Source organism: Oncorhynchus gorbuscha, linkage group LG23 (genome assembly GCF_021184085.1).
Source record: "Oncorhynchus gorbuscha isolate QuinsamMale2020 ecotype Even-year linkage group LG23, OgorEven_v1.0, whole genome shotgun sequence".
NCBI classification, from domain to species: domain Eukaryota; kingdom Metazoa; phylum Chordata; class Actinopteri; order Salmoniformes; family Salmonidae; genus Oncorhynchus; species Oncorhynchus gorbuscha.
In genome coordinates this window covers 69815332-69876366 of record NC_060195.1, presented here as the reverse complement: position 1 = coordinate 69876366, position 61035 = coordinate 69815332, and the positions used below count along the sequence as shown (strand labels likewise).

The 61035-nt window shown below is 41.6% G+C and overlaps 2 protein-coding genes, 1 long non-coding RNA gene and 1 pseudogene across 4 annotated transcripts in view; 2 read left to right on the top strand and 2 right to left on the bottom strand.

Annotated features, from left to right (window-relative positions):
• Positions 1 to 407: 407 nt before the first annotated feature.
• LOC124011047 lies at positions 408 to 18733 on the top strand (annotated as a pseudogene).
• A 7258-nt stretch (positions 18734 to 25991) lies between these two features.
• Positions 25992 to 34974, top strand: LOC124011053 (gastrula zinc finger protein XlCGF7.1-like). 2 transcript variants are annotated; one of them, XM_046324026.1, is made up of 3 exons: positions 25992 to 26227; positions 28998 to 29240; positions 33238 to 34974. In XM_046324026.1, the coding sequence occupies exons 2-3, from the start codon at positions 29138 to 29140 to the stop codon at positions 33990 to 33992; spliced, it is 858 nt and encodes a 285-aa protein (XP_046179982.1). In that variant the 5' UTR covers positions 25992 to 26227; positions 28998 to 29137; the 3' UTR covers positions 33993 to 34974. The 2 variants fall into 2 exon arrangements, with proteins under 2 accessions (XP_046179982.1, XP_046179981.1); XM_046324025.1 differs by having other exon boundaries at positions 25992 to 26259.
• Positions 34975 to 51974: 17000 nt separating this feature from the next.
• Positions 51975 to 61035, bottom strand: part of LOC124010747 (zinc finger protein 239-like) — a 41038-nt gene continuing 31977 nt past the window's right edge. The window contains exon 2 of the mRNA XM_046323388.1: positions 51975 to 52792. Coding sequence (XP_046179344.1) covers positions 51984 to 52792 — 809 coding nt within the window. The 3' untranslated portion in view covers positions 51975 to 51983. The remainder of the gene's footprint in view (positions 52793 to 61035) is intronic.
• On the bottom strand, positions 52789 to 59326 carry LOC124011056. Its single transcript, XR_006834539.1, has 3 exons — positions 59057 to 59326; positions 53895 to 54143; positions 52789 to 52903 (listed from the first exon to the last, which is right to left on the bottom strand). It is a non-coding gene; the product is annotated as an uncharacterized LOC124011056 (long non-coding RNA).

Sequence of the window (61035 nt, the reverse complement as noted above, 5' to 3'; positions counted from 1 at the left end):
ACGCACACTCTGCCACTCTGGATTGGATTTAAGATCCCACCCATCATTTTCAAAGAAAGTATTTGTGAGTCCGACAAATCAGATGCAGTAGTATAACTTTAGACCGTCCCCTCGCCCATACCCGGGCGCAACCAGGGACCCTCTGCACACATCAACAACAGTCACCCACGAAGCATCGTTAACCATCGCTCCACAAAAGCTGCGGCCCTTGCAGAGCAAGGGGAACTACTACTTCAGGGTCTCAGAGCAAGTAAGGTAACCGATTGAAACGCTATTTAGCGCGCACCATCGCCAAGGAGCTAGCTATTTCACATCTGTTACATAGGGATGCGCGAATTGAATTTTTTTCCTGTCCTGCTAATCATTAAAAAATGTAACGAGTACTTTTGGGTGCCAGGGAAATGTTTGGAGTTGAAAGTACATTATTTTCTTTAGGAATGTAGTGGAGTAAAAGTAGAAGTTGTCAAAAATATCAAAAGTAAAGTACAGATACCCCAAAACCTCCTTATGCAGTACTTACAATATTTGTACTTAAGTACTTTACACCACTAATTGCAGGGAATACTGAATTAAGATGTTCCTCCCTACGAGGCCCATGAGACTGTGTAGGGATGTGATTTGAATCGGACTGTGACTGAAGGAGTGGGATGTTGTTATATTTATCTATTTTTGTATTTTGTTTTGAAGTCGTTGTTTCCGCAATTGACATGTATTTATTTTAACAGTTTACTAACCGTACAGTAGGTGGCGGCAGACACGTTATATTTGTGTAAGTATACCAGAGAAAAAGTTGACACTGTCGCATTTGGGAACAGGAAGTTCCGGGAAGAAAACAACAGAACTGTGTTGTGTCGATAGTGGTTGTGTCCGTTTCAAATGTATTATTGTAGGTATGTAAATAGCACGTTTAAAGTTTCTAATGTCGAAAGAATATATAATATTCTAGGTAACAAATCTGTCAATGTATTATCACGTTTGGTAAAGGTTTTAATTGTATGTGTTATTTTGGGGTCACACCGAGGGAGTGAACGTGATTTAAAACGATTTTTCAAGTCACTAAGCTAGACTTTGGGTTTGTCTTGAGTGTATGTACATCATTTCGTCAAAGTCCACTTTGAGTTCGTTTTTACATGTTCTTGGTTTTGTGTAAAATGATGCTTATGAGCTGGTAAATAGCCTCGTCCGAACCATCCTGATCTCGCGAGTTTACATACACTTTTTCGTTCATGTGAGCTCGCGAGATCTGGATAGTTCGGACAAGGCTCGTCAAATGGCGGCATCAACGGTTTTGGTCGTCTTGGAGTTTGCTCGTGGTGAAATGGCGACACGATGGTGTGTGAAGAAGTGTCAAAATAGAGGGAAGCTAGCTGAAGTTAAACTTCACCATTTGGAGAGAGGCCAACTGCATGGAATGGCGTCGATTAATGCGATGAATCGGAGCACGTATCAAACCCATTCGCTCCACCCATGTACTTGATTAATGAATTAAGGTCACTAATTAGTGAGGAACTCACCTCAACTGATTGTCTATGTTGTCATTGAAAAAAAAAAAACGCAGAGACTCGGCCCTCGGTGGAATGAGTTTGACACCCCTGAAACTATGGAAATGGAGAGTTTGAGAAGCAACAGCTGTGCTGGAATGCGATCAATGTGGGGGACAGTTCTGATGATATGGAGCGGGAGGATGAGGGCCTAGTATGTGAATGTTATGTAGTGGAAAGACAGGAAGAACAGAAAATGGATACTGGAAGCAGTGGTGTATGTAGTTCAGAAACTCCAAAGAGGCCTATGGTAGGGAGCTAGAGTAATAATGTGTCACAGTGGAAAGTTTGGATGGTGTTTGAGGAGACCACAGGGCCTCATTTACACCCTGATTAACCAAGGCCTTAAAGAGAGGGGAAGTTCAGCTGGGCAGGATCCGTGTAAATGAGAACTTTTTCTGAACTAGCCTACCTGGTTAAATAAAGGTGAAATAAAAAATAAATGATAAATTGTTAATATCTTGTGCTGGTCAGGTTCAGCAAGGAAAGATTCTTCAAATGGAAAATCATAATGGGACAAAGCTCAGAAGCCATGACCCTGGAGCTGATGCTACATTGAAGGGAGTAATAATCTCTGAGGTCCCAATATCTATGTCCATGGATGATATTGTTAAAGAACATGTGAAGGGAGACAGAGTGGTTGAAGCCTAAAGGTTGATCAGTAGGAAAGAGGGTTAAAGAAGTGAAAGCTTATCAGTGCTGTTGAGGTGTTAGAAGGTTTTGTCTGGAAAAGTACAGAATAGGATTCCTTAGCTTCAATGTCAGAGAATTTGACCCAGCCTCATCAATCAACCAATCAAATTTATTTATAAAGCCCTTCTTACATAAGCTGATGTCACAAAGTGCTGAACAGAAACGCAGCCTAAAACCCTAAACAGCAAGCAATGCAGGTGTAGAAGCACGGTGGCTAGGAAAAACTCCCAAGAAAGGCCAGAACCAAGGAAGAAACATTGAGAGGAACCAGGCGATGCTGGCTGCTGGGTGGAGATTATAACAGAACATGGCAAAGATGTTCAAATGTTCATAGATGACCAGCAGGGTCAAATAATAATAATCACAGTTGTTGTCGAGGGTGCAACAGGTCATCACCTCAGGAGTAAATGTCAGTTGGCTGATCATTGAGAGTATCTCTACCTTTCCTGATGTCTCTCTTGAAAACAGCAGGTCTGGGACAGGTAGCACGTCCGGTGAACAGGTCAGGGTTCCATAGCAGAACAGTTGAAACTGGAGCAGCAACAGTGAATCATCACAGTGTTTTTAAATGCCAAAGAATGGAACATGTAGCTGTTGAGTGAAAAGATGTGCCAAGTGTGGTGGGGAACATGATTACAGTGAATGTTGGAGCAATGTGACGGTTAAGTGTTGCAATTGTGCAGAGGACAGACAGAGCAGCATTTAGGGGATTCCAGGTGCAGAGAGATGCTCAGAGATATAGAATCCGTCATGATGTATCATATGCAGAGGCTGTAAGACAGACTGGTGGAACTACAGTGCAGACTGATGGAGCTTCCATGGCTCGTCCTGTAGTAAGAGGACCTACTGTCAGACTGATGGAGCTTCCATGGCTGGTCCTGTAGTAAGTGGACCTACTGTCAGACTGATGGAGCTTCCATGGCTGGTCCCGTAGTAAGAGGACCTACCTTCAGAACTGGTCTTTCTACTAGTCCTGACATGGTTTCGAGGCCTGTTCAGAAATCTTGCAGACATAAATGCACTGTGACAAAGGATACTTTAATATTGAATAATATGTACTTCATAGCTTTCATTGGTTCGCTTATCAACAACTTGCATTGTGTAAAGTAGAAATACCAGGTTGAAAGTTATCTTGTAAATTGCAGCAGTTGTTGGGGGTAACAGATGTTACTGTCGGTATGGATTTCAATAAGCTGGATAACCTGGGGGTGGATCAGCATGATATAAACCCCAATGTTTGCAAACACAGAAAGGGATCTATTGATATAGTTTATTGGGGGGTGTGGGAGGGTTTTTGGGGAAGGGGAGGGTGTGGTAGAAGTTAATAGGGATTTCTTGTTTTATTTTCTTAGTACAGAATTAGACAGACATGGACCTTAAACGTTTGTTTGTGGACCTCCATGATACCATCTTGTACTAAATGGTTTTTGAGCCATTTATGCATTTATGTGAATTTAGGAAATCTACTATAGATTAAGTGCACTTATGTTGTGCAATTTAAAATGTGTCTAACGTGAATTAATGTTTTTTCAAGGATTAGCTACCTGAGCTACTGAAATGAGATAATTGAACAAGAAAACATTTTTACAGAATAAAGTTCCAGAACTGTCAAGAAAATAACTTTTGTGTCCATTTGTCTTTATTACTACAGACCGACTCAGATTAAGTCTGAGGCCGGTAACATCAACAGTGAGGACAAACCCAGCCTTCCTCTCTCCTTCCACACTGAGTAGAAACCCACAGTCACTGGGTCCTGATTGTGACAGTGGAGCCCAGTTTGCTCTGCAGGATCCAGAGATGGCATCAGTGAAGCTGGAAGACTGCAGTCAAACACTGGAGCTGAATGTCAACATTAAAGATGAAGAAGAGGAGGAGAAGATTAGGACAACTGTTAGTCACGGTAAGAGCTTGTTCTATCTATAAGTTAACTTCATAAATTAGACCTCCATAAGTTATGACCAGTCTATTGCTAGGTTGAATTCTGTAATTCTGACATCACACATCCCTGAAAACTCAAGACTTCACAGTGAAGCAAAAACTATTTAAACTTGTAATGCCTGCCTTTGCCCACACATTGTCTTAAGAACGTTGAAAATGTTTAATACCCTCAATCACCAAGTTAGGCATACCTCATTTCAACATAGGCCATGACATCATCACTGTCAATATTGAATTATAATTCTTCACGTTTTACCAGTGAAATGACCAAGCTGCGTCTGCATGCCAATCGTTTGATCTCAATCAATTTCACGGGAATATGCATTTAAATCTTCTTGAATTACTGTTTGGTGAGCAAATTAGAGCAGATGGTGTTAAATTATATTGACTTCCTGTATTTTGTTTTAATCAAAGCACATTCTGCCTCATGGTGCTGTTGAGTTTGGGACGATTCAGCAAACCATCCTAAAATCTCGTAAGAAAGTAGGTGTTATTTTTGTTGTAAAAGTAATGATATGCTATAATATTTGGTGATGTGGACTGCTAATTAGTCATTAGGTGATCATCTAAGACATTGATCTAACTTTACTAAAAAACACCATTGTGGCGGCTCATCGCTCTTGCAGCACTACACACCTGCAGTCTGCTGCACCGAACTAGCGATTGATGCTCACCTACCCTACTCTTTTGTCTCACAACATTTGGTGATGCATAAACAAGAGAACATGTTTTTATGACAATCTAATATTTGGCCAAGGAAACATTTCTGGTTGGTCTCAAGGAATGTCACACAGGGAGACTTTTTAAAATGGGATTGAGAGAAGTAGCAGCTAATGCTCATGGAGAGCCTGACTATTATTATTAACCTTTATTTAACTAGGCAACGATTGGAGAAGTGTTGAACATAACCAGTGGACTGTCACATCCTGATGATTTATATCTGATACATATATATTTAATATTTTTATATATCAAGTTGTCGAAACATCTCAATGATGATCAATATAAACAATGCAGCTATTCCCTCCGCAAGGCTATTAAACAAGCTAAGCGTCAGTACAGAGACAAAGTGGAATCTCAATTCAATGGCCTAGACACAAGAGGCATGTGGCAGGGTCTACAGTCAATCACGGACTACAAGAAGAAACCCAGCCCAGTCACGGACCAGGATGTCTTGCTCCCAGGCAGACTAAATAACTTTTTTGCCCGCTTTGAGGACAATACAGTGCCACTGACACGGCCTGCAACGAAAACATGCGGTCTCTCCTTCACTGCAGCCGAGGTGAGTAAGACATTTAAACGTGTTAACCCTAGCAAGGCTGCAGGCCCAGACGGCATCCCCAGCCGCACCCTCAGAGCATGCGCAGACCAGCTGGCCGGTGTGTTTACGGACATATTAAATCAATCCCTATACCAGTCTGCTGTTCCCACATGCTTCAAGAGGGCCACCATTGTTCCTGTTCCCAAGAAAGCTAAGGTAACTGAGCTAAACGACTATCGCCCCGTAGCACTCACTTCCGTCATCATGAAGTGCTTTGAGAGACTAGTCAAGGACCATATCACCGCCACCCTACCTGACACCCTAGACCCACTCCAATTTGCTTACCGCCCAAATAGGTCCACAGACGATGCAATCTCAACCACACTGCACACTGCCCTAACCCACCTGGACAAGAGGAATACCTATGTGAGAATGCTGTTCATCGACTACAGCTCGGCATTCAACACCATAGTACCCTCCAAGCTCGTCATCAAGCTCGAGACCCTGGGTCTCGACCCCGCCCTGTGCAACTGGGTATTGGACTTCCTGACGGGCCGCCCCCAGGTGGTGAGGGTAGACAACAACATCTCCTCCCCGCTGATCCTCAACACGGGGGCCCCACAAGGGTGTGTTCTGAGCCCTCTCCTGTACTCCCTGTTCACCCACGACTGCGTGGCCACGCACGCCTCCAACTCAATCATCAAGTTTGCGGACGACACAACAGTGGTAGGCTTGATTACCAACAACGACGAGACGGCCTACAGGGAGGAGGTGAGGGCCCTCGGAGTGTGGTGTCAGGAAAATAACCTCACACTCAACGTCAACAAAACTAAGGAGATGATTGTGGACTTCAGGAAACAGCAGAGGGAACACCCCCCTATCCACATCGATGGAACAGTAGTGGAGAGGGTAGTCAGTTTTAAGTTCCTCGGCATACACATCACAGACAAACTGAATTGGTCACACTGACAACGGTCACTGAATTGGTCACACTGACACTCACACTGACAGCGTCGTGAAGAAGGCGCAGCAGCGCCTCTTCAACCTCAGGAGGCTGAAGAAATTTGGCTTGTCACCAAAAGCACTCACAAACTTCTACAGATGCACAATCGAGAGCATCCTGGCGGGCTTGTATCACCGCCTGGTACGGCAACTGCTCCGCCCTCAACCGTAAGGCTCTCCAGAGGGTAGTGAGGTCTGCACAACGCATCACCGGGGGCAAACTACCTGCCCTCCAGGACACCTACACCACCCGATGTTACAGGAAGGCCATAAAGATCATCAAGGACATCAACCACCCGAACCACTGCCTGTTCACCCCGCTATCATCCAGAAGGCGAGGTCAGTACAGGTGCATCAAAGCTGGGACCGAGAGACTGAAAAACAGCTTCTATCTCAAGGCCATCAGACTGTTAAACAACCACCACTAACATTGAGTGGCTGCTGCCAACACACTGTCATTGACACTGACCCAACTCCAGCCACTTTAATAATGGGATTTGATGGGAAATGATGTAAATATATCACTAGCCACTTTAAACAATGCTACCTTATATAATGTTACTTACCCTACATTATTCATCTCATATGCATACGTATATACTGTACTCTACATCATCGACTGCATCCTTATGTAATACATGTATCACTAGCCACTTTAACTATGCCACTTTGTTTACTTTGTCTACATACTCATCTCATATGTATATACTGTACTCGATACCATCTACTGTATGCTGCTCTGTACCATCACTCATTCATATATCCTTATGTACATATTCTTTATCCCCTTACACTGTGTATAAAACAGTAGTTTTGGAATTGTTAGTTAGATTACTTGTTGGTTATCACTGCATTGTCGGAACTAGAAGCACAAGCATTTCGCTACACTCGCATTAACATCTGCTAACCATGTGTATGTGACAAATAAAACATTTGATTTGGAAACAGGATGCACCTGATCTCAATTCAAACGTTTGGGGTCACTTAATCTACCCATGGTGTCCGATTTAAAAAGTGATTTACAGCGAAAACACAACATATGATTATGTTAGGTCATAGCCAAGTCAAAAAAAACACAGCCATTTTTCCGTTACAGTCTGTAGAAACAAGTCAAATGATGAATGCAATCAATCTTTAGGATGTTTTTAACATAAATCATCAATAAGTTTCCAACCGGAGAATTTCATTGTCTGAGGAAAAGCATTGTAACGAGAGCTAACTCTGTCGGGAGCAAGTGTCATGAGACCGAGGCTCTCTGCCAGACCACTTTATCAAAGAGCTCTCATGAGCCCCTCCTTTATAGTAGAATCCTCAAACCAGTTTCTAAAGACGGTGACATCTAGTGGAAGCCCTAGGAAGTGCAACCTCATCCATATCTCACTGTGAATTCAATAGGAACTGTTTTGAAAATCAATTTATCTCACTTCCTGTTTTGATTTCTTCTCAGGTTTTTGCCTGCCATATGAGTTATGTTATACTCACAGACATCATTCAAACAGTTTTAGAAACTTCAGAGTGTTTTCTATCCAATACTAATAATAATATGCATATATTAGCATCTGGGGTGTTGAGTTTGGGACAGTTTTCAGGTGTGCTAACAATTTCAAAAGTGTTTTTTAATGATAAACTTGGATTAGCTAACACAACATGCCATTGGATCACAGGAGTGATGGTTGCTGATAATGGGCCTCTGTACACCTTTGTAGATATTCCATAAAATATCTGCCATTTCCAGCTACAATAGTCATTTACAACAATAACAATGTCTACACTGTATTTCTGATCAATTTGATGTTATTTTAATGGACAAACAATGTGCTTTTCTTTTAAAACAAGGACATTTCTAAGTGACCCCAAACTTTTGAACAGTAGTGGATATTTAATATGTTGTATAGATCAAGTTGTAGAAACATCTCAAGGATGATCAATGGAAAAAGGAAGCATCTGAACTCAATTTTGAGTCTGTCTTGTTCTTCTGTTTTTTGTGTGTTTTTGCAAAAAATCTCTAAACCTGTTTTAGCTTTGTCATTATGAGGGTGTATAGATTGCTGAGGATATATATTTTTTAAATTTTAGAATAAGGCTGTAACATAACAAAACGTGGAAAAAGTTGATGAGGAAAAACATGTAATCAATCTTAGAATAAAGCTGTAACGTACCAAAATGGGAAAAATGGGAAGGGGTCTGACAGTGCCCTCGGAAAGCATTCAGACCCCTTCCCATTTTTCCCATTTTGGTACGTTACAGCTTTATTCTAAGATTGATTAATGTTTTTCCTCATCAATCTACACACAATACCCAATAATAACAAAGCGAAAACAGGTTTTCAGAAATTCTTGCAAATGTAAAAAAAAAATACAATTGCTTATTTATGTTTTTAAGTTTTCAGACCCTTTGCTATGAGATTATCCTTGAGATGTTTCTACAACTTGATTGGAGTCCACCTGTGGTAAATTCAATTGATTGGACATGATTTGGACAGGCACACACCTGTCTATGTAAGGTCCCACAGTTGACAGTGCATGTCAGAGTAAAAACCAAGCCATGAGGTCGATGGATTTGTCTGTAGAGCTCCGAGACAGGATTATGTCTGCACAGATCTGGGGACAGATACCAAAATGTTTCTGCTGCATTTAATGTCCCCAAGAACACAGAGGCCTCCATCATTCTTCAATGGAAGAAGTTTGGAACCACCAAGACTCTTCCTAGAGCTGGCCACCCGGCCAAACTGAGCAATCGAGGGAGAAGGGCCTTGTTCGGGGAGGTGGCCAAGAACAGGATAGTCACTCTGACAGAGCTACAGAGTTCCTCTATGGATCTTCCAGAAGGACAACCATCTCTGCAGCAATCCACTAATCAGGCCTTTATGGTAGAGTGCCCAGACAGAAGCCACTCATCAGTAAAAGGCACATGACAGTCCGCTTGGAGTTTGCCAAAAGGCACCTAAAGGACTCTGACCATGAGAAACAAGATTATCTGGTCTGACGAAACCAAGATTGAACTCTTTGGCCAAGACAACTTGGGAGTGGATTCGGTACACGTTTCGGAATGTCATTGAGTGGCCCAGCTGGAGCCCGGACTTGAACCCGATCAAACATCTCTGGAGAGACCTGAAAATAGCTTTGCAGAGATGCTCTCCATCCAACCTGGCAGAGCTTGAGAGGATCTGCAGAGAAGAATGGGAGAAACTCCCCATATACAAGTGTGCCAAGCTTGTAGCTTCATACCCAACCAGACTCAAGGCTGTAATCACTGCCAAAGGTGCTTCAATAACTATTGTGTGAAGGGTCTGAATACTTACGTAAATGTAATATTTCAGTTATTTCTAAAAACCTGTTTTTGCTTTGTCATTATGGGGTATTGTGATGTCATAATGGGGTATTGTGTGTAGATTGATGAGGGGAAAAACACAAGTTAATCAATTTTAGAATGAGACTAATGTAAAAAAAATGTGGAAAAGGTCAAGGGGTCTGAATACTTTTTGAATGCATTGTAGACATTATTTCATGCTACTAAGACTTGTATGGATGACAACAGTATTGTCAGCATTTGTTTTATTCACTGGGCTATCTGGAGTGATCAGAGTGTAGACTAAAGAAGTGGAGTAGACAAACTGCCAGTGTTTTTGAAGTTCTATGAAATGAGTCTGTGTAGTTACTAATCCCCTTTGTCACGAGAATTTCTATCCCAATGTTCTAACTGAACTATTTTATAACTCCATCTGTATCCTAGAGGTTGTTAGGCTCTAAGTTTTAATAAACAGAGTCCCAGCATACAAATGATCAGTTCTTTATTCAGAGAGCTCTGCCCTCTCAAGTTCAGAGCCCATCTTTTATACACACATCAGTCGAGAACCGCACCCCGCTTTAGGATGGCTGTATTGTTCCACTGTACACTTACATTGTTTATCATATTCTGCAACATGTTTCATGATTTTCTGCAAGCCTAACAGTTTCTCCACTCTCCGGGTGGGGACAGAATGTCCTGTAAGGAACACAATGTTCTAAATATATCCTGCCAACGCTGCACATATTACCAACTTATAGTCTTATGAGTCTAATGGATTTCACACACAGTGATACAGTTTCAGGGTGAAATATTTTAGTAGAATTTGTGTGTTTAAAGTAATGTCTATCACCCTTGTGATGTTGCGTGTAAGATGATATAGCTCATCATTTTCATGACTTTTGCCTCTTATTAGTTTTTGACTCCTACCCAGTTTTAGAATAGTTTGATTCCCCTTCCCATACAGCCTACTGAAATGAATACAGACACTACCGTTGAAAAGTTTAGGGTCACTTAGAAATGTCCTTGTTTTTGAAAGAAAGGTATGTTTTTTTGGTCCATTAAATCAAATCAAATGTATTTATATAGCCCTTCGTACATCAGCTGATATCGCATGTTGTGTTAGCTCATCCAAGTTTATCATTTTAAAGGGCTAATTGATCATTACAAAACCCTTTTTTGCAATTATGTTAGCACAGCTGGAAACTATGATGCTGATTAAAGAAGCAATAAAACATTCCTTTTTTAGACTAGTTGAGTATCTGAGTCATTTGTTGGTTCGATTACAGGCTCAAAATGGCCAAAAACAAAGACCTTTCTTCTGAAAGTCATCAGTCTATTCTTGTTCTGAGAAATGAAGGCTATTCCATGTGAGAAATTTCCAAGAAACTGAAGATCTCGTGCAGTTCTGTGTACTACTCCCTTCACAGAACAGTGCAAACTGGCTCTAACCAGAATAGAAAGAAGAGTGGGAGGCCCCGGTGCACAACTGGGCAAGAGGACAAGTATTTTAGAGTGTCTAGTTTGAGAAACAGACGTCTCACAAGTCCTCAACTGGCGGCTTCATTAAATAGTACCCGCAAAACACCAGTCTCAATGTCAACAGTGAAGAGGCGACTCCGGGATGCTGGCCTTCTGGACACTATTCTGGTTAGACTGTTTGCGCTGTTCTGTGAAGAGCGTAGTACACAGCATTGTACGAGATCTTCAGCCGTTTCCAGCTACAATAGTCATTTACAACATTAACAATGTCTACACTGTATTTCTGATCACTTTGATTGGACAAAAAATGTGCTATTCTTTCAAAAGCATGGACATTTGTAACTTTAGAATTTAGTAATTTATTTCACCACTATTCGTAGTGTATTTAACAAACAAAAAAGTTTAACCTTTATTTAACTTTCTTAGCATACTGGTTATTGTCCGGAATTTCCGATGACTGACGTGCCCAAAGTAAACTGCCCAGAAGCTAGGATATGCATATACTTGAAAGCATTGGATAGAAAACACTCTGAAGTTTCTAAAGCTGTTAAAATAATGTCTGTGACTATAACAGAACGTATATGGCAGGCAAAATCCATCTGGAATATTTATTTTTTGAGGTCACCGGTTTTTTCAATGTTTGCCTATGGGATTACAAATAGATAGGACCCAGAATGCAGTTCCTATGGCTTCCACTAGATGTCAACAGTCTTTAGAAAGGGTTTCATGCTTGTTTTTTTTTAAATGTGTATTTGTAGTTTTTCCAAGATGTCCCCCATTTCGAAAAGTAGTCATGTTGCGCGCATCAATGAGAATGCGCTCTTCTTATTTATCTTTGCTATTGAACACACTATTCTCCGTCTTAAATATTATTGTTTATTTACATATTAGAATACCTGAAGATTAATTAGAAACGTCGTTTGACTTTTTTGGACGATCTTTACCGGTAACCTTTAAGATTTGTTTGTGTGCATGTTGAACGAGTGACCTACTGAATCAAGCGTGCCATCTAAACTGATATTTTTGGGATATAATGAAGGACATTATCGAACAAAACTACCATTCATTGTGTAGCTGGGGCCCTTGGGATTGCAGAGGAAGATCTTCAAAGGTAAGTGATTTATTTAAATTGCTGTCTGTGATTTTGTGACGCCTGTGCTGGTTGAAAAAGTATTTTGATGTGGGGTGCTGTCCTCAGATAATCGCATGGTATGCTTTCTCCGTAAAGCCTTTTTCAAATTTGACAATGCAGTTGGATTAACAAGAAGCTTTTAAATGATGTAAAACACTTGTATTTTCATGAATGTTTAATATTCCGATTTTTGTATTTTGAATTTTGCGCTCTGCAATTTCCCCGGATGTTGTCGTAGGTGTCCTGCTAGCGTTTGGACATAGGCAAGTCAGTTAAGAACAAATTCTTATTTTCAATGATGGCCTAGGAACATTCGGTTAAATGCCTTGTTCAGGGGCAGAACGACAGAGTTTTACCTTGTCAGCTCGGGGATTCGATCTTGCAACCTTTCGGTTGCTCTAACCACTCTGCTCTGTCACCCAGTATGCCCAGAAGAGGACTGGTCACCACTCTGAGCCTGGGTCCTCTCTCGGTTTCTTCCTAGGTTCCTGCTTTCTAGGGAGTTTTTGTTGTGGCCACTGTGCTTCTACATCTGCATTGCCTGCTCATTGGGGATTTTAGGCTGGGTTTCTGTTAACCTCTTCAACCTATGGGGGCGCTACGTCATTATTGGATTAAAAAACGTGCCCGTTTTAAGCACAATATTTTGTCATGAAAAGATGCTCGACTATGCATATAATTGGCAGCTTTGGAAAGAAAACACTCTGACGTTTTCAAAACTGCAAAGATATTATCTGTGAGTGCCACAGAACTCATGCTACAGGCGAAACCAAGATGAAACCTCAAACAGGAAATGAGCAGAATTTTTGAGGCTCTGTTTCCCATCTTCTCCTTATATGGCTGTGAATGTGTGATGAATGAACCTAAGCTCTCTGCAGTTTGTCCAAGATGTCTGCAGCATTGTGACGTATTTGTAGGCATATCATTGGAAGATTGGCCATAAGAAACTACATTTGCCAGGGGTCCGCCCGGTGTCCTTTGTCTAAATTGTTGTGTAATCTTCAGCTGCATGCATTTTGCCATGCGATTCAGAGGGGAAAGGACACTTCCACGAACCATATATCATCGAAGAGATATGTGAAAAAAACCTTGAGGATTGGTTCTAAACAACGTTTGCCATGTTTCAGTCGATATTATGGAGTTAATTTGGGAAAAAGTTTGGCGTTTGGATAACTGAATTTTAGTTTTTTTTTGGTAGCCAAACGTGACGCACCAAACGAACCGATTTCTCCTGCACAAATAATCTTTCAGGAAAACTGAACATTTGCTTTCTAACTGAGTCTCCTCATTGAAAACATCCGAAGTTCTTCAAAGGTAAATTATTTATTTGAATGTTTTTCTGTTTTTTGTGAAAATGTTGCCTGCTGATGCTAACGCTAAATGCTAATGCTAAATGCTAACGCTAAATGCTAAATGCTAGTTTTGCTATGGTTGAGAAGCATATTTTTGAAAGTCTGAGATGACAGTGTTGTTAACAAAAGGCTAAGCTTGAGAGCTAGCATATTGATTTCATTTCATTTGCGATTTTCATGAATAGTTAACGTTGCGTTATGGTAATGAGCCTGAAGCTGTATTCACGATCCAGGACCCGGGATGGCTCGCCGCAAGAAGTTAACCTCTCTGGGACCGTTTGGGACGCTCGCGTCCCACCTTTCAACTGCCAGTGAAACTGCAGGGTGCCAAATTTAAAACAACAGAAATCCCATAATTAAAATTCCTCAAACATACAAGTATTTTACACCATTTTAAAGATAAAATTCTCGTTAATCCAACCACAGTGTCCGATTTCAAAAACGCTTTTCGGCGAAAGCAAAACATATCGTTATGTTAGGTCAGAGCCAAGTCACAGAAAGCATTCAGCCATTTTCCAACCAAAGAGTGGAGTCACAAAAAGCAGAAATATTGATAAAATGAATCACCTACCTTTGATTTATCTTCATCAGATGACACTCCTAGGACATCATGTTACACAATACATGTATGTTTTGTTCGGTAAAGTTCATATTTATATCCAAAAATCTGAGTTTACATAGGAGCGTTACGTTTAGTAGCCACATCAATTACAGAAATGCTCATAATAAATGTTGATGAAAATACAATAATTATGCACGGAATTATAGATACACTTCTCCTTAATGCAACCGCTGTGTCCAATTTTAAAAATACTTTACCAAAAAAGCATAATATGAGTACGGCGCTCAGACAACAAAATCAAGCCAAACAAATTTCCGCCATGTTGGAGTCAAGAGATGTCAGAATAACATGATAAATATTCATTTACCTTTGATGATCTTCATCAGAATGCACTCCCAGGAATCCCAGGTCCACAATAAGTGCTTGTTCTGTTCGATAATGTACATAATTTATTTCAAAATAGCTCCTTTTGTTGGCGCGTTCAGTACACAATCTAAACTCACCAAGCGCGTTCACTAGTTTCAGACGAAGTTCAGTTACAGTCCGTAGCAACATGTCAAACGATGTTTAGAATCAATCTTTAGGGTGTTTTTAACATAAATCTTCATTAATGTTCCAACCCGGACAATTCCTTTGTCTGTACAAATGAAGTGGAACGTAGCTACCTTTCACGTGAGCGCGCCAGACCGAGGCTGTGGCACTCTGCCAGACCACTCACTCATAGAGCCCTTATGAGCCCCTCCTTTAGAGTAGTATCCTCAAAACAGATTCTAAATACTGTTGACATCTAGTGGAAGCCTTGGGAAGTGACAAATAACTAACATCACACGGTATCTTCAATAGGAGCTGAGTTGAATAACTACAAACCTCAGATTTCCCACTTCCTGGTAGGATTTTTCTCAGGATTTTGCCTGCCATATGAGTTCTGTTATACTCACAGACATCATTCAAACAGTTTTAGAAACTTCAGATTGTTTTCTATCCAAATGTTCTATGTATATGCATATTCTAGCTTTTTCGGCTGAGTAGCAGGCAGTTTAATTTGGGCACGCTTTTCATCCAAGCTACCCAATACTGCCCCCTACCCCAAAGAAGTTACCTTCACTAGGGTAGGGGGCAGCATTTAGAATTTTGGATGAAAAGCGTGCCCAAATTAAACTGTCTGCTACTTGGGCCCATAAGCTAGGATATGCATATAATTAGTAGATTTGGATAGAAAACACTGTTAAAATAATGTCTGAGTATAACAGAACTGATATGGCAGGCAAAAACCAGAGGAAAATCCTACCAGGAAGTACTATTATTTTGAAAGGCTGTTTTTCCATTGAAAGCCTATCCACCATACAAAGACAGTCTTCCTCAACATGTGACCAGTCTTCAGGCATTGTTTCAGATCTCTATGGCTTCCTCAACATGTGACCAGTCTTTAGGCATTGTTTCAGGCTTTTACTCTGAAAAATGAGGGAGATACACCGCTTTCAATGAGAGGACAGTGGAAATTTCCATCCATATGAGCCAGACACGTGATCGAGAGCGCGCATTTCTTGTTTACCTTTTTCCATTGACGAAGCTTTTGTCCGGTTGAAATTTTATTGATTATTTATGACAAAAGCAACCTGAAGATTGATTTTAAACATCGTTTGACATGTTTCTACCATCTTTTATTGTACTTTATGACTTTTCGAGAGTGCACTTTGTGCCTTTGGATTTCTGAACTAAACACACCAACAAAACGGAGGTATTTGGACATAAAGATGAACTTTATCGAAGAAAACAAACATTTGTTGTCTAACATGGACACCTGGGAGTGCCACCAGATGAAGATCATCAAAGGTAAGTGATTAATTTTAATGCTATTTCTGACTTTTGTGAAGCTCTCCATGGTTGGAAAATGGCTGTATGGTTTCTGTGTCTAGTCGCTGACCTAACATAATCGCAGTGTGTTTTCGCCGTTAAAGCCTATTTGAAATCGGACACTGTGGCTGGTGTATCTTTAAAATGGTGTAAAATACTTGTATGTTTGAGGAATTTTTAATTATGGGATTTGAACCAGACAGGTTAAGCACTTTGTGACAACTACTGATGTAAAAAGGGCTTCATAAAATACATTTGATTTACATGTATATCACACCAACTGACTGGTTCTTCTGATGTTCACACAGGATACCATGTTGAGACATTCTCTAAATCCAGAGAGCAACAGCAGGAAGATCAGAGAGCTAAGAGGTCTCATCACTGCCCACATTGTGAAGAGATTTTCCCATTTCTATCAAAGCTAAAAATACACCTAAAAATACACACAGGAGAGAAGCCTTTCTCCTGCTCTGACTGTGGAAAATGCTTCAAAACATCAACGGTGCTGAAACGTCATCAGAGAACACACACAGGAGAGAAGCCTTTCTTCTGCCCTGACTGTGGAACTAGTTTCTCTCAAGTTTCCCACTTAAAATCACATGAACGTATACATACAGGGGAGAAGCCATACTCCTGCTCTGACTGTGGAAAACGTTTTAAAACATTATATGACCTAAAAGTTCACCAGAGAACACACACAGGAGAGAAGCCTTACGTCTGCTCTGACTGTGGAAAATGCTTCACAACATCAACTCATCTAAAAGTTCATCAGAGAACACACACAGGAGAGAAGCCTTATTACTGCTCTGAATGTGGAAAATGTTTTAAAACATCAAATGAGCTAAAAGTTCATCAGACAACACACACAGGAGAGAAGCCTTTCTTCTGCCCTGACTGTGGAACTAGTTTCTCTCAAGTTTCCCACTTAAAATCACATGAACGTATACATACAGGGGAGAAGCCATACTCCTGCTCTGACTGTGGAAAATGTTTTAAAACATTATATGAGCTAAAAGTTCACCAGAGAACACACACAGGAGAGAAGCCTTACTCCTGCTCTGACTGTGGAAAATGCTTCACAACATCAACTCATCTAAAAGTTCATCAGAGAACACACACAGGAGTGAAGCCTTATTACTGCTCTGACTGTGGAAAATGTTTTAAAACATCAAATGAGCTAAAAGTTCATCAGGCAACACACACAGGAGAGAAGCCTTATTATTGCTCTGACTGTGGAAAACGTTTTAAAACAACAACTCAGCTAAAAGTTCATCAGAGGACACACACAGGAGAGAAGCCTTTCTTCTGCTCTGACTGTGGGGCGAGTTTCTCTCATCTGAGCACCTTAAAAACACACCAACTTATACATACAGGAGAGAAGCCTTACGTCTGCTCTGAATGTGGAAAATGCTTCAAAACATCAACTGAGCTAAAAGTTCATCAGAGAACACACACAGGAGAGAAGCCGTATTTCTGCTCTGACTGTGGAACTAGTTTCTCTAAATTTTCCCACTTAAAAACACATGAACGTATACATACAGGAGAGAAGCCTTTCTTCTGCTCTGACTGTGGGGCGAGTTTCTCTCAGCTGGGCACCTTAAAAACACACCAACGTATACACACAGGAGCGAAGCCTTATTCCTGCTCTGACTGTGGAAAATGTTTTAAAACATCAAATGAGCTAAAAGTTCATCAGACAACACACACAGGAGAGAAGCCTTTCTTCTGCCCTGACTGTGGAACTAGTTTCTCTCAGCTTTCCCACTTAAAATCACATGAACGTATACATACAGGGGAGAAGCCATACTCCTGCTCTGACTGTGGAAAATGTTTCAAAACATTATATGAGCTAAAGGTTCACCAGAGAACACACACAGGAGAGAAGCCTTACGTCTGCTCTGACTGTGGAAAATGCTTCACAACATCAACTCATCTAAAAGTTCATCAGAGAACACACACAGGAGAGAAGCCATACTCCTGCTCTGACTGTGGAAAACGTTTTAAAACATCAAATGAGCTAAAAGTTCATCAGACAACACACACAGGAGAGAAACCTTATTACTGCTCTGACTGTGGAAAAGGTTTTAAAACATCAACTCAGCTAAAAGTTCACCAGAAGACTCACACAGGAGAGAAGCCTTTCTTCTGCTCTGACTGTGGGGTGAGTTGCTCTCATCTGGGCACCTTAAAAACACACCAACTTATACACACTGGTGAGAAGCCTTACGTCTGCTCTGACTGTGGGAAATGCTTCAAAACATCAACTGAGCTAAAAGTCCATCAGAAGACTCACACAGGAGAGAAGCCATATTACTGCTCTGAGTGTGGAACTAGTTTCTCTAAATTTTCCCACTTAAAAACACACCAACTTATACACACTGGTGAGAAGCCTTACGTCTGCTCTGACTGTGGAAAATGCTTCATAACATCAACTCATCTAAAAGTTCATCAGAGAACACACTCAGGAGAGAAGCCTTATTACTGCTCTGACTGTGGAAAATGTTTTAAAACATCAAATGAGCTAAAAGTTCACCAGAGAACACACACAGGAGAGAAGCCTTTCTTCTGCCCTGACTGTGTTAAAGGTTTTAAAACATCAACTCAGCTCAAAGTTCATCAGAGGACTCACACAGGAGAGAAGCCTTTCTTCTGCTCTGACTGTGGGGCGAGTTTCTCTCATCTGGGCACCTTAAAAACACACCAATTTATACACACTGGTGAGACTTATACCCACTGCCTTACATCTGCTCTGACTGTGGAAAATGCTTCAAAACATCAACTGAGCTAAAAGTTCACCAGAAGACTCACACAGGAGAGAAGCCGTATTACTGCTCTGACTGTGGAACTAGTTTCTCTAAATTTTCCCACTTAAAAACACGTATACAATGGGGCAAAAAGGCATTTAGTCAGCCACCAATTGTGCAAGTTCTCCCACTTAAAAAGATGAGAGGCCTGTAATTTTCATCATAGGTACACTTCAACTATGACAGACAAAATGAGAAAAAAAAATCCAGAAAATCACATTGTAGTATTTTTAATGAATTTATTTGCAAATGATGGTGGAAAATAAGTATTTCTATGTCTATTGTGCACATTCCCTAAACTTGAGACATCTGTGACATTGTGTGTCCTTTTATTGTTCCCCAGCACAAGGTGCACCAGTGTAATGATATTGCTGTTTTATCAGCATCTTGATATGCCACACCTGTCAGGTGGATGGATTATCTTGACAAAGGCTGAAATGCTCACTAACAGTATATATAAACAAAGTTGTGCACAACATTTGAGAGACATTAGCTTTTTGTGCTGGATCTTTTTATTTCAGCTCATGAAACCAACACTTTACATGTTTAGTTTATATTTTAGTTTAGTTTTTATTGGTAGGCCAATGTAATGTAAGCTAACATACAAATGGAGTGGAATGGATGTTTTTGTCATATAAAATAGGTTTTGCTCTGAGACCAGGTTGTCCCTCTGCAGTATTCTGTGGGAAGGAGCTGGTAGACACTTTTTTTATTGAACCTTTATTTAACTAGGCAAGTCAGTTAAGAACAAATTCTTATTTACAATTATGGCCGAGGAACAGTGGGTTAACTGCCTTGTTCAGAGGCAGAACAACAGATTTTTACCTTTTCAGCTCAAGGATTCGATCAAGCAACCTTTTGGTTACTGACCCAACACTCTAACCACTAGGCTACCTTCCGCCACCCCTAACATGTATCAGATAGAGATGGTGTGATGATCACTTTTCACCATTAGTTTGGGGGGATTATTTTACAACTTTGTTTAATGATACACAGTTTATGAAATGAATACATGTTTATTAATTGTCTTTAAAACTAGATTAGTTATTTTAGTTACTGATCATGAATGTGTTGGATAACTGCATTGAAGCAAACTTTATTGATCTGCCAATGAGAAATAGAGTTACATGAATATGTACTGGTCAACCTCTTCTTCTCTTTAGTATTCAGTTCTTCATATTAGATCTGACAGTATGAATGGTTCTTATGATTGTATTCAGTTCTTCATATTAGATCTGACAGTATGAATGGTTCTTATGATTGTATTCAGTTCTTCATATTAGATCTGACAGTATGAATGGTTCTTATGATTGTATTCAGTTCTTCATATTAGATCTGACAGTATGAATGGTTCTTATGGTTGTATTCAGCTCTTCATATTAGATCTGACAGTATGAATGGTTCTTATGGTTGTATTCAGTTCTTCATATTAGATCTGACAGTATGAATGGTTCTTATGGGCTGAGTGCTGGGAGTGTTTTTGTATGACTACAGTCAGGAGTTCTCTCTGACCCTGTGATGTCACCAGCACATTAAGTACATTCATCTTAAGATAGCCAGGTGAGACAACCACATATCACAGCAAACACATTTCTCCTCAATTAGTCAGTGTCACATTATTATTATTATGATTTGTATTATTATTATTTGTATTTTGGGGGGGGGGTACTCTTTAAAGACTTAGGTGTTTCAGACCATTTCGGGCAGATGGGCAGAGACTCTGCTTCACTGACATCAGAGGGAGAAAGTGTGAAAAAAATGATCTGTTTGCAACCAATGTAAAAAAAACACTTATAATTGAGTTATTAATAAATCCACAAACAAAAATGGTCTCTTTTGTTTTCTTGAGTAAGGCAGCTCCAAAATGCAGGTCTTTCGGCCTAGCTCATTGCCTTCTGTTGAGGTGGGGCAAGCCAGCAGAAAATACGGAGCGTTGTGCCGTGATTGTCTCAGTGTTCTGTCATTCATGGGGACAATACGTCACTACCAAGTCTAAGGGTAGAAATTGAACATTCAAGCCCCTTGGGTGCTGCTGTAGAGCTACATTAGAAGTGCCCATCCATGAAGGCTCAAGGTCATTGTCCACAGATAAAATAACGTCAAATCATGTGATATCTACAGTAGCTTTGATTGGACTGATCATGTCAACATCATACTTTCAAAATCTGAGCTAGCAACATCATCATGAATAAAGTCGACAATCTACTGGCAAATCCTTTTTAAACTTTGTCATATGAAGAGAAATAATGAGAAATTATAGATCAAATGTATCGGTGCTCATCGGCCATTGGACATAATCATTGCACAACAAATTGCAAATTCAACCATGAGTGGTTTGGAAAGTATCAGTGGCTAACTGCAAGCATTGCAAAGCAATCATTAGCCTACAATTCATTGGAGTGGCTCTGTGGTCTCAAGTCTAAGATTAAGGGGCTCTTTTCCTAGTTTAAAATGGTAAACATTCAACATTGGCCATGCTGTCAATGAAGCTTGATTTGTGCCGTGATCAAAACAACATAACTCAGTACTTCAAAATCTTACTTGAGTGAGTTCAATACAACTGGGAACTCCAGAGAGAAACAAGCTACGACTGGGAAAATATGTTTTGAACTTTCAATCAACTCGGAATTGTAAATTGGGAACTTGGGCCTCTTTCTACATTTACATTTACATTTAAGTCATTTAGCAGACGCTCTTATCCAGAGCGACTTACAAATTCTACAGCTACAACCTGAAGATCACTGACGTCATCAGTTTTTTTTTCCTGAGTTCCCAGTTGTCTTGAAAGCACCATAAATTCAGAGAATGCCAGACTTTGATGACAAAGTTTGAGGACAAAATAAACGCACGAAGAACTGCCGCGCCACCTTCCTGTTCAAGTGAGCACAGCACAACAAGGTGAGTCCAAAAATGTATTGTATGCTGCTGCATAAATTATGTAATATGCCAGGGAGATGTGTATACTGTAGCTAAGAAAGTAATACTAAGTCTATGTTGTGTAGTAAGATGTCAGTAGCCCATGTGCCTCACCCTAATAATTTTATCTATTTTCACCTCTTAATTTTGCCCACTGCTCTGACTTGGTGGTTCACATGTAGCCAATAAACTGTTTTAGAGTCATCATTGAATATTGTAAGGGTTTTCATTGTCTGCTTATATGCCCCTTTATTTATCCTACGGTTCTGACTTGGCGTACAGGGAGAACACTGTAAGAATGGCCCATGTTCTGAATTTTGTCACTTTGCATTTCAAAAGGGCTGCACAAATAGTTATATTGAATATGTCCGTCATAGCTCGCTCATTAATGTCTTAATCAAAATTATGGGTTGCCTCTCATCCGCTTTTCGTCCCCTTTTGCCATAGTTTGAACATCTCAATTGTCAGTAGAAACCACATTTGTTTAAGCAAGTCAGCCATGTTATTTTAAAAGGCAGTAAATGAGGCCTAATGAACTGTTTTGATGACAGACAAGGCTCCGCTGATAGCCAGGTGTAGCAGTGGTAAGTTGTTGGGACTATGCTGTTGGGTCCTAGCAGTTTGTGGGCACCGTTAGTGCAATTAATGTATTGTTTAATGGCTTTTCTGGCATGCATCCCACTTTGATTATTTAACTAGGTAAGTCAGTTAAGAACAAATTCTTATTTACAATTAAGGCCTTCCCCAGCCAAACCCAGATTATGTTGGGCCAATTGTGCGCTTCCCTTTGGGACTCTTAATCATGGCCGGATGTGATTGAGCCTGGATTCGAACCAGGGACTGTAGTGATACCTCTTGCACTGAGATGCAGTGCCTAAGACCGCTGCGCCACTCGGGAGCCCTTAAAATGTTTACGCCCAACGTGGGGCAGGAGTTTGACGGCACAAGCTGGGAGCCCAACCAACAGAGATTTGAGAAATGTTTTTCTACTCTTCTCCAGATCTGTGCCTCACCACAAACCTGTCTCGAAGCTCGACAGAACATTTCTTAGACCTCATTGCTTGGTTTTTGCTTTGACTTGCATTGTCAACTATTTTGACAGGTGTGTGCTTTTCCAATCATGTCCAATCATTTGAATTTACCACAGGAGGACTCCAATGTAGAAACATCTCAAGGATGATCAATGGAAACAGGATGCACATAAGCTGAATTTTGAGTCTCAGAGCAAATGGTCTGAATATTTATGCAAATGAGGATTCATTTTTATAAATTTGCTAAAATGTATAAAAACTTTTTTTTTCGCTATGTCATTATGGGGTATTGTGTGTATATTGATGAGCGGTATACTTTTTTTTGTATAAGGCTGTAACGTAACAATATGTGGAAAAAGTCAAGGGGTCCTGTATAATGCCCTGTATATGCTTTAAACTACAATTTAAGAATCTGAAGTGGTAAACACAGTGGCATAATGGAAAATGCATGTCCAATGGTTATCTCTGTATTAGTATTATCCACATTAAGTCACCTAGGTAGATTAGTGGTTATCTCTATTAGTATTATCTCTGTATTAGTATTATCCACATTAAAACTCCTAGGTAGAGCAGTGGTTATCTTGGTATGAGTATTATCTCTGTATTACCCACATTGAAACCCCTAGGTAGAGCAGAGAGGACAGAGCATGTGGCTTTGCAACACACAGGTGTTTCATCTCCACACTGGGATGATTTTAACAGTGCAACGCCACACAGGCCTCATGCCTCTCAGGTAGGAGGGTACCAGAAATAAATTAATAAAAACCACAAAACTAATGAAGGAGCACACAGTCACCAACAATATGTCCCTTTTGTCAATACTTTGAACTGGCTCAGCTCGCTGTTACAGTACAGCACCACCAAATTCCATGTATTAAGTAACTGTCTGTCTTATGTTACGTTTTTATGGTTACATATCACACTATTTTGAGAGTCCCATTTTTTTTTAGTATGTCACATCTGGTCTATGAGACGAGGCTGCTCCTTAACCTACATTAAACACAGCAGGTCAAGAGGTGTGTTTTCCCTTCAGCATCTGCATGTGATATAGTCTCACCCACCTCACAGCATGAATCTAAAATGGTTAACCTTGGCTGTGAGTGACGGAAAAAAAATCTGACTACGGCAATTACTTGAGTAATTCAATGGATGTTTTGTTTACAAACTTGCTGAGTAATTTGTCTTGTTTAAAAAAAAAAATACTTCGCTATGGGGCCGTCAATGGGAATTGGGCCGTGCTTCAGCTGAACTGCAGTACCGAAAATGCCCTCAGAGCACAGTGGAATGCATGCTTGAAGACTGGAAACCTGGCCCCTTGATCCGAGAAGGGGGTAATTGCAGACCGCAATTTGGGGCGTTCTCTGATATGGGGTGTTTCATCGTATCAAGTTTACACCAATTGATGCTCCCCATTGGTCCTTAACCGTTTCTTTTGCGTTGGAGACAACAGTTGTTGAGAACTGTAGCATTGTAGCTGAGCCTAACCTTAACCATTTTCCTAACCTTAATCTCAGTCTCCTAACCACCGTTAATTATCATAACCTGCCACGTTAGTTATCCAAACCTGCATGGTAAACAAATCCCTAACCCTCACCCTTTTCCTAACCTTAACCTCAGTCTCCTAACCTCCACTTTAATTGTCCTTACCTGCCACTTTAATTATCCTAACCTGTTATGTATGCTTTGTGCCTAGTTAAATAAATAAATAAACAAACAAAACATTTAACAAATAGTCTCCATCAGTTTCATAACACCGAAACTGACCAATGTCATGTATCCATTTTGTTTTTCAGGGAACATCCACATCAAGAAACTGTACAGCAGTTCTCCTACTGGGAGGCGCGGGAAATAGTTTAAAGAGCGATTGGTGCTGAGGAAGCTATGGCAGTGGATGGCCAGCAGCCTGTTGAGATTCATAATGTCGTTTACCAGTTGACGGATACCGATTGTAGAGATAAATTGTATGTGCGGCTGAAAGGTTTATGGGAGTTCAGGAATTCATATTGAAAGCATTGCAGGCAGTGGTGTAAAAAGTACCCAATTGTCATATGAGTTAAAGTAAAAATACTTGAGTCAAGGAAAAGATTAAATAAGTATCAAAAGTAAATGTAATTGCTAAAATATTCTTAAGTATCAAAGGTAAAAGTATAAATAATTTCAAATTCATTACATTAAGCAAAATAGACAGCACGATTTTCTTGTAGTTTAAATGTACGGATAGTCAGGGGCACACTCCAACACAGACACAGCGTGCATTCCTAAATTCGCTCTGGCTATACACTCCAATTTCAGAGCACTCTGGTCTGAGTGCCAGAGGACAGAATAATTGATGAAAAACGAACGCCCAACACCCCTTGAATACGACCGGTGTCAGTAAACACAATATACTTAAGTACACCACTGATTGCAGGGAATACTGACTGAAGATGTTCCTCCCTACGAGGCCCACGAGACTGTGTAGGGATGTGATTTGAATCGGGCTGAAGGAGTGGGATGTTTTATTTATCTATTTTTGTATTTTGTTTTGATGACGTTGTTTCCACAATGGACATGCATTTCTTTCTACAGTTTACTAACCGTACAGTAGGTGGAGGCAGACACGTTATATTGTGTAAACGTCAGTATACCAGAGAAGAAGATGACGCGGTTGCACTGTCATAGTTGGGAACAGGAAGTTCCGGGAAGAAAACGACAGAACTGTGTTATGTCGATAGTGGTTGTGTCCGTTTCAAATGTATTATTACAGGTATGTAATAGCCTGTTTTAAACTTTCTAATGTCTAAAGAATGTATATTATGTTAGGTAACAAATCCGTCAATGCATTATCACGTTTGGTAAAGGTTTTAATTGTATGTGTTATTTTGGGGTCAAATCGAGTGAGTGAAGAAGGTGATTAAAAACGATTTTTCAAGTCGCATAGGTAGACTTTGGGTTTGTCTGAGTGTATGTACATAAGTTCGTTAGTCATTTCATAAAGATTCCATTTATTTAAGTTCGTTTTTACATGTTCTTGGTTTTGTGTAAAATGATGTTTATGAGCTGGTAAGTAGCCTCGGAAGCATCCTGATCTCGCGAGTTTACATGCACTGTTTCGTTAATGTAAGCTCGCGAGATCTGGATGGTTCGGACGACGCTCGTCAAATGGCGGCTTCAACGGTTTTGGTCGTCTTTCAAGGAGTTTGCTCGTGGTGAAATGGCGACATGAGGCTGCGTGATGGAGTGTCAAAATAGGGGGAAGCTAACTGAAGTTATCCTTCACCATTTGGAGAGAGGCCAACTGCATGGAATGGCGTCGATTAATGCGGATGAATCGGAGCACGTGTCAAACTCATTCTATGGAGGACCAAGTGTCTGCGGGTTTTCGCTCCACCCTTGTACTTGATTAATGAATTAACAACACTAATTAGTGAGGAACTCAGCTCAATTGATTGTCTATGTTTTTAATTGAAATGAAACAAATAAAACCCGCTGAGACTCGGCCCTCAATGGAATGAGTTTGACACCCCTTAAACAATGGACATTGAGAGTTTGAGAAGCAACAGCTGTGCTGGAATGCGAAAAATGTGGGGGACAGGTCTGATGACATGGAGCGGGAGGATTAGGGCCTAGTATGTGAATGGTCTGTAGTGGAAAGACAGGAAGAACAGAGATAATGATACTGGAAGCAGTGGTGTATGTAGTTCAGAAACTCCAAAGAGGCCTGTGGTAGGGAACTAGAGTAATAATGTGTCACAGTGGAAAGTTTGGATGGTGTTTGAGGAGACCACAGGGCCTCATTTACACCCTATCTGATTAACCAAGGCCTTAAAGAGAGGTGAAGTTCAGCTGGGCAGGATCCGTGTCCATGGTAGATTGTTAATATCTTGTACTGGTTAGGTTCATCAAGGGAAGGTTCTTCAATTGGAAAATCATAATGGGACAAAGCTCAGAAGCCATGACCCTGGAGTTGATGCTACATTGAAGGGAGTAATAATCTCTGAGGTCCCAATATCTATGTCCATGGATGATATTGTTAAAGAACATGTGAAGGGAGACAGAGTGGTTGAAGCCTAAAGGTTGATCAGTAGGAAAGAGGGTTAAAGAAGTGAAAGCTTATCAGTGCTGTTGAGGTGTTAGAAGGTTTTGTCTGGAAAAGTACAGAAAAGGATTCCTTAGCTTCAATGTCAGAGAATTTGACCCAGCCTCATCAATCAACCAATCAAATGTATTTATAAAGCCCTTCTTACATCAGCTGATGTCACAAAGTGCTGTCCAGAAACCCAGCATAAAACCCCAAACAGGAAGCAATGCAGGTGTAGAAGCACAGTGGTGAGGAAAAACTCCCTAGAAAGGCCAGAACCAAGGAAGAAACCTTGAGAAGAACCAGGTTATGAGGGGTGACCAGTCCTCTTCTGGCTGTGCCGGGTGGAGATTATAACTGAACATGGCCAAGATGTTCTAATGTTCATAGATGACCAGCAGGGTCAAATAATAATAATCACAGTGGTTGTCAAGGGTGCAACAGGTCATCACCTCAGGAGTAAATGTCAGTTGGCTGATCATTGAGAGTATCTCTACCTTTCCTGATGTCTCTCTTGAAAACAGCAGGTCTGGGACAGGTAGCATGTCCGGTGAACAGGTCAGGGTTCCATGACAGCAGGCAGAACAGTTGAAACTGGAGCAGCAACAGTGAATCATCAGTGTTTTTAAATGCCAAAGAATGGGACATGTAGCTGTTGAGTGAAAAGATGTGCCAAGTGTGGTGGGGAACATGATTACAGTGAATGTTGGAGCAATGTGACGGTTAAGTGTTGCAATTGTGCAGAGGACACACAGAGCAGCATTTAGTGGATTCCAGGTGCAGAGAGATGCTCAGAGATATAGAATCCGTCATGATGTATCATATGCAGAGGCTGTAAGACAGACTGGTGGAACTACAGTGCAGACTGATGGAGCTTCCATGGCTGGTCCTGTAGTAAGAGGACCTATGTCAGACTGATGGAGCTTCCATGGCTGGTCCCATAGTAAGAGGACCTACTGTCAGACTGATGGAGCTTCCATGGCTGGTCCCATAGTAAGAGGACCTACTGTCAGACTGATGGAGCTTCCATGGCTGGTCCCGTAGTAAGAGGACCTACTGTCAGACTGATGGAGCTTCCATGGCTGGTCCCGTAGTAAGAGGACCTACCCTCAGAACTGGTCTTTCTACTAGTCCTGACATGGTTTGAGGCCTGTTCAGAAATCTTGCAGACATAAATGCACTGTGACAAAGGATACTTTAATATTGAATAATATGTACTTCATAGCTTTCATTGGTTCGCTTATCAACAACTTGCATTGTGTAAAGCAGAAATACCAGGTTGAAAGTTATCTTGTAAACTGCAGCAGAGTTGTTGGGGGTAACAGATGTTACTGTTGGTATGGTTTTTGATAAGCTGGATAACCTGGGGGTGGATTGTCTCAGCATAATATAAACCCCAATGTTTGCAAACACAGAAAGGGATCTATTGATATAGTTTATTGGGGGGTGTGGGAGGGTTTTTTGGGGGAAGGGGAGGGTGTGGTAGAAGTTAATAGGGATTTCTTGGTTTATTTTCTTAGTACAGAATTAGGCAGACATGGACCTTAAAGGTTTGTTTGTGGACCTCCATGATACCATAGGAGGTCTGCATCAACAGACTTCAGTGTAGGTAGTGCCTCATCAGAGAGAGAACATTTCAGTTGTTCTACAGTTTTGAAGCTGAATGTAATGATTATCAGTTCTTTACACTAATATGTACTAATATTCAGACACTGATAATTATTACTATTGTGTGGATGGGAAATAAAATAGGTTTTTGTGAGTGAAGTAATACAGGGAATACAAGGTTATTCATAAAAATTGTACATAGTACTGCCTGAATCATACTGCAATCTTGTCCTAAATTGTTTTATGCATTTATGTGAATTTAGGAAATCTAATGTAGATTAAGTGCACTTATGTTGTGCAATTTAAAATGTGTACTTTATGTCTAATGTGAATGAATGTTTTGTCAAGGATTAGCTACCTGATCTACTGAAATTCGATAATTGAACAAGAAAAAAGAGAATATATTTTTACAGAATAAAGGAAGTGCCAGAACTGTCAACACTAACTTTTGTGTCTTTTTGTCTACATAACTACAGGCCGACTCAGATTAAGAGGCCGTTAACATCAACAGTGAGGACAAACCCAGCCTGCTTCTCCTTCCACACTGAGTCCAAACCTACAGTCACTGGGTCCTGATTGTAACAGTGGAGCCCAGTTTGCACTGCAGGATCCAGAGATGGCATCAATGAATCTGGAAGACTGCAGTCAAACACTGGAGCTGAATGTCATTATTAAAGATGAAGAAGAGGAGGAGGAGATTGGTACATCTGTTAGTCATGGTAACAGCAGGTTCTATCTACAGTGCATCTGGAAAGTTTTCAGACCCCTTGACTTTTTTCACATTTTGTTACTTCATTATTCTGAAATTGATGAGAACTACAATTTAATCCATCAACACACACATTACCACATGTCAAATGTCAGGTTTTTAAAATGTTTGCAAATGTAATGTTGAAGCCCCTTTGGCAGCGATTACAGACTCTTCTTGGGTATGAAGCTTGGCACACCTGTATTTGGGGAGTTTCTCCCATTCTCTGTCAGGTTGGATGGGGAGTGTCGCTGCACAGCTATTTTCAGGTCTCTCCAGAGATGTTCGATTGGGTTCAAGTCCGGCCTCTGGCTGGGCCACTCAAGGACATTCAGAGACATCCCAAAGCCACTCCTGCATTATCTTGGCTGTGTGCTTAGTGTTGTTGTCCTGTTGGAAGGTGGAACTTCACCTCAGTCTGAGGTCCCGAGTGCTCTGGAGCAGGTTTTTATCAAGTATCTCAATGTTCTTTGCTCCAATCATCTTTTCCCTCAATCCTGACTAGCCTCCCAGTCCCTGTCACCACCATGCTTTACCGTAGGGATGGTATTGTCCAGGTGATGAGCGGTGCCTTGTTTCCTCCAGATGTGATGCTTGGCATTCAGGCCAAAGAGTTTAAACTTCATTTAATCAGACCAGAGAATCTTCTTTCCCGTGATCTTCATCTTTTTGGTGCCTTTTTGCAAACTCCAAGATGGCTGTCATGTGTCTTTTACTGAGAAGTGGCTTCCGTCTGGAAACTCTACCATAAATCCCTGATTGGTGGAGTGCTGCGAAGATGATTGCTGCAGAGATTGTTGTATCTTTTGACGGTTCTTCCACCTCCACAGAAGAACTCAGGAGCTTTGTCAGAGTGATTATCAGGTTCTTTGATCACCTCCCTGACCAAGACCCTTCTCTCCCGATTGCTAAGTTTGGCTGGGCGGCCAGAGTCTTGGTGTTTCAAAACTAATTATATTTAAGAATGTTGGAAGCCAGTGTGTTCTTGGGGACCTTCAACGCTGCAGACATTTTTTTGGTACACTTCCCCAGATCTGTACCTGAACACAAACCTGTCTTGGAGATCTACGGACAATTCCTTTGATCCCATGGTTTTTGCTCTGACATGCACTGTCAACTGTGGGACCTTATATAGACAGGTGTGTGCCTTTCCAAATGATGTCCAATCAATTTAATTTACCACAGGTGGACTCCAATCAAGTTGTAGAAACATCTCAAGGATGATCAATGGAAACAGGATGCACCTGAGCTCAACTTCGAGTCTCATAGCAAAGTGCCTGAATTACTTATGTAAATATGGTATTTCTGTTTTTTATTTTGAATACTTTTGCAAACATTTTCAAAAAACCTGTTTTTGTGTTGTCATTATGGGGTTTTGTGTGTAGATTGTTGAGGGAAAAATATTTAATTGATTTTAGAATAAGGCTGTAACGTAACAAAATGTGGAAAAATTGAAGGGGTCTGAATACTTTCTGAATGCACTGCTACGTTATTTTCATAAGTTCCTCTATAAATTGTGACCCAGCCTGTTGCTTGGTTGAATTTTGTAATTCGGACATCACACATCTTAAGCGATCTTGAGTGCTTAGAGAGGAGACCAAAGAAGGAAATAGTCAAAATGCCACTTTAAAAAAAAAGTTATATGAAATGAGTCTGTGTAGTTACTAACCCTTGTGATAGTGAGTGGAGGATGATATGAAATGAGTCTGTGTAGTTACTAACCCTTGTGATAGTGAGTGGAGGATGATATGAAATGAGTCTGTGTAGTTACTAACCCTTGTGATAGTGAGTGGAGGATGATATGAAATGAGTCTGTGTAGTTTCTAACCCTTGTGATAGTGAGTGGAGGATGATATGAAATGAGTCTGTGTAGTGTGATATGAAATGAGTCTGTGTAGTGACTAACCCTTGTGATAGTGAGTGGAGGATGATATGAAATGAGTCTGTGTAGTGACTAACCCTTGTGATAGTGAGTGGAGGATGATATGAAATGAGTCTGTGTAGTGACTAACCCTTGTGATAGTGAGTGGAGGATGATATGAAATGAGTCTGTGTAGTTACTAACCCTTGTGATAGTGAGTGGAGGATGATATGGCTCATAACATTCACTCCTTTTGTCCCTTCTTGACTTCCACTGTTACCAGGGTTGGGGTCAATACCAGATACTTTAGAAAATAGACTGAAATTCCAATTCTCTGCAATGCTTTTAAATTAGGAAAATATGGAATTGGAATTTGGTTTGCTTTGTGAATTGACTGGAATTTAAATGAAATTTTAGAATAGTTTTATTCCCCTGTATTGTACAGCCTACTGCTATGAATACATATGTCACCCAGTACAGCCAGAAGAGGACTGGCCACACCTGATATGTGACTAGTTTCAGAAAACTAGGTGTATGTCACACGTCACTACCTCACAGTAGAGCTATTTGAACGCAAACTTTTTTTTTTAAAAAAGTGTGTTTTTTGTCAGAAATGCCTTTTGGGACATGTGAACTTTCATGTGCCTTAATAACAAACTTGTATGCCATCTGTAAATACAAATAAAGTAAAACAATTCTGAGCCTAGTTGGTTTAGCCACAGATAAAGCCAGCAACCTTTCAGCTAGCCATCATTCGCTGAGATAATGAGTGGGCTGGACATGCCTAGAGATCAGTTCAGATTGGTCTGCCATATAGCACTTCTGTCTATTTGACCTGGTCAGTATGTGTAGGTAATCCTGTCTAATGCGGCTTTAAAGAATATATATTTCGTAGTGTAACTCCCCACTTTCTGGAGGACCGAGTTTTGAAATCAGTGGAATTAGAGTATGATAGGTAAGGAAAACACCGGTCTCTGGATTACATCTTCAAACTAAGGGTAACGATGACATCAGTGAGAGAGGGAGAAGCGTCCATCCATGTATACGGACGGGTAAGATAGTCTAGCTAGCTACATTTTCAGATATTACACGTTTCTAATTTTGTCAAAGTCGTTTTAATTTCAAGTTAAAGTGTACTGTTAGCTAGCTGGCTAACGTTATGATCTGTGTAGTGATATTATTCATATCTCAGAGAAATTTGCGTTGCTAGTTATAGCCTAATGTTAGCTTGCTAATATTGAACCTGGTTTGTTAGCTACCAGCAGATTCATGCAGGTTACTAACGGCAAGAGTTGTGACTATGGTTCATTGTTTAGCTAGCTAGCTACATGTCTTAACAAAAGACTCCACTTTGCAAGTTGCCATTTCAGTAGAATGTTTATGTCACTACAACAACTATTGATAGACGTAGCTGGTACATTCGCTATGGCTATCTACTCAGATTTCAGAGCACTCTCGTCTGAGTGTGCAAGAGCACAGAATAAATGATGAATTTACGAACGCTCAACAGCCATTGAATATGGCCTTGTCCGTAAAAGTTGACAAAAAAGCGTAAATTGTTGCCAACAGCACAGGGTGTGAACAATACTGAATGGGTGTAGGTAGACAAAGAGGTCTGCAGTAGGTGTACCAAAACATTCAAAGGCCATTTTCTCAAAAGTGAGGTTACAAGTTAGTCAACTTTTAAAACAGAATTACTTTCCCTATTGTTCCTCAACTGTAGTGTATGATATACAATTTTCCAGCTCTGAGTCTCTACTTTTATCCAATGTAAAAAAAAAAATTTCAAATGTTGCTACATTAGATCGAGCTGGTCGGTCACATATGAATACATATGTCACCTGGTACAGCCAGAAGAGGACTGGCCACCCCTCAGAGCCTGATTCCTCTCTAGGTTTCTTCCTATGTTACTGAGTTTTTCCTTTGCCACTGCACTTCTGCATTGCTTGCTCTTTGGGGTTTTAGGCTGAGTTTCTGTTCAACACTTTGAAAACTGTTAATTTAAAAAAGGCTTCATAAAAAAAATAATTGATCAATATCACAACTGAGTTGGGATTGACATGTGTATCACACAAACTGACTGGTTCTTCTGATGTTGTTCACACAGGAGACCATGTTGAGACATTCTCTACATCCAGAGAGCAACAGCAGGAAGGTCACAGAGCTAAGAGGTCTCACCACTGCCCACATTGTGAGGAAATTTTCCCAATTCTATCAAAGCTAAAAATACATCTAAAAATACACACAGGTGAGAAGCCTTACTCCTGCTCCGACTGTGGGGGGAGATTCTCCCGATTGGATACCTTAAAATGTCACCACCGAATACATACAGGAGAGAAGCCTTACTCCTGCTTTGACTGTGGTAAATGCTTTAAAACATCAACTGAGCTAAAATCTCATCAGCGAAGACACACAGGAGAGAAGCCTTACTCCTGCTCTGACTGTGCAGAGAGTTTCTCCAGATTGGATACCTTAAAATGTCACCAACAAATGCATACAGGAGTGAAGCCTTACTCCTGCTCTGAATGTGGAAAGAGTTTCTCTCAACAGGGCAACTTAAAAACACACCAACGTATACATAAAGGAGAGAAGCCTTACTCCTGCTCTGACTGTGGGAAAGGCTTTAAAACATCAACTGAGCTAAAATCTCACCAGAGAACTCACACAGGAGAGAAGCCTCACTACTGCTCTGACTGTGGGGCGAGTTTCTCTCAATTGAGCAATTTAAGAAGACACCAACGTATACATAAAGGAGAGAAGCCTTACCACTGCTCTGACTGTGGGACGAGTTTCTCTCAATTGAGCAACTTAAAAACGCACCAACGCATACATAAAGGAGAGAAGTTCTCTCAGACCAGCTAAGATTAAAGTCACTCCATCACTTAATTTTCATTTGATAAAGGAAGTGGTAACAGTGAATTTGATCAAATGAAGAAAGCGTAGAACACTCGATTGAAATCCTATTGTTTCTCACTGTGAGAGAACTGTGCAGAGGAAAAGGAGTGTTATAGAATGTTAACCTCTCTTTACTTTACTGATCAGTGTGCACCTTGTCAGTTTTGGTGTGTTTTGTTAGATTCTACTGTAAACATGTTGAGATTACCTGGATTTTCCCTTAGCGTTGAAAACCCTCTGAGGGATCACTTGTTAAAACAATGCAGTGTGATGGTTGACTGGGTGGTACGGCTTCCTTCTGCAGTTTTCCGTTGGAATGAGTTTGTAGACACAACATGTATCAGATAGAGATGGGGTGATGATCAGTTTTCACCACTAGTTTGGGTATATTATTTTTGCTATTAATCAACTTTGTTTAATGATAAACAGGCTTTGAAACATCAACACTGAAAAAAATATATATAAATGCATCATGTTTTTATTTTTTATTTAACCAGGTAGGCTAGTTGAGAACACCTTTATTTAACCAGGTAGGCTAGTTGATAACAAGTTCTCATTTGCAACTGCGACCTGGCAACATGTGAAGTGTTGGTCCCATGTTTCAAGACCAGAAATGTTCCATATGCACAAAAAGGGTATTTCTCTCAAATCCTGTGCTCAAAATTGTTTCCATCCCTGTTAGTTAGCATTTTTTCTTTGCCAATATAATCCATCCATCTGACAGATGTGGCATATCAAGAAGCTGATTAAACAGCATGATCATTACACAGCTGAACCTTGTGCTGGGAACAATACAAGGACAGCCTAAAATATGCACGTTTGTCACACAACCCAATGCCACAGATGTCTCATGTTTCAAGGGAATGTGCAATTGGCATGCTGACTGTAGGAATACCCACCAGAGCTGTTGCCAGATAATTGAATGTTAATTTCCCTACAATAAGCTGCCTCCAACATTGTTTTACAGAATTTGGCAGTACCTCCAACTGGCCTCAACCGCAGACCATGTGTATGGTGTTGTGTGGGCGAGCGGTTTGCTGATGTGAATGTTGTGAACAGATGCCCCATGGTGGCAGTGAGGTTATGGTATTGTTAGGCATAAACTACGGACAACAAACACAATTTTTGTGCCATTCATCCGCCGCCATCACCTCATGTTTCAGCATGATATAATGCAGCTTTGTGAGGCTCATTTGAACTTCTTGAATTTCTGGGATCTTTTATTTCAACTTCATGAAACATTGGACCAACACTTTACGTTGCGTTTATATTTGGTAGATTTGTTATTTTAGTCATTGATAATTCATGTATTTGGATAACTGTAGTGAACTTAATTGATCTACTAATGAAAAATAAATGTTCTACATTAATTTGTGCTGGTCAGTCTTTGTTTTTGGGGGTTTCTATATTGTAAATGTTCTTTTGTTTTATTTCTTAAAATTCAAAATGTATATTTCTATCTCCTAAAAACATGTCACTACACCGCTACACATCACCATGGGGACAAGCCAATATGCCAGCCACCAGTATTCTCACTAATGCATATGTAATGGTTTAAAAACCTTAAACCTATTAAGTCATCTATGATTTTCATGGAGACTTCAAATGGATCTCTCAGGTATCTAGATGGATCCTACACATCACCATGGAGACTTCAAACGGATCTCCCTGGTATCTAGATGGATCCTACACATCACCATGGAGACTTCAAACGGATCTCCCTGGTATCTAGATGAATCCTACACATCACCATGGAGACTTCAAACGGATCTCCCAGGTATCTAGATGGATCCTACACATCACCATGGAGACTTCAAACGGATCTCCCAGGTATATAGATGGATCCTACACATCACAATGGAGACTTCAAACGGATCTCCCAGGTATCTAGATGGATCCTACACATCACCATGGAGACTTCAAACGGATCTCCCTGGTATCTAGATGGATCCTACACATCACCATGGAGACTTCAAACGGATCTCCCAGGTATCTAGATGGATCCTACACATCACCATGGAGACTTCAAACGGATCTCCCAGGTATCTAAATGGATCCTACACATCACCATGGAGACTTCAAACGGATCTCCCAGGTATCTAAATGGATCCAAAGAACAGTCAGAATTAGGCTTGGATTTACTCCATGACCACTTCTCTAGTTTCCCCTTTTATTCCTTCTCTCTCGTCTCCACTCGACACGCCATCAAACAACACATCCCCTCCGCCATCTTCTAGCCTTCCTGAGTCTGCCTCCTCTCCGTCTTTCTCCCAATGAATGGCCTGATGTCTCCCTGTCTCTGTGGACGCAAGGCCGAACACGCATCGCACACTGCATGCCTCTTTCCCTCCAGGCAAAAATTTTTTTTCAAATTCTCGCTGAAGTTTCTAGCCACAAGCATAAACTACCTAGCTGGCTTTTTCGATGATATCATGGGGGTCTGCAAACAAACGTTTAAGGTGCATTCTGCCACCTGTGCAGGAGTGTGAGATCATTTATGGTCTGCATATTTTTTTTCTGTAAAATAATTATTTAAATCAACAAATCCCTACTAACTTCTACCACATCCTCCCGCCAAAACTCTCCCCAGCCCTCCAACCCCATTAAACTGCATCTATATCATGCTGAAACAGTCCACCCTTAGGATTGTCAACATATGTTACCCATAAAAACTTTGAATATAGAAGGTTGTGTAGGAACTAGAATATTTCAGTGATATTTCTGCTGTGTGTGGCTTTGACAGATCCCATGGTATGATAAACATGTTCTTTGCCATGTTATAGCCCTATTCGGACAGGCGTTTCTAGAGACTTTCAGGCATTACTAGAGACGTTCTTTTTGTAATTATTAACCAAGCATGTGTGTTATTCCAGAGGACGATTCACACAAGATTTGTTTTTCCAAATTGCCCCCGTTTTTTGACTCTTATGACAGAAGCCCGATGCTTGGTTCTGACTGTCTGCCTGTGCCCCTCCCAACAGCAACTCGCCCAAGCCTTCCCCATTTCTCCTTCTCCCAAATCCATTCAGCTGATGTTCTGAAAGAGCTGCAAAATCTGGACCCCTACAAATCAGCCGGGCTAGACAATCTGGACCCTTTCTTTCTAAAATTATCTGCCGAAATTGTTGCCACCCCTATTACTAGCCTGTTCAACCTCTCTTTCGTGTCGTCTGAGATTCCCAAAGATTGGAAAGCAGCTGCAGTCATCCTCCTCTTCAAAGGGGGACACACTCTTGACCCAAACTGCTACAGACCTATATCTATCCTACCATGCCTTTCTAAGGTCTTCGAAAGCCAAGTCAACAAACAGATTACCGACCATTTCGAATCTCACCATACCTTCTCTGCTATGCAATCTGGTTTCAGAGCTGGTCATGGGTGCACCTCAGCCACGCTCAAGGTCCTAAATGATATCTTAACCGCCATCGATAAGAAACATTACTGTGCAGCCGTATTCATTGATCTGGCCAAGGCTTTCGACTCTGTCAATCACCACATCCTCATCGGCAGACTCGATAGCCTTAGTTTCTCAAATGATTGCCTCGCCTGGTTCACCAACTACTTCTCTGATAGAGTTCAGTGTGTCAAATCGGAGGGTCTGCTGTCCGGACCTCTGGCAGTCTCTATGGGGGTGCCACAGGGTTCAATTCTTGGACCGACTCTCTTCTCTGTATACATCAACGAGGTCGCTCTTGCTGCTGGTGAGTCTCTGATCCACCTCTACGCAGACGACACCATTCTGTATACTTCCGGCCCTTCTTTGGACACTGTGTTAACAACCCTCCAGGCAAGCTTCAATGCCATACAACTCTCCTTCCGTGGCCTCCAATTGCTCTTAAATACAAGTAAAACTAAATGCATGCTCTTCAACCGATCGCTACCTGCACCTACCCGCCTGTCCAACATCACTACTCTGGACGGCTCTGACAACTACAAATACTTAGGTGTCTGGTTAGACTGTAAACTCTCCTTCCAGACCCATATCAAACATCTCCAATCCAAAGTTAAATCTAGAATTAGCTTCCTATTTCACAACAAAGCATCCTTAACTCATGCTGCCAAACATACCCTTGTAAAACTGACCATCCTACCAATCCTCGACTTTGGCGATGTCATTTACAAAATAGCCTCCAATACCCTACTCAACAAATTGGATGCAGTCTATCACAGTGCAATCCGTTTTGTCACCAAAGCCCCATATACTACCCACCATTGCGACCTGTACGCTCCGTTGGCTGGCCCTCGCTTCATACTCGTCGCCAAACCCACTGGCTCCATGTCATCTACAAGAACCTGCTAGGTAAAGTCCCCCCTTATCTCAGCTCGCTGGTCACCATAGCATCTCCCACCTGTAGCACACACTCCAGCAGGTATATCTCTCTAGTCACCCCCAAAACCAATTCTTTCTTTGGCCGCCTCTCCTTCCAGTTCTCTGCTGCCAATGACTGGAACGAACTACAAACTGAAACTGGAAACACTCATCTCCCTCACTAGCTTTAAGCACCAACTGTCAGAGCAGCTCACAGATTACTGCACCTGTACATAGCCCACCTATAATTTAGCCCAAACAACTACCTCTTTCCCAACTGTATTTAATTAATTAATTAATTTTGCTCCTTTGCACCCCATTATTTTTATTTCTACTTTGCACACTCTTCCATTGCAAAACTACCATTCCAGTGTTTTACTTGCTATATTGTATTTACTTTGCCACCATGGCCTTTTTTGCCTTTACCTCCCTTCTCACCTCATTTGCTCACATTGTATATAGACTTGTTTCTACTGTATTATTGACTGTATGTTTGTTTTACTCCATGTGTAACTCTGTGTCGTCGTATCTGTCGAACTGCTTTGCTTTATCTTGGCCAGGTCGCAATTGTAAATGAGAACTTGTTCTCAACTTGCCTACCTGGTTAAATAAAGGTGAAAATGTAAATATATATATATATATATCTCCCTCGCTAGCTCACTCTTTATTTGCTGTGAAAGATGCTACAGTTTTTGTTCTCAAAGTAATAGACTACGGAAAATAGTTTCCTCCGATGCAAAAATACAGAATCTTACCCAGAAATGGGAATCGACTCCCACCACTAAGCACTAGATCTGTGCTGTGAAAACGAAAGGAATCGACTCCCACCACTAAGCACTAGATCTGTGCTGTGAAAACAAAAGGTTTCGTGTCCGTTTCAAATGCATTACTACAGGTATGTAATAGCACGTTTCAATTGACTAATATCGAAATAACATGCTAGGTTGAAAATCCGTCAAGGTATTATCACTTTGGTGAAGATTTTGTTATGTTTATGTCAAACGGAGCAAAGGATGTGATAAATCACATAGTTAGAGACGACAGAGTTTGAGTGAATTAATCTACATTATTTCATCAAGATTTCATTAACATTTCTGAGTTTGTTTTACGTGTTTAAAAAAAATGGTATTAGCTTGTGATAGAATAATGTATATGTTGAAAGATAATGATAACATAATTCCACTCTGAAACCTTATAACTGTATGAAATTGATTAGAATCATAAAATTATAATCTGATGATGTGTGTAGTTTTAGTCGGAATTGTGTTAAACAATGTATCTGTATAGTGGAAAAACACAGACTGTCTGAGCAAGGCTAGTTTAAGATTTGAACTTGTGTGTGTGTGCCCAGGAAAATACCGAAGAACAATTAAAACTGTGTTTGGACCGACCTGGCTAGGCCTCTGAGGAATTTATGATGGCACAGGGAGTACTTCTCAAGGTTTCCCTAATCTCGGGGGAATGGAACTGTCGGCTGGGTAGTGATACACAGTGGTGAGAACTACGGAGAAGGATAAAACTCACCTACTGTTTGTGTGGAAGTATGTGCGTAGGATACCTACTGTTTGTGTGGAAGTATGCGCGTAGGATACCTACTGTTTGTGTGGAAGTATGTGCGTAGGATACCTACTGTTTGTGTGGAAGTATGTGCGTAGGATACCTGCTGTTTGTGTGGAAGTATGTGCGTAGGATACCTGCTGTTTGTGTGGAAGTATGTGCAATAAAATGGATGTCTTTGTATAATGGACTTTAGAACGTTCTCTGAATAAACTGTAGTATCTTTTTGCATAAGCTGAGTCTTTGACTAATTATTATTAAACCCGAGGTCTTACAGATCTCGGGGATTTGTCAGAGTTATTGATTGTCAGTTATTATCATCGGAATTGAAAATTCTCGTGACAGCTTGTAAAATGGCGAAGTCCACTCTGAGTCAACGGACTTCAGTGCAGGCATTGCGGTTGCATCAGAGACAATTTCACGGTTGCTTTTCTGTTTTGAAGCTGGATGTAATGCTTATCAGGCTACCCTGGGGTGGCAGGGTAGCCTAGTGATTAGTGCATTGGACTAGTAACCGAAAGGTTGCAAGTTCAAAACCCAGAGCTGACAAGGTACAAAATCTGTCGTTCTGCCCCTGAACAGGCAGTTAACCCACTGTTCCTAGGCCGTCATTGAAAATAAGAATTTGTTCTTAACTGACTTGCCTATTAAAAATAAACATGTGTAGTAATTTTCAGACACATTCTGTTGTTTCTATGTGTGGGTTTAGTGTCTGGAACAGGATGTGTGGGTTTAGTGTCTGGAACAGGATGTGTGGGTTTAGTGTCTGGAACAGGATGTGTGGGGTTAGTGTCTGGAACAGGATGTGTGGGGTTAGTGTCTGGAACAGGATGTGGGGGTTAGTGTCTGGAACAGGATGTGTGGGGTTAGTGTCTGGAACAGGATGTGTGGGGTTAGTGTCTGGAACAGGATGTGTGGGGTTATTGTCTGGAACAGGATGTGTGGGTTTAGTGTCTGGAACAGGATGTGTGGGGTTAGTGTCTGGAACAGGATGTGTGGGTTTAGTGTCTGGAACAGGATGTGTGGGGCTAGTGTCTGGAACAGGATGTGTGGGTTTAGTGTCTGGAACAGGATGTGTGGGGTTAGTGTCTGGAACAGGATGTGTGGGGTTAGTGTCTGGAACAGGATGTGTGGGGTTAGTGTCTGGAACAGGATGTGTGGGGTTAGTGTCTGGAACAGGATGTGTGGGGTTAGTGTCTGGAACAGGATGTGTGGGGTTAGTGTCTGGAACAGGATGTGTGGGGTTATTGTCTGGAACAGGATGTGTGGGTTTAGTGTCTGGAACAGGATGTGTGGGGTTAGTGTCTGGAACAGGATGTGTGGGTTTAGTGTCTGGAACAGGATGTGTGGGGTTAGTGTCTGGAACAGGATGTGTGGGTTTAGTGTCTGGAACAGGATGTGTGGGGTTAGTGTCTGGAACAGGATGTGTGGGGTTAGTGTCTGGAACAGGATGTGTGGGGTTAGTGTCTGGAACAGGATGTGTGGGGTTAGTGTCTGGAACAGGATGTGTGGGGTTAGTGTCTGGAACAGGATGTGTGGGGTTAGTGTCTGGAACAGGATGTGTGGGGTTAGTGTCTGGAACAGGATGTGTGGGGTTAGTGTCTGGAACAGGATGTGTGGGGTTAGTGTCTGGAACAGGATGTGTGGGGTTAGTGTCTGGAACAGGATGTGTGGGGTTAGTGTCTGGAACAGGATGTGTGGGGTTAGTGTCTGGAACAGGATGTGTGGGGTTATTGTCTGGAACCATTGCATGTCATCTCGGAGGTTGCACCTATCCTGAGATAGTAGATAACCCAGAGGCTCACTCCACTCAGTGAGAACTCACTCTGTCCATTTGTGCTTGATTATTCATAAATTAATAAAGATTTAGTTTAAGTATAACTCTGACTTGTGTGATAAGTTTCTCTCATTTTATATTATTTAAAATATCTACCACAATACTTAGTTCCTATTTGATTACATGATCATTTTTAAAATTCCTTAAAGTCCTCTAACGTAGTAACGTAGCAGACGTAAAAGTATCCATCTAGAGATCACACGTACCACATATTGTAGTTCCTGACTTGATTTCACTCGTTAAAGATTTGATTTATCTCTAGAGAAATGGCCGTTGGGCTCAGAGGGAAAAAAAACGGAACTAAATGGAATTCAAACGATGTCAGTCAATTAGTTGTTTTAATAACCCCCAAAAATTGGAAATGTTGGTTAATCGATAAATAATACAGTGAAGACAAGGTTATTCAGGAAAATAGTACATAGTGCTGCCTAAAACATACTGCAACCTGGTACGAAATGGTTTTGGAGTCGTTTATTAATTTATGTCAATTTAAGTGCACTTACATTGTGTAATTTAAAGTGTGCATGTGTCTGTGATTGAATTAATATTTTACCTTCAATGTTTAGCTGCCTGATCTGTTGAAATTAGATTATTGTACAATAAAAAAATAGAATATATTTTTAGACTCAAAGAAAGTTCCAGAACTGTCATGACAATAACTCCTTGTTCCAACTTCCCACTGTGCATGAAAAGTTGCAGTAGACCTGTTTCATGAGGAACTGTTTCAATGAGAAGGTAGATGTTATTTCATGCTACTGAGACTTATATGGTTTGACACCAGTATTGTCAGCATTTGTTTTATTAACTGGGCTGTCTGGAGTGATTAGAGAGGAGACTAGAGAGGAGACTAAAGAAGTGAAGTAGACAAACTGCCAGTGTTTTAAAGTTCTATGAAATGAGTCTGTGCAGTTACTAACCCTTGTGATAGTGAGTGGAGGATGATATGGCTCATAATTTTCACTCCTTTTGGCCCATTTTGAACTTCTGACTCTTACCCACTTTTAGAATAGTTTTATTCCCATTTTGTATGGTACAGCCTACTGATATGAAGTCATGTATATGTCACCAACTGACTGGTTCTTCTGATGTTGTTCACACAGGACACTGTGTGACACTACATCCAGAGAGCAACAGCAGGAAGATCACAGAGCCAAGAGGTCTCACCACTGCACACACTGTGAGGAGATTTGACAAATTCTATCAAAGCTCAAAATACACCTAAAAATACACACAGGAGAGAATCTGTATTATTGTACTGACTGTGGGAAGAACTTCACAACATCACAATCTCTGACAGTTCATCAGAGAACACACACAGGAGAGAAGCCTTACTCCTGCTCTGACTGTGGGAAGAGTTTCTCCCGATTGGATACCTTAAAATCCCACGAACGTATACATACAGGAGAGAAGCCTTACTACTACTCTGACTGTGGGGAGAGTTTCTCGCAAAACAGCAGCTTAAAAGTACATCAACGAATACATACAGGTGAGGTGATTCTACACCTGCATTGCTTGCTGTTTGGGGTTTTAGGCTGGGTTTCTGTACCGAACTTTGAGATATCAGCTGATGTAAGAAGGGCTATATCAATAAATTTGATTGGATTTGAGAGAAGCCTTACTACTGCTCTGACTGTAGAGAGTGTTTCGCCCGATTGGATACCTTCAAATCACATGAACGTATACATACAGGAGAGAAGCCTTTATTCCTGCTCTGACTGTGGAAAGAGTTTCTCACCAGTGCAACTTAAAAACTCACCAACGTATACATTAAGGAGAAAAACCACATCAGTTCTCTCAGGCCAGCTATGATTAAAGTCACTCCATCACTTCATTCTCATCTCATAAAGGAAGTGGTAACGTTGAATGAAGCTTAGAACACTATTGTAATCTTATTGTTTCTCACTGTGAGAGAACTGTCCAGTGGAAAGGAAGAGTTCTAGAATGTTAGCCTCTTTACTTTACTGATTAGTGTGCTCCTTTTAGTTTTGGTGTGCTTTGTTAGATTCTACTGTAAACATATTGAGATGACCTTGAATTTTCCAATAGTGTTTAATACCCTCTGTGAGGCTTCTCATTTTAAAAACAAACAGGCTGTGTTTGAATACTCATACTAACCGCACTGACTGTACTATTTGTGACGTGGAGTATATAGTATGCTTATTGGTCATAGTATGGATATGGTTAGCATGCAATTCGCCAAAATACGAAGTATACACACAGAGGACACTATTTCTGTACTTTTATGGCCCATAATGAAATTCTTCAAAAAAAGGGGCATGGCTTCACAACGTGTTCAGATTTCAAGAAAATGGGGTAAAATATGCAGCCGAAGTCCAATGAGAGCGAATACAAATTAATTTCTTTAATTAACTAATTATGACAAATGTTAAGAAAATGTTGAGCAATGTAATTAAGTAATGATTTTTCAAATAAGTTACGTTACACGTTACACGTTACACAATTTGTTAGCTACGCTGTCCTTAGGAACTGCATATCATTACAGCAGTATGTACTGGTATGTTAGCTATGCTATCCTTAGGAACTGCATATCATTACAGCAGTATGTACTGGTATGTTAGCTATGCTATCCTTAGGAACTGCATATCATTACAGCAGTATGTACTGGTATGTTAGCTACGCTATCCTTAGGAACTGCATAGCATTACAGCAGTATGTACTGGTATGTTAGCTACGCTATCCTTAGGAACTGCATAACATTACAGCAGTATGTACTGGTATGTTCGCTAACGTGAGTTGGATAGTAATAACGTTACATGGAACTTGCCAGGCAGTATATTAACTATCTGGTATCTAACTAACCAACATTTATTGACTTGATTATTCACATCATTTTATACTGTAGTCGTTGTGCGTTACTGCTGCTCCAGTTTCAACTGTTCTGCCTTACTATTATTCGACCATGCTGGTCATTTATGAACATTTGAACATCTTGGCCATGTTCTGTTATAATCTCCACCCAGCACAGCCAGAAGAGGACTGGCCACCCCACATATGCTCTCTCTAATTCTCTTTTTTCTCTTTTTTCTCTCTCTCGGAGGACCTGAGCCCTAGGACCATGCCCCAGGACTACCTGACATGATGACTCTTTGCTGTCCCCAGTCCACCTGACTGCTGCTGCTCCAGTTTCAACTGTTCTGCCTTATTATTATTCGACCATGCTGGTCATTTATGAACACATGAACATAGCCTGGTTCCTCTCTCGGTTTCTTCCTAGGTTTTGGCCTTTCTAGGGAGTTTTTCCTAGCCACCGTGCTTCTACACCTGCATTGCTTGCTGTTTGGGGTTTTAGGCTGGGTTTCTGTACAGCATTTTGAGATATCAGCTGATGTACGAAGGGCTATATAAATACATTTGATTTGATTTGAATGGACATTGTTAATTCTGGTGATCTACTCTGATTTCAGAACACTCTTGCGCAGAATGACTGATGAATTTATGAACGCTCAACACCCGTTGAATATAGCCGGTATCAGTAAACACTGGCAAAAGAAAGCCTAATAAATTATTACCAGTAGTCACCAACGCTCTGGATTACATGAAAACAGTCTAGCCAGTTCTGCTATGGCAAGTAAAATGGTCAGTGAGGTGTTCTCTCATTTGTGTCTGGAAGTAGCTAGCAAACGTTAACCAGTTATCTTGGGTGCTTGACTGCCGTTGAACGCTTGAATCAACCCTCCTCCTCCGCCAGAGCGTCCAGTGTGGCTCTGAACGCTCCGAGAGCGATACGAACTGACAGTCTGACAACGCTCTGAATTTACGAACGACCAAGCGCACTCTGGCACTCCAGATTGAATTTACGAACACACACCCGAAATCTTAAAATGTTTAGCTAGTCATTTGATATGCTAAAAAGCTAGCAAGAGGTTGCATAGCAACAGCATCCGGAAGACAGGCAATGCTCTCGTACGCTCAACTGAAACGATACCGTTCGTTTACAGTATACTAAAATTAACTCTAGTTTGTAGTATATACTCATTTAGTATACAGTATGTTAGTATGGGTATTCGAACACAGCTATAGTCTGCCAGTTGACTGGGTGTTACTGCTTCCCTCTCAGTCTGGTCTGACTCTGTGTCTGTTTGGGAGAGTTTCTCTACAGTTTTACTGATTTTACTTGTTTTTTATTCAGGTCTTAGTTGCTATGGTGCCCTGAGGACAAACATTCCATCAATACAACCAAAACAAAAAAATATATATATATTTTTTTTAGCTACAAGACACACACACACACCTCTCTGATTCAGAGGGGTTGGGTTAAATGTGGAAGACACATTTAGGTTAAATGCATTTCCCTTTCCCCACACCAGAGTTCTACAAGACTATTTACATGATGGACATTTCAACAGTTTGACCCTCACTATAGTCTTGGGCATTTACTGAGCTGTACCAACGGACCATGGAAAAGGTCTGTTGAAATGAATACTGTAGTGGTGTGAGGAAGGTAACACAAGGTTCCATTCCCCAATAGTAACTATTGAGAGAAACCGATGAGTGAATAATAGAGCCTGTAATTGTCAATGTAACACCTGACCACATACCTATAATGTAACATGATGAACCTTAGGTTTTCAGATGTATGGATGGTTTTTGTTTAAAACCTCCCCGTGGGTGGATTCATTACGCCGATTCTGTTGGAAAACGTTTTGCATCATAAACCCTTTACTCCAAATTGAAAAAGTTTTGCAATGACAAGGAGAGTTTCTATTGGACAAATTCAGGTAGGTCCCTCCCAATTTCGCTCCATTTGCTCTGTTTGCTTTTTAAATGGTAAACGGTTACCGTTGCAAGGCGTAATGAATACACCCCAGTTCTTAGTTGTAGTGCCTTTCACCTCTTTGAATCCACCCTTCCAGTGGGATAAAGATGATACATTTTTGTAAGTAGGGCTGGGCGGTATACCGTATTTTACGACGTACTGGTATTGTTGCACGGACCCGTTTGAGTTTTTACTTTTCCTATAACAGTATGTTAATGTTTGATTTGTTACATGGGATACGTCCGGTGTAACATCCATTTTTTTAAAATCATACTTAGCTTCTTGAATCTTCTCTCTCTCTCTTCATGCCGCTTTCCACACAGACCTAGCCCCGCCCCCTGTCACCCGAGGAGGCATTTGTTGTTCCTGGACCACGAGACACTTGTGTTCCGTCTGCAGGGTCAATGCAGCAATGTTGATGACAACGATGCTGTTTTCTCTTTACTTCTTACTATAAACCACTAGAGTTCTAAAATTACACTGCAAGTTGGGCCTAAATATTGTTAGCCGCTAATGCTAATCGCTAACTAGCAATCTTATAAATGTACTGAGTCAGAGCAAACGTAATTAGCTATTCAGCCTCATAATACCAGTGATGCTGTAGACCTGAATCAGCATGTTGTTTGGGCAACAGTATCTTCAAAACCCAAAGAGGAATATGTGAAGCAAGAATGTTAGCTACATGAAGTAGCTAAGAGAAAACACTGGTTCCTACTCTGTCACAACAACTGCTCCCTGGCATTTTAATTTGTTGTCATTATTATATTTTAACTATAGAATTAGAATAATCGCTAACACTACTTTACACCCAGCGTCATAACACTTTATGACACAGTCACAATATGTCAACAACAGCTGATAGAACGTGTTATAACACTGTCATGACCTGTTTAGACATATTGCATTATTTTATGACTGGTTATGACATCTACATAAGTGTCAAAATCCACAAAACCAGCCACACATGGCAAAACATCCCATTACACCATAGCCTGTGTGTCAACAGTATGTTTGTTATCTCTCTTTTTTAAAATAAATTGAACATGTTAAATTGTCATTGTAATTGCGCACACATTGATGTCAGACATCGACCTACCCCAATGCTCTGTTGCTGATGACTGGGGTGAATGCAGGAGCAGATTTCAGGTGAGAGACATGGCCCGATGTAATTATACAAAAGTTTTCTACTAACTCATTCCCACAGAAAACTGCAGAGGGAAGCAGTGCCATCCAGTCAACCATCAGACTACATTGTTTTACTAATGGCCACTGATATGGAAAATATACTTAATCAATATGAGTTCAACTGTAATTTGTCAAACTGATATCTATTTATTGAATAAATAACTATTTTGACTGTCTGAACATATTTCCACAGCATTGTGAAGTCCAGACAACTGCTTGCTGATTGGCTATTGGGGCAAGTGTCATTGTTCTGTGGGCCTAACCCACCCAACCAGTGTAGTTACAATAGGACGCAGTTGATGGCCCATCAGCAGCCTGTTAAATATGCTAAATTGAGAGCCTGTTCGAGGGTTTTGTGCCTGGGGAACCAGTCATGTATTCTGTTAACCAAAACTTTTATCCCAGTATACCTTGCTCATTTACCACTCACCGGACAGTTTATTAGTTAAACCAATTTTGCCTGCAGAACAGCCTGAATTCTTCGGGACATGGATTATGCATGTTGTAAACGTTCCATAGGGATGTTGGTCCATGCTGATGTGAAAGCATCAGGCAGTCTTTTTTATTTCACCTTTACTTAACCAGGTAGGCCAGTTGAGAACAAGTTCTCATTTACAACTGCGACCTGGCCAAGATAAAGCAAAGCAGTTCGACACATACAACAATACAGAGTTACACATGGAATAAACAAACATACAGTCAATAATACAGTAGAAACAAGTCTATATACAATGTGAGCAAATGAGGTGAGGTAAATACAATATAGCAAGTAAAACACTGGAATGGTAGATTTGCAGTGGAAGAATGTGCAAAGTATAGAGAAATAATGGGATAAATAAATACAGTAGGGAAAGAGGTAGTTTGGGCTAGATTATACATGGGCTATGTACAGGTGCAGTAATATGTGAGCTGCTCCGACAGCTGGTGCTTAAAGCTAGTGAGAGAGTTGTGTTTCCAGTTCCAGAGATTTTTGTAGTTCGTTCCAGTCATTGGCAGCAGAGAACTGTAAGGAGAGGCAGCCAAAGGAAGAATTGGTTTTGTGGGTGACCAGAGAGATATACAATGGGGAGAACAAGTATTTGATATCCTGCAAAATCGGCAGTGTTTCCTACTTACAAAGCATGTAGAGGTCTGTAATTTTTACCATAGGTACACTTCAACTGTGAGAGACGGAATCTAAAACAAAAATCCAGAAAATCACATTGTATGATTTTTAAGTCTGTAGCTGTCACGCCTTGGTCATTGTATTTTGTGTTTTTGTTATATGTTTGGGTAGGCCAGGGTGTGACATGGGTTTATATGTTGTGTTTCGTATTGGGGTTTGTATTATTTGGGATCGCGGCTGATTAGGGGTGTGGTATAGGCTTGGCTGCCTGAGGCGATTCTCAATTAGAGTCAGGTGCTTATCGTTGTCTCTGATTGGGAACCGTATTTAGGCAGCCTGAGTTCGCTTTGTATTTCTTGGGTGTTTGTTCCTGTCTTTGTGTAGTATTCACCAGATAGGCTGTAATTAGTTTCACGTTCCGTTCTGTTGTTTCTGTATTTAGTTTCAGTTATTTAATGTACCGCGATTCTTTCATTAATGTCATGAGTAACCTACACGCTGCATTTCGGTCTGACTCTCTTTCTTCAACAGACGAACGCCGTTACAGAAACACCCACCTCTCACGGACCGAGCAGTGTGTAAACTGGCAGGAGCTAAAGCAGGACCTTATGGAAGGTAAAGGCATGGAGTATACGACGTGGGAAAAAAATCGACAAGTGGGCGGCCGACCCAGAGAGAGTGCAGGCGCCCGCCTGGGATTCGCTTCAGCAGTGCGAAGAGGGCTACAGGCTAATGGAGTCAAAAAGGAAAACACGGCGTCGCAGTGCGAAAACCGAAAGTAACCCCCAAATATTTATTGGGGGAGAGCGCAGAGAGAGAGTGGCTGAGTCAGGAGTCAGACCTGAGCCTACTCTCCCTGTTAATTGTGAGGAGCAGCAATATAAGGACTTCTGGTCTTGGGAGATGATATTAGACGGAAAAGGACCCTGGGCTCAGCCTGGAGAATATCGCCGTCCCTAGGAAGAAATAGATGCGGATAAAGCGGAGAGGCGCTGGTATGAGGAGGCAGCACGGCGACGCGGTTGGAAGCCGGAAAAGCAGCCCCAAAAAATTATTGGGGGGAGGCTAGAAGGGAGAATGGTTATGCCAGGTAGTTATGCTATGGAGCGCATGGTGTTTCCAGTGCGGGAGCAGAGCCAGGTGCGGCACATACCAGCCCTTCCTATTGGCCGGGCTAGAGTGGGCATCGAGCCAGGTAAGCTTGGGCAGGCTCGGTGCTCAAGAGCTCCAGTGCGCCTGCACGGTCCGGTCTATCCAGAGCCATCTCCACACACCAGTCCTCCGGTTGCAGCTCCCCGCACCAGGCTTCCTGTGCGTGTCCTCGATCCAGTACCACAAGTTCCAGCACCACGCACCAGGCCTCCAGTACGCCTCGCCTGTTTAGCGCAGCCAGAGCTTTTCTCCTCTCCTGCGCTGCCAGAGTCTCCAGTCTGCCCAGCGCCGCCAGTGCTCCCAGTCTGCCCAGCGCCGCCAGTGCTCCCAGTCTGCCAGCGCCGCCAGTGCTCCCAGTCTGCCCAGCGCCGCCAGTCTGCCCAGCGCCGCCAGTGCTCCCAGTCTGCCCAGCGCCGCCAGTGCTCCCAGTCTGCCCAGCGCCGCCAGTGCTCCCAGTCTGCCCAGCGCCGCCAGTGCTCCCAGTCTGCCCAGCGCCGCCAGTCTGCCCAGCGCCGCCAGTGCTCCCAGTCTGCCCAGCGCCGCCAGTGCTCCCAGTCTGCCCAGCGCCGCCAGTGCTCCCAGTCTGCCCAGCGCCGCCAGACAACCAGTCTCTTCCAGATCTGCCAGACAACCAGTCTCTTCCAGATCTGCCAGACAACCAGTCTCTTCCAGATCTGCCAGACAACCAGTCTCTTCCAGATCTGCCAGACAACCCGTCTCTTCCAGATCTGCTTGTCAACCTGAATCTTCCAGTTCCACCAGCCAGCCAGGATTTACCGGAGCCTACTACCTGCCTGAGCTTCCTCTCAGTACTGGGCTTCCTCTCAGTCCCGGGCTGCTGCCCCTCTGTCCCGGGCTGCTGCCCCTCTGTCCCGGGCTGCTGCCCCTCTGTCCCGGGCTGCTGCCCCTCTGTCCCGGGCTGCTGCCCCTCTGTCCCGAGGTGCCCCTCTGTCCCGAGGTGCCCCTCTGTCCCGAGGTGCCCCTCTGTCCCGAGGTGCTCCTCAGTTATGTGGGGATCTGGGTGAGGACTATTAGGCCATGGTCGGCGGAGAGGGTGGATTATCCCAGGACGCGAAGGGGAGGAACTAGGACATTAATGGAGTGGGGTCCACGTCCCGAGCCAGAACCGCCACCATGGACAGACGCCCACCCGGACCCTCCCTATGCTCTTAAGGTGCGTCCGGGAGTCCGCACCTTAGGGGGGGGGGGGGTTCTGTCACGCCTTGGTCATTGTATTTTGTGTTTTTGTTATATGTTTGGGTAGGCCAGGGTGTGACATGGGTTTATATGTTGTGTTTCGTATTGGGGTTTGTATTATTTGGGATCGCGGCTGATTAGGGGTGTGGTATAGGCTTGGCTGCCTGAGGCGATTCTCAATTAGAGTCAGGTGCTTATCGTTGTCTCTGATTGGGAACCGTATTTAGGCAGCCTGAGTTCGCTTTGTATTTCTTGGGTGTTTGTTCCTGTCTTTGTGTAGTATTCACCAGATAGGCTGTAATTAGTTTCACGTTCCGTTCTGTTGTTTTAGTATTTAGTGTTCAGTTATTTAATGTACCGCGTATTCTTTCATTAAATTCATGAGTAACCTACACGCTGCATTTCGGTCCGACTCTCTTTCTTCAACAGACGAACACCGTTACAGTAGCAGGCAGCAACGAGACTTGGTTTTAGAGAAATGGCTTTTTAAAAAGTAGAAGTTCAAATTGTTTGGGAACAGACCTGGATAGTAGGACAGAACTCTGCAGTAGATTGCAACACCGCCCTCTTTGGCCTTTCTATCTTGTCTGAAAATGTTGGATGTTGTAAAATGTTGAAAATGTATGTCCTTCATAGATATTATACACATTTTTTTTTACAATAAAAGTTACCTTGTTTTATCTCTCAGTACATTGGAGCTGAGCCATATTATTTGCTGTAATATTAGATCTGCCTTGTCTGGAGGATGACATTGTAGCCAACTCTGTAAGACTTCGTTTAAAAAGGAGGATACTTTAAGCAATCCACCCAAATGTCAATCTACCCAAAAATGTACGGTTTTATTCTGAAAAAGGCTTCTCTATTGTGTGTATCCGTTGGTGTGATTTTAAGCTGCCCTGTCGAGAGAAACACTTTCCACAGTCAGAGCAGGAGTAAGGCTTTTCTCCTGTGTGTATAGGTTGGTGTGATTTTAAGCTGCTCTGTAGAGAGAAATTCTTCCCACAGTCAGAGCAGAAGTAAGGCTTCTGTCCTGTATGTATTAACTGGTGACAGTTTAAGGTATTCAACCGGGAAAAACTCATTCCACAGTCAGAGCAGAAGTAAGGCTTCTCTCCTGTGTGTGTTCTCTGATGAACGTTTATTGCAGATGATGTTGTGAAGCACTTCCCACAGTCAGAGCAGGAGTACGGCTTCTCTCCTGTATGTGTACGCTGGTGTGATTTTAAGCTGCTCTGTTGAGAGAAACTCTTTCCACAGTCAGAGCAGAAGTAAGGCTTCTCTCCTGTGTGTATACGTCGGTGTGCATTTAAATGGACCAGTTGAGAAAATGTCTTCCCACAGTCAGAGCAGGAATATGGCTTTTCTCCTGTATGTATACGTTGGTGTGTTTTTAAGGTATCCAATCCGGAGAAACTGACCCCACAGTCAGAGCAGGAGTAAGGCTTCTCTCCTTTATGTATACGTTGGTGTGTTTTTAAATTGCTCTGTTGAGAGAAACTTTTTCCACATTCCGAGCAGGAGTAAGGCGTCTTTCCTGTGTGTGTTCTCTGATGAACTGTAAGAGACCTTGATGTTTTGAAGCTTTTTCCACAGTCGGAACAGGAATACAGACTCTCTCCTGTGTGTATTTTTAGGTGCATTTCTAGCTCTGATAGAAATGGGAAAATCTCCTCACAATGTGGGCAGTGATGAGACCTCTTAGCTCTGTGATCTTCCTGCTGTTGCTCTCTGGATGTAGAGAATGTGTCAACATGGTCTCCTGTGTGAACATCATCAGAAGAACCAGTCAGTTGATGAGATATACATATGACTTCATGTCAGTAGGCTGTTCAATACAAATGGGAATGAAACTAATTCAATGACTTAAATGTAATGTAAATGTAAAAGTGGAGAAGGCAAAAAGGGGTAAAAGGAGTGAAAATTAGGAGCCATATCATCATGTTTCATATCATCCTCCACTCACTATCACAAGGGTTAGTAACTACACAGACTCATTTCATATCATCCTCCACTCACTATCACAAGGGTTAGTAACTACACAGACTCATTTCATATCATCCTCCACTCACTATCACAAGGGTTAGTAACTACACAGACTCATTTCATATCATCATCACTATCACAAGGGTTAATAACTACAGACTCATTTCATATCATCCTCCACTCACTATCACAAGGGTTAGTAACTACACAGACTCATTTCATATCCTCCTCAACTCACTATCACAAGGGTTAGTAACTACACAGACTCATTTCATATCATCCTCCACTCACTATCACAAGGGTTAGTAACTACACAGACTCATTTCATATCATCCTCCACTCACTATCACAAGTTAGCAACCACCAGGGTTGGGGTCAATTCCATTTCTATTCGAGTTAATTCAGAAAGCAAACCAAATTCCAATTCGAAATGTTTCTCTTTTCTAAGTATTGACTATAACTGTCATTTTAGTGTTCAATGAATTCTGGAATTGCATTTTTTCTAAATGCTGACAATACTGGTATCAAACCATATTAGACTCAGTGGCATGAAATAACATTACTTTCTTATTTAAACAGTTCATCATGAAACAGTTGTACAGTAACTTTTCATACAGAGTGGAGAGGTTGGAATGAATAACAAGCTTTGTTGTGCAGTCTGGAGTTTCTCAGGGATGTGTGATGTCAGAGTTAGACTTCAACCTATCATAACTTATGGAGGTCTAATTTATGAAGATAACTTATAGATAGATAGAACCAGCTGTTACCATGATTAACAGATGTCCCAATCTTCTCCTCCTCTTCTTCATCTTTAATGTTGACATTCAGTTCCAGTGTTTGACTGCAGTCTTCCAGATTCACTGATGACATCTCTGGATCCTGCAGAGCAAACTGGGCTCCACTGTCACAATCAGGACCCAGTGACTGTAGGTTTGGACTCAGTGTGGAAGGAGAGAGGCAGGCTGGGTTTGTCGTCACTGTTGATGTTACCGGCCTCAGACCTTATCTGAGTCAGTCTGTAGTAATAAAGAGAAATGGACAAAAAAAGTTATTTTCTTGACAGTTCTGGCGCTTTCTTTATTCTCTAAATATATATTCAATTTTTCTTGTTCAATTATCGTATTTCAACAGATCAGGTAGCTAAACATTGAAAACAAAACATGAATTCAGAATAGACACACACAATTACACAACGTAAGTGCACTTAACCTATAGTAGATTTCCTAAATTAATATACATGACTCAATAAAACATTTAGTACAAGGTTGCAGTATGTTTTAGGCAGCACTATGTACTATTTTCCTGAATAACTTTGTCTTCACTGTATTATTTCACTCACAACCAATGGTTAGTGGTGGAAACAAAGTACTAAATTGTTATATTTGAGTAAAAGTACATCAAATTCCTTTTATTAAAGCTACAATATGTAACAACCCGACCAAATGCACATAGAAATGTGAGTTATCGATCTGTCAGTCTCATTGAAAGCAAGTCTAAGAAGCGGTAGATCTGTTCTGTGTGTGATATTTCTATGCTTCCCCTTCCTAAGTTTAGTTGTTGTCTTTTACTTTTGTACACCTGAATAGAGGATAAATAACTACAGCGCATTCGGAAAGTATTCAGACCCCTTGACTTTTTCCACATTGTTACGTTACAGCCTTATTCTAAAATGGATTAAATAAAAATGTTTTCCTCATCAATCTACACACAATACCCCATATTAAAAAGCAAAAACAGGTTTAGACATTTTTGCAAATGTATTAAAAACAAACTAACATTTTACATAAGTATTCAATCTGACAGAGCTCCAGAGTTCCTCTGTGGCGATCGGAGAAACTCCCCAAATAGAGGTGTGCCAAGCTTGTAGCGTCATACCCAAGAAGAATCAAGGCTGTAATCACTGCCAAAGGTGCTTCAACCAAGTACTGCGTAAAGGGTCTGAATATTTATGTAAATGTGGTATTTCAGTTTTTACTTTGTCATTATGGGATATTGTGTGTAGATTGATGAGGGGGGGAAAACAATTTAATCCATTTTAGAATAAGGCTGAAACGTAATAAAATGTGGAAAAAGTAAAGGGGTCTGAACACTTTCCGAATGCACTGTACAATATGTGGTCATGGAAACGTTCTCACAGCGGTTTAGATGGTACAATGATTCTCCAATGATTATTTTGTCACAAACTGAAATTATCCGTATTATTCAAATTCATGCAACCAGGAACTGGAAGAGGGATTTCTGCATAATGCATCTTTAAGCAAACCAGACTGTTTTTGATGTATTTATGGATGGCCAGGTGCACACTCCAACACTCAGGCATCATTTACAAACGCAATATTTGCGTTTAGTGAGGCTGACAGATCAGAGGCAGCAGGGATGACAACGCGTGAATTGGACCATATTGCTCTCCTCTGCCTGAGCATTCGATATGTAACAAGAACTTTTGGGAGTCAGTGAAAATGTATGGGAGTAAAAAGGACATATGTTCTTTAGGAATGTAGAGGAGTAAAAGTTGCCAGGAAATATCAATAGTAAACTAAACTCAGCAACAACAAAAAAAAGGACTCTGTCTTTCAAAGATAATTCGTAAAAATCCAAATAACTTCACAGATCTTCATTGTAAAAGGTTTAAATACTGTTTCCCATGCTTGTTCAATGAACCATAAACAATGAATGAACATGCACCTGTGGAACAGTCATTAAGACACTAACAGCTTACAGACAGTAGGCAATTAAGGTTACAGTTATGAAAACTTAGGACACTAAAGAGGCCTTTCCACTGACTGAAAAACACCAAAGGAAAGATGCCCAGGGTCCCTGCTCATCTATGTGAACGTGCCTTAGGCATGCTGCAAGGAGGCATGAGGACTGCAGATGTGGCCAAGGCAATAAATTGCAATGTCCGCAATGTCCGTACTGTGAGATGCCTAAGACGGCAGTGGCAGTGGCAGACCACGTGTAACAACACCTGCACAGGATCGGTACATCCGAACATCACCCCTGCGGGACAGGTACAGGTTGGCAACAATAACTGCCCGAGTTACACCAGGAAAGCACAATCCCTCCATCAGTGCTCAGACTGTCCGCAATAGGCTTCGAGAGGCTGGACTGAGGGCTTGTAGGCCTGTTGTAACGCAGGTCCTCACCAGACATCATCGGCAAGAACGTTGCCTATGGGCACAAATCCACTGTCGCTGGAACAGACAGGACCGGCAAAAAGTGCTCTTCATTGACGAGTCGCGGTTTTGTCTCACCAGGGGTGATGGTCGGATTCGCGTTTATAGTCGAAGGAATGAGCATTACACCGAGGCCTGTACTCTGGAGCGGGATCGATTTTGAGGTGGTGGGTCCATCATGGTCTGGGGCGGTGTGTCACAGCATCATCGGACTGAGCTCGTTGTCATTGCAGCCAATCTCAACGCTGTGCGTTACAGGAAGACATCCTCCTCCCTCATCGGAGGGTGAAGGCTAGGGCCATTCCCCCAGAAATGTCCGGGAACTTGCAGGTGCCTTGGCGGAAGAGTGGGGTAACATCTCACAGCAAGAACTGGCAAATCTGGTGCAGTCCATGAGGAGGATATGCACTGCAGTACTTAATGCACCAGAGACTGACTGTTACTTTTGATTTTGACCTCCTTTGTTCAGGGGCACATTATTACATTTCTGTTCGTCACGTCTGTGGAACTTGTCTCAGCTGTTGAATCTTATGTTCATACAATTATTTACACGTTAAGTTTGCTGAAAATAAACGCAGTTGACAGTGAGCGGACTTTCTTTTTTTTTTGTTGAGTTTAGTTAAAAGGAGAAGTTTCCTATTTTAGGGAGACCGGGATGGTTGTAACACAGGATAACTGTGACACTTAATATATCGTCAAGCAGGAACAAGCTAAAATCATGTGATTCACTGTGCACATGCTCAGTTTGGTCCTCAACCCTCATGTGAAGAAGCAAGACCCTTATTGAAAAACTAAATCTGAGTTTGAAGTAAGAAAGACATATTTGGGGCCAAATGTGTTTTTGTGACGGCATCACCTGCTTTGTAGTTAGTAGTTTGTAGTTAGTAGTTTGTAGTTAGTAGTTTGTAGTTAGTAGTTTGTAGTTAGTAGTTTGTAGTTAGTAGTTTGTAGTTATTTCAGGTTCATAACCAGTTTGTGTAGATATGGGGGCGGCAAGTAGCCTAGTGATTAGAGCATTGGACTAGTAACCAAAAGGTTGCAAGATCTAATCCCCGAGGTGACAAGGTAAAAGTCTCGTTCTGCCCCTGAACAATGCAGTTAACCCACTCTTCCTATGACGTCATTGAAAATAAGAATTTGTTCTTAACTGACTTGCGTAGTTAAATAAAAATAAATAAATATCGATTTGATGCAAGTTAGCAATGCTAAAGTTTAAACATGTAGCTAAAGTTGAAGCTAACTAATGGCTGCAAGCATCAGGGTTAGTTATAACAAGCCTAATGAGGTCTGGGTGCAGTGCTGGGAATACAAATGATGGGCCCACCAAGCCTGTACTCCGGGACTAACATACCACTGTCTAAACTGATGGGCCCACCAAGCCTGTACCCCGGGACTACCGTACCACTGTCTAAACTGATGGGCCCACCAAGTCTGTACCCCGGGACTACCGTACCACTGTCTAAACTGATGGGCCCACCAAGCCTGTAACCCCGGGACTACCGTACCACTGTCTAAACTGATGGGCCCACAAAGCCTGTACCCCGGGACTACCGTACCACTGTCTAAACTGATGGGCCCACCAAGCCTGTACCCCGGGACTACCGTACCACTGTCTAAACTGATGGGCCCACCAAGCCTGTACCCCGGGACTAGGTAGGGGAATTGTAACAACTGACCCGGGAGGTAGGGGAATTGTTACAACTGACCCGGGAGGTAGGGGAATTGTTACAACTGACCCGGGAGGTAGGGGAATTGTTACAACTGACCCGGGAGGTAGGGGAATTGTTACAACTGACCCGGGAGGTATGGGAATTGTTACAACTGACCCGGGAGGTAGGGGAATTGTTACAACTGACCCGGGAGGTAGGGGAATTGTTACAACTGACCCGGGAGGTGGGGGAATTTGGAACATCTCACCCCAATGCCTGTTACAACTGACCCGGGAGGTATGGGAATTGTTACAACTGACCCGGGAGGTAGGGGAATTGTTACAACTGACCCGGGAGGTATGGGAATTGTTACAACTGACCCGGGAGGTAGGGGAATTGTTACAACTGACCCGGGAGGTAGGGGAATTGTTACAACTGACCCGGGAGGTAGGGGAATTGTTACAACTGACCCGGGAGGTAGGGGAATTGTTACAACTGACCCGGGAGGTAGGGGAATTGTTACAACTGACCCGGGAGGTAGGGGAATTGTTACAACTGACCCGGGAGGTGGGGGAATTTGGAACATCTCACCCCAATGCCTGTTACAACTGACCCGGGAGGTAGGGGAATTGTTACAACTGACCCGGGAGGTAGGGGAATTGTTACAACTGACCCGGGAGGTAGGGGAATTGTTACAACTGACCCGGGAGGTAGGGGAATTGTTACAACTGACCCGGGAGGTAGGGGAATTGTTACAACTGACCCGGGAGGTAGGGGAATTGTTACAACTGACCCGGGAGGTAGGGGAATTGTTACAACTGACCCGGGAGGTAGGGGAATTTGGAACATGTCACTCCTTGTGTTTGAGACAGTCACACCTTGTCTGTTTGATTTAGAGAGATAAAACCAATACTACTTTGTAACAGACAGATGTTCCTATTCACATTTTGAATGTACTAGCTCAAAATGATCTGAGATGTAGACAAAAAATGCAACCATCCCCTATATCCTCTACACTAAATCACTCATTTTTATGTAAATCCATTTTTTATAGAAGGGTCCAGACAGTATGTTTGTGATTTCACATACTTTTGAGAACCTTACCACAACCAGCAAATCGTGCCCTCATCCTTGTTTAGCAGTATGGGCGCGGGGAATAAAACAAGTCTCCAAAACCCCCGAAATACGTCCTTTTAGAAACGGCAAAGCTCCCATGATAGTGATGCGGGTCTTTAGATGTTGTACACATGACATTGTGTCGTTCCGAACAACGTTTTAATCAATGTTGTTTTATGACTGGTCGGGGTTTGGGAGAGGAAATCCAATAATTCCTTTAACGTATCTACGCTGACTGACCGCCATTTTGTGAGGAACACTCAGGTCTCTTCTCTTTGTCATCAAACACCACGTGACTGGGGGACTACCGTAAACTACATAATAATGTGACAGAGGCAAATAAGAACGCTGTTCTTTATCTCCTAAAGTATTGCACAAGTTAACTGCAGGCATTTACTTAAAAAGTAGCTACAAATATTTGACTTCGAAGAAAATAGTTTCAACGGTATTGAAAAACCATCCTATGGCTTTTTCCCAAGTATTCTGGTATCTACGGAATTACGCCCAAGCCTAGTAACTACACAGACTCATTTCATAGAACTTCTTCACTGGCAATTTGTCTACTTCACTTCTTTAGTCTACTCTCTGATCACTCCAGATAGCCCAGTTGGTTATGGAAAATATATTTCACAGCGGTTTAGATGGTACAATGATTCTCTACACAATGATTGCTTGTTTTGCCACAAACGGAACATTTTGCAACCAGGAAATTGAGGATTTGTTTCCATAGTGCATCTTTAAGCAAACCAGACGGCATGATTTTCCAGTTTTTTATTTTTATTTAATGTATTTTTATTTACGGTTTTCAGGGGCACCTTCCAACACTCAGGCATAATTTACAAATGTAGTATTTGTGTTTAGTGAGCCCGCCAGTTCAGAGGCAGTAGAAATTGCAACGTGTTAATTGGGCCACTCTTATTTAGAAACTTCAGCGTTCCTATGCATCCCTATTGAGCAGTGAATGGGATATCAACCAGATTCCTTTTTCTATGGCTTCCCTAAATGTGTCTAGTGTCACAAGACATAGTTTCAGGCTTTTTATTTGGAAAAATGACCCTGAACGACAACATTGCGTCAGCGACAAAGGCGGCCCTTGTGCCTCTTGCTCCTACTGGGAAGCCAACTGCCCGGGTTGATATATTATCGAATAGATATTTGAAAAACACCTTGAGGATTGATTATAAAAAACATTTGCCATGTTTCTGTCGATATTATGGATCTAATTTGGAATATTTTTCGGCTTTGTCCGTGACCGCAGTTTCCGGTGGATTTCTCAACCAAACGTGAAGAACAAAATGACGTATTTCGGCTATAAAAAATCATCGTTATGGGACAAAATGAACATTTGCTGTCTAACTGGGAGTCTTGTGAGTGAAAACATCCGAAGTTCATCAAAGGTAAACGATTTATTTGATTGCTTTTCTGATTTTCGTGACCAAGTTGCCTGCTGCTAGCTGGACATCAAACACTAGGCTATCGATAAACCTACACAAATGCTTGTCTAGCTTTGGCTGTAAAGCATAATTTCAAAATCTGAGATGACAGGGTGATTTAACAAAAGGCTAAGATATGTTTCAATATGTCACTTGTGATTTTCTGAATATTTTCTAGTAATATTTTTTTTGTCCGTATTAGTTATGCTAATTAGTGTCAGTTGCTGACACTCCCGGATCTGGGAGGGGTAGTTCTAAGTTAAAGGAGATGTTTTACAACAACTCAGTCACACCTTGCCTGTTTGATTTAGAGATCTAATACCAATACTAATTTGTCGCAGACAGTTGTTCCTATCACATTTTGAATGTAGTAGCTCAAACAATCTCTGGTTGGCAGCAGGGTAGCCTAGTGGTTAGAGAGTTGGACTAGTAACCGGAAGGTTGCGAGTTCAAACCCCGAGCTGATAAGGTACAAATCTGTCGTTCTGCCCCTGAACAGGCAGTTAACCCACTGTTCCTAGGCCGTCATTGAAA

Bases quoted from the DNA above. Each gene is read 5' to 3' on its own strand.
- LOC124011053 (XM_046324026.1), top strand. From the start codon at position 29,138: ATGGCATCAATGAATCTGGAAGACTGCAGTCAAACACTGGAGCTGAAT. The intron at 29,241-33,237 runs GTAACAGCAGGT...TTGTTCACACAG, and splicing joins TGGTACATCTGTTAGTCATG to GAGACCATGTTGAGACATTC.